At 42.7% G+C, this 72089-nt stretch overlaps 2 protein-coding genes across 2 annotated transcripts; both read left to right on the top strand.

Annotated features, from left to right (window-relative positions):
* The first annotated feature begins 17844 nt into the window (after nt 1–17844).
* LOC137428092 (uncharacterized) lies at nt 17845–19804 on the top strand. Its single transcript, XM_078777085.1, has 5 exons — nt 17845–17878; nt 17963–17978; nt 18172–18248; nt 18363–18652; nt 18989–19804. Exons 1-5 carry the CDS (start codon nt 17845–17847, stop codon nt 19802–19804), a joined length of 1233 nt encoding a protein of 410 aa, XP_078633211.1.
* An 18262-nt stretch (nt 19805–38066) lies between these two features.
* Nucleotides 38067–58816, top strand: LOC137428500 (uncharacterized). The gene is made up of 6 exons (XM_078777084.1): nt 38067–38463; nt 42812–42874; nt 43250–43312; nt 44104–44247; nt 58575–58718; nt 58809–58816. Exons 1-6 carry the CDS (start codon nt 38067–38069, stop codon nt 58814–58816), a joined length of 819 nt encoding a protein of 272 aa, XP_078633210.1.
* The last annotated feature ends 13273 nt before the right edge of the window (nt 58817–72089 follow it).

The following is a 72089-nucleotide window of genomic DNA, read 5'->3' as shown; positions in this document are numbered from 1 at the left end:
CTCTTCTTGTGGTGCACTTGGTGTTAACTAAAAGTGGTTCACCTGTATGGCATAGGTGCCACGTTGACCCATAGGTCCATCCCCGGGTGGTGCTTGGCCGCAAACGAACTGCGGTCCATTGTGGGTGGCCACAAACATTGCGGTCCATATGGTGTATCGATCCCGGCAGCAAACAGCGAAAGTGCAGGCCCACAACTGCGCAGCCAGCACCTCTCTCTCCTCTCTCTCTACCCCAAAGCCAGATCCTCGGAGGTGGGAGACAAAAGAAGCAGACAAGTGAGTAAGGTGGTAAGGGCGCAAAAGTGCACGCAATGTAAGGTGATGCACACTGGGGGCGCATGGGAACCAGGTGAGACAGGTACGTTCCTATCGTACGCCCCCCCCCCCCACCAGGTAACCTACATGGCCCCTCCCTTACCCCTTACTGTATCCACAAAACACAACACTACCCATAAACATCTACTTTACAAATCAACAAACATCCCTACTGTCTTCCCCGTTCCTCCCATAAACCAAATTCGTCTTCTCTCCCTCCTAACCAATCAAATTTGCCATTTTCAACTCTCATCAAAATTTGCCATCTCCAACTGCACATCATAATTTGCCATCTCCAACTCATCATCAGTCCCTCCTAAGGAGGGAGAGATGGAATCACCCCAATGTCTCATCCACGTCGTGATGCGTCTCACCAACCCACACAGCAATTCATCTCCTGCAACAAACAAAGAAAACACAGGTGTGGAGTCATCATCATCACCACAGGTAAGTGGCTGCGTATGGTGCGACAGGTTCATCAATCCTAACTATCCATAAATGACTTTAACAACTTTACACTACCCGGGGTCTTTCTCCGGCCAAACCATTGGCCCTCTTACTCTATGGGTTCTAAAAACCAATTCCCATTGGCCAACCTGTGGTGCTTTTCAATTTGGGGTCTCACTCCCCCGATTCATCTCCCGGTGCCCTCGCACAATTTCTGGGCTGCGGCGTGTACCTCTCCCAGTGGGTCTACCCACCTGCACACCTCCACCACTGCAGTTGCCTCCGAGCTTACCTGCTCCTTACCCTAACCTAACTACCTGGGGAAGGCCCTCTGGCTCTCTCCCCACTCCGTGCCCTCTCTGGCACTGGGCTGCCCGATCCACACCCGGGATCCTCAGGCACCCACTCACAACTACCGGCTCCCAGAGCCCACCTGCGGCCTCACCTGGCCGACATCCTCACAGTGGTGGAGTGCCCAACCAACTACACACACTAACAGGCTACACGCCCAGCCATTTCCACAACACTAATGCACCCATTCACAACACCATTCTGCAACCGCACCACAAATGCCAATATCCAACCACAATTTACCTGCACCCTCTACCTAACACTTACACTACCCGCCCCGGGTACTCGTGAAAGGGGTCCACTCTTCCCCATCCACACCTTCGCACCATGCACACCACTCCGTACCACTTACTCCAACTCTCTCCACACACCTGTACTTGCACACCTGTGCTCTCACACCTGGGGCCACCTGCACCCTTCTCTCCCCAAGCGCATTCGCGCTGATCCACAACACTCACTACTCATACACTGCCCCACACACCTGTCCAGTTCTCACACAGCATCATCTCATCTAACTACTCCCCTCTGAAACTTGCGCTTCCCAGTCGTCCCTTTAAACTATTGCGCTCCCTCATCATTATAATCCACACTAATCTACCTGCGTCCCCCACTACAGGTATCAGTCACTAAATAACCTTAACGTTACCTAATGTCAGCTTCGCTAGATCCCTACCGTTATATCCTAACCCACCCGGGCTAGTTTTCACTGCCATACACCCCATAATCTATTGCTCCTTTGCCCCCATGGGAAAGGATGGTGGATTTGCCATCCCACCACATCGGGGGTCTCTCACTACCAATTTTGCACATCAAATTTCAACAAATTAAAAATTTGCCAATCACTACCCATCATCTGCCAATCACTACTGCCAATCCCTTGCCAATCATCAAATTTTGTTTTTCTCTAATTTTGGGTCCAATACACTAACCTCATCACCCAGTCTACTCACTACTGCCTCTCGGTGCGCCAATTCCTGTCCAAAGCCCGGCTTCGTAAAGCCAAGCAATGGATGCTGGTTGTTCTGTGCCAGTGGCTGGCTGCATCCTGCCTTCGGTGCAGGGAAGGAGGTTTACCCGGCCCGAGATCCCACGCACCTTCTCGGCACGGAGCCATCCAATGCCCCGATCTCGACCTGCCGGCACGTCTCACCAAAAAGTGGTCGCCATGACGACCCTTTCTATCGGGCTGCCAGCTCCGCCTAGTGGAGCCTGGACGCGGCCGTTCAAAGCGAGGCCCGGCACGCACCGAGGGCCTGCTTCGGCTAAAAGTCGCTCTAACCTCTAACCCGTGTAACGTCGATGCTTCACCTGGACGCTTACACCCCGCAGCCCGTTCCTTGCTCACACATCCAGCCGTGCCCATGCTCCTCGTACCTTTCCTTACACACCCAGGTACACTCATTCCACTCACAGCCTTGGTCACACACCTGACCACCGAACACTTTGGCACACATTCGTCGCTCGCACACCTCACCAATACACCTCTTCGCGCCCCCTCCTCGGTCACCTCCTCTGTGACAATCACAGGTGTGCTCTCATTCGCACACCCAACCACGTGCCTCACCACCAACTCCAGCGTGCATTCCCACTCACGCTCTACCATTCCAGGTGTGCATCCTTCCATCCCAGGTGTACATCCTCGCTCACCTGTCACAACTAACTCACGCTCCATGTCACTCTCACTACTTTCACCTCCACTCGTGACAACGCACTCACCCTTACTCTTGACAGCACACTCTTTCCCCATGCACCTGTCCGTCACACACCTTTCTCGCGCACACTCTCCCGTTACACCCTCTGTAACACTCACCACAGGTGGACACTCTTCCTTACTTCTGACAGCGCACTCTTTCCTCATGCACCTGTCCGTCACACACCTTTCTCGCGCACACTCTCCCGTTACACCCTCTGTAACACTCACCACAGGTGGACACTCTTCCTTACTTCTGACAGCGCACTCTTTCCTCATGCACCTGTCCGTCACACACCTTTCTCGCGCACACTCTTGCGCACACTCTCCCGTCACACCCTCTGTAACACTCACCACCCCGCGCTTCCACGTGCTCCCTCGCACACGCGCTACGACCGACTCACTCTCGCCAGCACACTCACTCCTTGGCACGCACTTTTTCCTCACACACCCCAGAGTCGGACTTTCTCGCTCACCTCCTTTTTCGCACACCAGACCTGTCGCACACTTCACCAACGGCCTCTCACGAACACCCGGGTCCATCTCGACCCCCAAGCTCCTTAAATCCCCTGGCGCATCATACGCACGACCATATTGGTCACCACTTACACCGGGTCCTCTTCCTCTTCGCTTCTCCTCCATCACCTGCGAATCCCTCATCCGGTTAATGAGCACATCATCACGATCCAAACACAGACTTTGGACCAATTCTTTTACCTCCTCTTTTATCTCTTTCTTATCCTCTCTCCGTCGCTTTTTAATTTCGCTCACCCCTTCTTCCACTTCTTCTAATTTTTGCTTCATCTCCTTCATCTCTTCGTGCGCCCCTTTAAGTTCTTCCTCTAACTCCACTTTATTTTTTTCTATGTGCTCCCGCACCTCCCGCTCTTTAACCTCCATTACCTCTACCACCTTGTCCATTTTCCTCGTCAGGTCCTCATGTACCGTCTGACACTCTTTTTTAATTACCCCTACGTCCTTTTTCATCTCCTTCTGTGTCGATTTTAAACCCTCTATTACCGCTGTGTTCTTCTTTACCTGGTCCCCCAACTCCTTTTGTCCCACTGTCAGTTGTTCTACTCCCAGCGTCAACTCCTCTATACCACCTTGCAATTTTACAGTCCCCTTTCTCACCTCTTTCTCCATGCGCTCCTTACAGTGCCTCACCTCCTCGCGCACTCCTCCGACCTCCTCACTCACTCCTCTTCTGATCTCCTCTCCCATCACTTGCATCTCCTGCCCAGATGCCACCCTCATCTGCTGCATTTCCTCCCTGTGAGCATCCAGTTTGGTTTCTACCCCCATTCTGACCCCCTCTATCTGCTGCTCCATTTGTTTAACTTCCCTTTCCGCTTGGTCCCTCATGTCCCTCAATTTGCCTTCCATACTGTTTTCTAACCCCTCTAACCCATTTTTCACTCCCTCTATCTGATTCTCCTGGGCAGCCATTCTATTTTCTACCCCCTCTAACCCATGTTTCACCTCTTTTATCCCGTTGTCTAACCCCTCAAATTTCTTTTCTAATCCCTCACCGGTACCCCTCATTTGGCCCTCTAATCGCCCACTATCAACCCTCATTTGGCCCTCCAATCGCTCACTATCAACCCTCATTTGGCCCTCCAATCGCTCACCCTGAGCATCCATCCGGTTCCCCAATTGGTTACTCTGCAGTTTGAGGGACGCCTGCATTTGCGCCATAAATTGCTCCATGAGGACCTGCATCTGGGCCATCCCTCCCACTTGTGCAGCGGGTGCGGCCGCCGTAGCTATGTGCGAGGCGCCATTTCGCGCGTCTGCTACCCCCGCTGTTTCGCTCTCCTCATGTCCCTCATGTCCCTCAATTTGGTCCTGGACCGACCCTGCTTCACTCTCCCTAACCGGACCCCAGCCGTCTTGATCCGCCATAGCGCGACTTTCAAAATTCGGGTTTTGTAAAACAAAACGAATTTCGGCCGCTCCAAATTTTGACCAAATTTTTTTTTTTCCTCTATTCGTTTTTTTTTTCAAAATTTGGTCGGGCCTCGAATCCCACTCCTGACACCAATTGTTACAGACACGACTTTGATGTTAAAGTGGGCCGAGCGGAATGGCCGTCGTGTCCGCACAAATTACCCGACTATACTCGACGTTGACGAAGTCGCGCGATGCTGGCTCAATAAGAAAAAGAAGACACCCGGCTGGATTACAATAACACAATACGACACCAGGGGTTCAGTTCTCAAGACCTCCGGAGGAGGTTATATTAAGGCGGAAGGTTAGATTACAACTACAAGAGGGACAGCATAGAAAGACAAGCACTTAGACACAATCTTATATTATTCCCAACAGACGACAGATAAACGGGACAAAGCTGACTCACACGGGGATTGATGGAAAGGACAGGCGGGTAGCGATGGCTCCAGGTGCACCTGGGCTCAAAGGTCAGAATCGACTCGGTCCGGTCCAGAGATGCGGGGAGGTCGCAGCGCTCGGATGGCGTCTTGTCTGCTCAAGCTGGGGGCGCATCTGACTCAGCGCTCGCAGGTGGCTTTCCTTCTCCAAGCTGGGTGCGCATCTCTCGTCACATCCGGCGCGGGGCCGCGTATATCCGGCGGGGAGTGGCACGCCCTCGGCTCGTTAGCTCCGCCTCGTGGAATCGGCACGTTGCTTCTCATTGGGTGCGTGCGGGGGGTTTACCAGGCTCCGCCCTTGACGAGGAGCTGACAAGGAGCCCCTTCGTGGTAACCCCGTGGAGCGCATGGTCTATGGCGCTAATCGAGCCGGTGTGAGGACGCATCCTCCCCCGCTCCGCCGCCATCTCCTCTGTTGTTGTTGTAATTGTTGGGGAAGAAGATGGAAGGAGGTATGGGAAAGGTCCTAAACTCACTACTGATGCCATATAATCACATTCTGGTGCAACGAAGAGTCATAATTAATGGAGACGAGGCCTTAACTGACATAGAATAAGAATAACTAGGAAGATGTCCGAAAGTTGTCTACGTGTGGTGCGGTGGACCTGGGCACGACATTTAATGGGGGAATAAGGGGAAGGTCGGCTCTACTGATTGTTATTTACATGCAATGGGACTAGGGAATGGGGGATCGGGGAAAGTTGGGGAGTATTGGAGAAAATAGGGGAATATTTACAAGCGGATATGGAGGCCAAATTCCATATTCGCAACAGTATGTTTGTATGTTTGTATGTATGTTTGTCTGTGACCGCTGTTTCTCGACAACTACCGGTCCGATATACTTGAAACTTGCCAGGTATATTGCTGGGGACCCGAGGATGTGCCTTTTCAAGGTTTTAAATTAATCGCAGAAGTAGTTACCGAGCTATGTCCAAAAAACGATTCAACCAATCAGAGAGCAGCGAGCTATCACGTGTGCCGAACGTGGCGAACAGACTCTGCCTCGGATGGCACATTTGAGAGCGTATTCATTTATTTCCCGTCGGCAAACTATGTTGCCGTTAAACTATGTTTTAAAACTAATTAAAACTAATTTGCGATTCATCGTAACTGCGATTTGCGACCTTCCGGACAGTGAGGACTGCACTTCCGGCAGCCAATCACAGAACGCGTTATTGCGTAGGCGTGGCCGATGTGAGAGCGAGCTGAGCCCAGCGCGTGCGCCATTACGGTACGTAATTCGATTTCTTCCGGAGAAAATAATAATTTCTCGATTTCTTATGCGCATTATTTCTCCCAATTCAGTCAGAGCGAAGGGCGGAAGCGAAGAGCGTTGTTTTTTTTGTTTACGGGCGTACGGGCGGGGTAGAGCGTACGGGTAGCGTTTTTTTTTTTTTTTGGCAAGGAACGGGCACCCACGTACGGGCATGCCCTAGTAAAAAGAAATGAGGGAGTACAAAATTATCCAAATTTGGGAGAGGTCTTACACTGACTTCCCAGAATACTCTGCTCATGGATTTATATATATATATATAAACTTGAATTTTATCAGCATATAAATTGTGCTGCATGTATGGATGTGTATTAGGCATAGATGATATGGGAAAATAGTAAAGAAAATCTTGCTGATTTGAACAATTGTGAGTTTTAAAACGGAATGCATTGTGCATCTTAAACCAAGGGGCAGACATGAACGCGCTGTTACGTTATTTATACTCAGAACGCGCTGTTACGTGTACCTGCAACATATTTGTTAATCTCGCACACCTATATTGGCATACTGGTGTCAGTAGTACTCACTGGGTGCATAGAAATGGATGAGCAACAGTTAAGGGGGTGTAAAAAAAACACTAACTTGGATATTCTACAAAAGTAGGGGTTTCAATAAGTGGTACCATACACATGGGATTCATCAAATTAAGTTTTGGAGTTCAAACAAAGTCACTGGTTAACAGATGGGAATGGATAGTAAATAAATTCTTCGATGCTGGGTAAATGAAGTGAGATATTACAAAGACTTATTAGAGCTATTGTTCTTCCTTGCAGCAGTGGGAGAAAATTTAGATCCAACATAATGAATCTATAAATGAATGTGATAGGGATAATATCCTCAATTTGTACTAATTATTTGATTGTGGGTAAAGGAATTAATTAATCGTAGTGGATTGTTAACAAGCAGCCTGAAATGTCCTGAGAGTGTGCATCCATGTAATCAGAAATCCCAGATTTGTTTTTTACAAACAACATTTTGGTAGAGATCTTATGTGGACAAATACTTGCTTGGTAGATAAAAACGGTACTGCATGTTGGCAGCCACTTCAGTGGCCATTTAGGCCGAACAAATAGGAAAAAACTGTAATTGAATATGTAATTTACAGATGAGTATTTGGGAAGTAAAAAGGGAATTTATTGATTTGGGAGACATTTTTCGAAGGTTTATTAAAGTGTTGCAATATGACATTTGGCAAGGAAAATTATTGGATGGGAAAATTAGATCTGTTTATAAAATGAGTTTTGTGGACCCATTGAAGTTAATTCTTTGAATTGTTGTTTAATTAGCATGTTGAGTTCAAATTGGAAATAGTTTGGTAGAGCTTTGGTTAAAACCTTTGGTTGCAGTGTTTTGGAACAAATTGATAAACCGTAGGAGGTTGATAAGAATAGAAACAAATATGGACCTAAAATAGAAAGATTGTTATGATGATATGAATAAATACTGAGATTAAAAGATTAAATCAAGTGATGTTGCAAATGAAACAGTAGAATTAAGATAATGGCATAACGACAATGTTATGAGTTGTGTCAATTACAATATCAGTGAACTCATATCACCACGAGTGACACACTGTTAGGAAAAAGAGGGAAAAGAAAAAGTGGAGAGGAATTATGGTAATAATACATTATGTTTAATTTGTTGGTTTGAAAAAATTGTTGTTGGGAATTAGGTATTCCCGTTTGTGATTGTAATCATATACAATGCTATTCTTAGTTTAGTAATAAAATACATACCTGATTGAATATTATTTGTGTGACGCATATAAATGAATATAACTTTTTGTGTTAAGGAAAAACAACAAATTGTTGAATGTGAAACTGTCGGAAGATATACATGATTATGCTGATTTCATGGTAAGATGCACCCTATCTGATTCAGTGTGTGCGGAAAGCAGATTCAGATGTGACTGAGCATAAGGATAAGACGAGATCACATTTTGGAGGGATTGCTAACGGAATTGGGAAGAAGTTCGAGAAAGAAAATTTGTGGCTAAAAAATGAAGTTAATCGTGGCATACACCCTCTTTCTCAAAGAATGATGAAGACATTCTCCCGTGTAACTTGGAGATGAATGCTTACCTTCACCAAGGAAATTTATGTGACCATTTGCCTGGATCACACTGCAACATGTGAAAGAAAGGCGATCACTTACTCTTGTTCGAAGGCTTCGAACATTCACCACATCAGAAGTTGCAGGACAACGACATTTTACCGGCAACCTCTGTGAAATGCGGGGACATATGTTATTACTTCACCAACGTCCGGGGAACCAGCATGGAGCTGCAAAAAACGGCTGTGCCCTTGTCACAACAGCTGTGCACGATTCTGCTGGTTGCTCCTGGTAAGGACCATGAATGACCTGAACACCATGGTCCCAACATCATTGTGGATGCATCCGGCATCCCTGTTCCACATCTTGCTGGCCAATCAACGTCACACCAATACTTGCTGCCCACTCACAATGAGGGTGGAGGCAAGTCGACTACAACTGGGTGAAGGCCGTGTTCAGGAATTACTATGGTTTACAGCAAAAAAGTGGCAAGAATGCTACAAGGAGAGCAGGGTCAGTCTATGACTCCGCAATGTTACCACAACAGCGAAATCCTACACGAAGTAGTGCAGGAGCTATGAAGACATTAGGAGAAAATGTTTCATACCAGGATTCAAACACAAGTGATCAGCCCTTCCTTTCAAACAAAGTCAACATTTGTGTGGAGGCAAACGTTTTTTTACCAGATGGTGCAGATGCTTTACAAAACTTGAAAATGAAGTGAAATTGTTGTATCTTGGTGATGGTGAAGTGTTGTTTTGAAAATATATTTGTGATGCAAATGCAATAGATTGAACGATATGGAAGGAGTCAATGACCAACGAAATGTTTTGTGATTCTTGCAGGATGACGGTGTATGCCCAAGGGAATTTGATTACCAAAGTGATTGATTATTTACTTATACTTGTAATGATGTTTACTTGTAGTGATTGATTATTTACTTATACTTGTAATGATGTTTACTTGTAGTGATTGATTATTTACTTATACTTGTAATGATGTTTACTTGTAGTGATTGATTGTTTACTTATATTGATGTTTAGATTAATGGTTAATATAAACAAAAAACAAAAAGATGAGGGAATTGTGGAAGTGTAACTCAGTGTAACTTATTAATTGGCACTGGTAACTTATTAATTAACCTGGTAACAAAGCAGATATATTTTACATGCAAACTCTGTGAAAGACGAGTTTGTAAATGAGTCAGGAATGCGCCCGAACATGATAATCTTTTGTCCACCTGGTCACAGCCCCTGGCTGAAGCACCCCCCTATCGTTTGGTAAACGGAACTCACAACAGGAGGGGAGCGAGCTGATACCAGGACTTGGTACATGCATGACCTCGGGGCATTAGCGGAGAGGGGATTAAAATCCAGTTTGTCCATATAAACGGGAGCAAACGTGGAGTCGGGAGAAGCTGCTGCGAGGAGCTCTGACCAACGGGAGTGTCGGAGGAACATCAGCCGAACGAGAAGGACCATGCGAAAAGAGTTAACCTGATCCATTATATTATGCGGTATTATTTGGTAAATGGAATGAAGTGAATAACCAGTTAATAAACCAGACCTTTTGTAAACCTGTGTCCGGTCATTGGAGTCCTGTGAGTCTCGCAGCTACAAATTCTCCAACAGTCGCCATAGTCATGAGTTGAAACTTTTTTTTAACACGGAGGAGGGATTTGGCTGCAGATCTCAAGGTGCATGCTGGTACACTTATCCAACCAAAATATTCAAATTTTGTATTTTTGATTAATTTTCTGAAATTTGTTGAATTTGCTTTTCACATTGAAGTTGATGGTAACGATGTGTAAATAAAGGTGGGAAAAGTCTGATTTAATGCATTTTAACTCGAGGTTATAAGGCAACAAAAGGTGAAAAATTTGAAAGGGGGTGTATGAGACTTTCTATCGGCACTATACATAATAGGTGATCATGTCTATTATGTCGGCCGCTTTCATGTTGTTTCATCCTTTATAGGCGAGAAGAAGGATGTTCAAAACGATTGTATTTTCAGTGGAAAGTTAATGAGGATTTTGTGTTTGTGAGATATGTTGCCATCTTGGAACTTTCTCAGTAATTCTCGCAGTAGTGTTTTATACACATTGTTGCTAATGAACATCAAAATGTGGCAGACCACTGGCTGTTGACGGTATCTAATCAGCTGGAAACAAACGAGTGTACCAAAATAAGTGCAGCTTGCTTCATAATCAAATGGAAGACCAAATACTGCATTGGAGTCGTCAGATTTTTTTAGCGTTTGGTCGCAAGATAGTTCCAAATCTTCCCAGTTCATCTAATTGCTGTAGTGGCAGAGCAGCAAATATTCTTATTTTGAAGTCAAAAGAAGATCCCTGCAGAAAGTTGAGGGGTGTGGGGGTGGGGAGGGGAGGACAAGACAGAGCAGAGGGTGCGAGACAAGAAATGAGACGGTGGAAGACAGAGAGACTACCGACCTGTCTGTGATGGATAAGGCACATGCCCATAGCTTCAGCTTCATCACGGGCCATTCCAATAATCTTGGAGGTCTTGGTTTCCACGGCGTCAAACTGAGAAATGTGCAATGCAGGGGTGCCAGTTCAGAGGGGATAGTAGTACTCTATGAACCTGCGGATGAAGGCCTTGTAGGTGGATAGAAGATCATGCCATGTCCAAGAAATATCATGGCTTTTAGTGAGGCCCAAGCATTCGAGTGACTGAACTTCTTCAAGAGGATTGTTAAGAAAGTAGATGGGAGTGTTTTCCAGATGCTCCTTTCAGAGAGAGACTTGAGTGTGTGGGATTTCTCAGGAATGAAAGACATACTCGAAGTATTTGAACAGCTTTTGATTTTATCAATGTCTGCAGAGACGGAAGAGTGTCGAAGCAATTCAATCGTTTCACTGAACTCAAAATGCTAAACTCAAATAATAAGATCGTTTATTACATCACACGTGCAGAAAGAATGGCTGGTAGAAGCACCACAGCAATCTCTGAATATTGTAGAAACCCTCCACCACCTGTATACAGAACTCAAGTTGGGTGTTACATAGCCCAGTGTGTCCTCGCAGGACAGCTTAGATTTTATCATTACTACTCCCTGTGTGGGTCACATGTCAAGCCTCAGTTCATCTGATTCATGCTGGTTTTGTGCAAGCGTGGGAACAACATCTCCTTGTAAGGTTTGGCTACCTTTCTTACACCCCAATAACATTCCAGGCTAGGCCACTCAGCCAAGTGAACTTACAGCTTTCATTGCCTCAGGCATAAACATGTCTGCTCGGCTGGCCACTATGAGTGGTCTGGCAACATTCCTCAGCCTCGGGCATAAACATCATCCCAGCATTGCCACTCGAGTGGATTTACAACTGATGATTGTGATGGATAAGTCAGTGGGGAGGGGAGGACATGTCAGACACTCAGTCAAAGAGCGTTATCCATTCAATATATATACACATACAACAATATTTCATCATGATATTGACGAAGTCCCGGGTTCCGAAGCTCCCATAATATGAACTAGCAACGGCACCCGCCTTATGGGCGGGGCTTCAATTGGGAGGCCCAAATGAAAAGGCAAAATATCAGAAATTGAAGGCTTTTTTTTTTTAAACAATTTATATAAACATCCGTTAAATCATATTACACGCAAATCATCAAAATCTAAACGGTATTTGTAGAATTTCAATAAAAGCCACATCACTGTTCATATCGGTAAATATTATTCCATCGTGTTTGGAAAAACTGGGAAATTGGAAAAATTGGAAAATTGGGGGAAAAAATTGGGAAAACAATATAGCCTACTAGCAGAAGTACCCGGCATTGCCGGGAGGGGGAAGGGGAGGGGAGGGGAACGGGGGGAGAGCGAGCCCCTTGGTAAAGCGAGCGATTTTTTTTTTTCATAGCATCATAGCGTTCATAGCGTCATAGCGTTTCATAGCGTCATAGCGATTTTTTTTTTTCATAGCGTCATAGCGTCATAGTGTTCATAGTGTCATAGCGTTCATATCGTTCATAGCGTCATAGCGTTCATAGCGTTTCATAGAGGGGTTTTTTTTTTCATAGCGTCATATCGTTCATAGCGGTCATAGCGTCATAGCGTTCATAGCGTTCATAGCGTCATCGCGTTCATAGCGTTTCATAGCGTCATAGCGATTTTTTTTTTCATATCGTTCATAGCGGTCATAGCTTTATCGCGTCATAGCGTCATATCGTTCATAGCGTTCATAGCGTCATCGCGTTCATAGCGTCATAGCGATTTTTTTTTTCATAGCGTCATATCGTTCATACCGTTCATAGCTTCATAGCGTTTCATAGCGTCATAGCGTTCATAGCGTCATCGCGTTCATAGCGTTTCATAGCGTCATAGCGATTTTTTTTTTCATAGCGTCATAGCGTTCATAGCGTCATAGCGTCATCACGTGATCGCTCTGAGCGAATCAGCGCCCACCTGCTCTGATTCCGTTGATTCCGTGCGCTGAAATAAATATGAATAAAAAATATGGATCGTCAAATATTTTGAGTTCGGCCATGTTCGTCCCAGGCTCAATGGCCATGTCTATGCCAAATATCAAGCACGTAAGCCTCTCCGTTTAGGAGTCTATCGGTAACATTACACACACACACACACACACACACACACACACACACACACACAAACTGTGTTTTATCTATCTATAATTCCAGTAATCTCTGTGTGTATGTATGTATGTATGTATGTATGTATGTATGTCTGTATGTCTGTGACCGCTGTTTCTCGACAACCACGGGTCCGATATACTTTAAACTTGCCAGGTATATTGCTGGGGACCCGAGGATGTGCCTTTTCAAGGTTTCATATTCATCGGAGAAGTAGTTACCGAGCTATGTCCAAAAAACGATTCAACCAATCAGAGAGCAGCGAGCTATCACGTGTGCCGAACGTGGCGAACAGACTCTGCCTCGGACGGCACATTTGAGAGCGTATTCATTTATTTCACGTTGGCAAACTATGTTGGCGTTAAACTATGTTTTAAAACTAATTAAAACTAATTTGCGATTCATCGTAACTGCGATTTGCGACCTTCCGGACAGTGAAGACTTCACTTCCGGCAGCCAATCACAGAACGCGTTGTTGCGTAGGCGTGGCCGATGTGAGAGCGAGCCGAGCCGAGCGCGTGCGCCATTACGGTTCGTAATTCGATTTCTTCCGGAGAAAATAATAATTTCTCGATTTCTTATGCGCATTATTTCTCCCAATTCAGTCAGAGCGAAGGGCGGAAGCGAAGAGCGTTGTTTTTTTTGTTTACGGGCGTACGGGCGGGGTAGAGCGTACGGGTAGCGTTTTTGTTTTTTTTTGGCAAGGAATGGGCACCCACGTACGGGCATGCCCTAGTATATATAGATTGCAGGAGGAGGTGGTGGTCGACTCCAAGGGATCTGGGTGATATTTAGTATTGTAGGAGGAGGTGGTGGTCGATTCCAAGGGATCTGAGTGATATATAGTATTGTATGAGGGGGTGGTGGTCGATTCCAAGGGATCTGAGTGATATATAGTATTGTAGGAGGGGGTGGTGGTCGATTCCAAGGGATCTGGGTGATATTTAGTATTGCAGGAGGAGGTGGTGGTCGATTCCAAGGGATCTGAGTGATATATAGTATTGTATGAGGGGGTGGTGGTCGATTCCAAGGGATCTGAGTGATATATAGTATTGTAGGAGGGGGTGGTGGTCGATTCCAAGGGATCTGGGTGATATTTAGTATTGCAGGAGGAGGTGGTGGTCGATTCCAAGGGATCTGAGTGATATATAGTATTGTAGGAGGAGGTGGTGGTCGATTCCAAGGGATCTGGGTGATATTTAGTATTGTAGGAGGGGGTGGTGGTCGATTCCAAGGGATCTGGGTGATATTTAGTATTGCAGGAGGAGGTGGTGGTCGATTCCAAGGGATCTGAGTGATATATAGTATTGTAGCAGGAGGTGGTGGTCGATTCCAAGGGATCTGAGTGATATATAGTATTGTAGGAGGGGGTGGTGGTCGATTCCAAGGGATCTGGGTGATATTTAGTATTGCAGGAGGAGGTGGTGGTCGATTCCAAGGGATCTGAGTGATATATAGTATTGTAGGAGGAGGTGGTGGTCGATTCCAAGGGATCTGGGTGATATTTAGTATTGTAGGCGGGGGTGGTGGTCGATTCCAAGGGATCTGGGTGATATTTAGTATTGTAGGAGGAGGTGGTGGTCGATTCCAAGGGATCTGAGTGATATATAGTATTGTAGGAGGAGGTGGTGGTCGATTCCAAGGGATCTGAGTGATATATAGTATTGTAGGAGGAGGTGGTGGTCGATTCCAAGGGATCTGGGTGATATTTAGTATTGCAGGAGGAGGTGGTGGTCGATTCCAAGGGATCTGGGTGATATTTAGTATTGTAGGAGGGGGTGGTGGTCGATTCCAAGGGATCTGGGTGATATTTAGTATTGTAGGAGGGGGTGGTGGTCGATTCCAAGGGATCTGGGTGATATTTAGTATTGTAGGAGGGGGTGGTGGTCGATTGTGAGGGATCTGAGTGATATTTGGTATTGTAGGAGGGAGTGGTGGTCGATTGTGAGGGATCCTACAGGTCGCCCCCAAATATTCCTACAGGTCGCACAAGATCTGCCAGCAACCCTCTGATGGTTAAACTGCCGAAATCTCGGCTCTCTGCTCACCTTCACTCTTTCATTCCTCTTTTCTCCCGCCTCTGGAACAAACTCCCTCACTCCCTTCAATCCCACTCCTCCCTCCAGGTCTTTAAAACAGCTGTTCACCACCATCTCTTATCTTCCCCCATCCAAAACCTTGATCTTTTCTACCCCCGCTAATTCACCCCAGATCCACCTTGTTTGAAATTCCAACTTCTTTCCTGGAAGTCCTGGCAGTGTCCATATGTTTTATACCTCTCCCACCGCCCCCTTCACACGCCCCCCCCCCCCCCAAAGCCCTCGCCCTCTCTCAGATCTCTCGATGTCTCCATGTCTCTCGGTCCCTGCTCTCAAATGTTGTGTTTGTGTCCTTCCCCCTCTCTCCCCATCTTGTCTACCGCTCCCTATGTTATATGTTTTATGTGTCGGTTTGTCTTTCTGTGTGATTAATGTTCGCTCTTTCACGAGCCTCGATCTTGTATACAAAAAAAAAAAAAAAAAAAAAATCTGAGTGATATTTAGTATTGTAGGAGGTGGTGGTGGTCGATTGTGAGGGATCTGAGTGATATTTAGTATTGCAGGATGAGGTGGTGGTGGTCGATTGTGAGAGATCTGAGTGATATTTAGTATTGCAGGAGGAGGAGGTGGTGGTCGATTCCAAGGGATCTGGGTGATATTTAATATTGTAGGAGGAGGTGGTGGTCGATTCCAAGGGATCTGGGTGATATTTAGTATTGTAGGAGGGGGTGGTGGTCGATTGTGAGGGATCTGAGTGATATTTAGTATTGCAGGAGGAGGTGGTGGTGGTCGATTGTGAGGGATCTGAGTGATATCTATAGATAGTCGCGCGGCAAGGAACATCACGTGATCGCTCTGAGCGATCGATTGCAACTCTGCGTCCTGTCGTGGGCGTGGCCAACGTGGCCTCATGCTCCCAGGTGATTGGCTAACTCGAGCTCGAGAGAGCCATAATGCGCTACGTTATGGCAAAAAATATGAATCTAAAGATGAAAGGGGAAAAAACCTATGTGGTGTGAATGGCAATGTTCGTCGCTTAAATGTGAAAAAAGGCAATTGCTTTTCGCTCTGAAATATGTGCGAACACGTAACTGAGTTAATGGCGGCAGGGAACATCACGTGATCGCTCTGAGCGAATCAGCGCGCTGCTCTGCGACCGGTCAGATTCCAGTCATAATATTTCGCGCTGAGGTAAAAATATGGTAAAAGCATATTATGAAATACATTTTTAGGTCAGCCATGTTCGTCCCAGGCTCAATGGCCATGTCTGTGCCAAATATCAAGTACGTGAGCCTCTCCGTTTAGGAGTCTATCGGTAACATTACATACACACACACACACGCACGCACACACACACACACACACACACACACACACACACACACACACACATACACACACACATACACACACACGCACACACAAACTGTGTTTTATATATATAGATTTTACTCCCGGGGGTCCCAGGATTACCCACCCAAAATTTCGTTGCGATCGGTTCAGCCGTTTTTGCGGTACCTGGGAACAGACAGACAGACAGACATTTGGTGAATTATCGTAAGACGAACAACGGTCGGCGGGGCTTCATTTGGGAGGCCCAAATGAAAAGGCAAAATATCAGAAATTGAAGGCTTTTTTTATTTTAAACGATTTATATAAACATCCGTTTAATCATATCACACGCAAATCATCAAAATCTAAACAGTATTTGTAGATTTTCAATAAAAACCACATCACTGTTCATATCGGTAAATATTATTCCATCGTGTTTGGAAAAATTGGAAATTGGAAAAACTGGGAAAAAATTGGAAAAACAATACAGCTTATTTTACTCCAGGCGGTCCCAGGATTACCCACCCAAAATTTTGTTGCGATCGGTTCAGCCGTTTTTGCGGTACCTGGGAACAGACGGACAGACATTTGGTGAATTATAGTAAGATGAACCATAGTATGTAACACAGTACAGATGAATTAAAGCACATGATGTATCTACAAGATCACTCTTATTCAAACAGAAATATAATTACAGTACATACTAATTACACCAAATTGATATACCATTGCTTGGTTTGTAAAGAACCAAGACGAGAGTTGGTCTTGCACTCCCTCTGTAGGAGTCCAACAGTGCACGATTTTCTATCCTGATAAAATAATTTCGGTCATAATGCAGGTGATAAATCACCTACTTTATTATGCTTAGAATTCCTCCCACAAGAGGCTGCAGCCTGCCTTTGTCAAGGATGGGAGACTTCATGGTAAATGATAAAGGGGGTCTTCCAAATAGTCAGAGAGATCGTTTATGAAGATTAGGAATAGAATGGGGCCCATAACACTGCCTTTTGGTACTCAAGCCTTGACAGGGACAGGAGATGAAGGGATCCCACTGAGAGCCACACGGCTTCGAGAATGGAGTCCAAGTCAAAAATCCAAGTGTGGGATTCAGCTTGTGTGCCAGAGGCAGAGAGTTTGGACAGCAAGACGGGGGTTCGGACTGTATCGAATGCTCCAAATATTTCCAGAAACAGACCTGATCTCATGCTTGACATTGAGGGCCTTCATCCATTGATGGGAGAGTCAAAGCAGAAAGTCCAATGTAGCATGACCTGGTCTGAATCAAGACTGATGGTCAGATGTCAGGCCATTGGAGAAGAGTAAGGATTTGATGTCTGCTACGATGATGGAATCCATGACCTTGCTGATGATTGCAAGTAAGCTGATGGGTTTTCCAGATGGGTTGCACAGACCAAGGTTTAAAAATCATTGGTTGAGGCACAAATTTTGCTCTTGTTGAGGCTTGGTTCGTGGAAGGTTGATCTTATACCTTCTCTCATCTTGGCCTGCATATTCTTCCCTTTCAACCGACTACCCATCCTTCATCCATCCCTTTGAGGGGATAAAGGGAGACCTTAGAAAATATAAATAAGGACCGCACATCACACATTACTATCCACTGCCCAGTATAATTGAATAACCTCGGGTTAGTTCGTTTGTGTTTACGCAGTCACTGTCCGACACATTTGAGAATAACGAAAATTCCACCATTTTTTGAAGCGTTGATGTGGAGCTTCACCATGGAGTGCAGGGCCGAAATATGGCAAATGTTTAATCTAATCTGAGTGACATACATGTCAATTCTGCAACATTTTAACGTTTTGGTGAATTTTGAATACTTTTTGTGATTTGTCTTTCCAGTGAAACAAATGGAACTGGTTTCTTGTTACAACTGTTCCCAGTTGTTCTGCTCAGAAGTTTTAAATCTTCACATGACACACACTGTTTGTCAAGAAAATGACACGTTTAGCAGCATGTTTTCCAACCGCAGTTGTAAAAGCTGTTCAGCAACCCTCAATAATATTCATGGCAGTAAAGGACCATACAAATGTTCTGTTTGCAGCAATGGTTTTGCTTCTTCATCAAATTTGTCTCGACATCAACGAATACACACAGGAGAGAAGCCACACAAGTGTCCTGTGTGTCTTAAGGCATTTGGTCATAAAGCAACATTAATAGATCATCTGAGACTACACACAGGAGAGAAGCCTTACAAGTGTTCTGTTTGCAACAAGGATTTTGCTTTTTCATCATATTTGTATCAACATCAAAGAATACACACAGGAGAGAAGCCACACAAGTGTTCTGTGTGTCTTAAGGCATTTGGTCATAAAGCAACATTAATAGATCATCTGAGACTACACACGGGAGAGAAGCCTTACAAGTGTTCTGTTTGCAACAAGGATTTTGCTTCTTCAAAACATTTGCATCAACATCAAAACATACATATGGGAGAGAAACCCCATACGTGTTCTGTTTGCAACAAGGATTTTACTTGTTCATCATATTTGCGTCAACATGAAAAAATACACACTGGAGAGAAGCCACACAAGTGTTCTGTGTGTCTTAGGGCATTTTGTCACAAAGCAACATTAATAAATCATCTGAGACTACACACGGGAGTGAAGCCATACAAGTGTACTGTTTGCAACAAGGATTTTGCTCATTCATCGTATTTGCATCAACATAAAAAAATACACACGGGAGAGAAACCTTACAAGTGTTCTGTTTGCAACAAGGATTTTGCTCATTCATCACATTTTCGTCCACATCAAAAAATGCACACAGGAGAGAAGCCACACAAGTGTCCTGTGTGTCTTAAAGCATTTGTTGAAAGAGGAACATTAATAAAGCATCAAAAACTACACACAGGAGAAAAGCCTTACAAGTGTTCTGTTTGCAACAAGAATTTTGCTCTTTCATCATATTTGCATCTACATGAAAAAATACACATGGGAGAGAAGCCTTACAAGTGTTCTGTTTGTCTTAAAGCATTTGTTGAAAGAGCAGCATTAATAAAGCACCAAAGGACACACACGGAAGAGAAACCATACAAGTGTTCTGTTTGCAACAAGGATTTTGCTTTTTCATCATATTTGCAACAACATGAAAAAATACACACAGGAGAGAAGCCATACAAGTGTTCTGTTTGCAACAAGGATTTTGCACGCTCATCATATTTGCACCAACATCAAAAAACGCACACTGGAGAGAAGCCGCACAAGTGTTCTGTGTGTCTTCAGGCTTTTGTTCAAAGATCAACATTAATAAGACATCAAAAAATACACACAGATGAGATGTGAGTTTTGCAGAAGCACTGCATGTCCAAGAGAAATAACAGGCAAACAATGCAAAAAAGATAGATCTGATAATCTGACTGGAAAGAAAACACAACCATGGGAGCAGAGACCGAAGAAGCAGAGAGTCCAACTAAGGAAGGAAACGGGACAAGTAGAATAATTCATGAAGGGAAACAGAAGTCCGAAGCTCAAGAAAATCAAGCAAATAAAACAGAACTACAACATTGAAAACAATGGGCTAGAACCATCAGCTGGCAATAATAAGCTCCAGCAGATAGCAGGGAGAATTAAAAAAAACTATGATGAGGCCAAAAACAGAAGAAAGCAAAATCAACAGTTTGAAAACAACCCAAAAAAGTTTTAGAGACAAACTACGGAAGTAGAAACAAAATGTCGCAGGGGTGAATCTACATCGTGGTATCTTACAAAGGTGACAGCCCTTCCCCCCTCCTGTTTTGTCTGGCTCTGGACCCATGAGTAACCTCATCAATGAACAAGGACACTGATACAATCTAACATGCAACAGAAAAATGACTGAAGAACCTAGAAAGATGACACACTACTGTACATGGTTGCTCTAAAATTATTCGCACCACATGATAACAAATTGGCTGATCAACTTAAATGAGTAATGCGCTATATGGAGGACATTTGAATGGAATTTGATCTTGGAAAAATGTGCCAAATCTACATTTCTATCTGGTAAAACAAAAAGAACACACAATATCTCAATCGATATAGCCTATTTACCGGAACTAGAAAGTACAACTTTGGTGGCGACATATATATGGTGGCGAAAGTACAACAATACCGGAACTAGAAAAAGAAGTATCCTACAAAAACCTTGGAATAGAAGAAGGTCCCCATGTACAACATAAAAACAAATGCGTAAAATAATCAGCAAAGAGTATCGATATAGAATAAGACTAATTCTGAAGTCATTACTCTATCCAATGAACAAAATCAAAACGATCAACAAACTCACAGTACCGGTATTCCAGTATAGGTGTGCAATTATAAACTGGCCACAATTGGAGATCAACAACTTTGACACCAAAACAAGGGAACTTCTAACTAATCATAAGCTATTTAACAAAAACCAATGATTCCTAGGTTTTACCTGCCGAGACAAGAAGGAGGAGGCGGTCGGATGGTGCATGAGCACAAACACAAAAAATCAGAAAAGGCATCCTTAATCCATTTAGGAACAAACTTTCAAAAGCATGTGCAAGTGCAGGATACTTCACAGGAAAAAGAAACAGAAACAAATACATCCCCAATGATCGCAAAGAAGACAAGTCAGGAGACGACGATGGTTCACGAGCGAGCGGTATTCAATGACAAAGGACGGACTATAACCGAAACAGGCCCGGACAGGCCAGCCTCGGAAATGTCAAAACGGAGGTTACTGACCTTGAAATGACAGAAAATAATGTTTAATCAGTTATGAGGTTAGTTAACTACACAATACCAAAAATTTGGTGAAAAATGAAATGAAATGAAAAAAGAAAAACATGAAAAATTAAAAATCGAGCTCTGTGGAGCTGGACACATGACATTGGCCGAACCAAATATCGAAACCCCTCTCAGATTCCACCAAAGCCCTCGGAGAAGATGTAGCTTGAAATCGATTACCCCCTAAAAAGACATCCTTTTCGGGCGTGACTCCACCCACAATGGGCGCAATACGCCCACTCTTGGCAGGACACAACTAGATCATGATATCAACCTCCCACCCAAGTTTCATCAAGATCGGATGATATCATCGGGTAGTAATGCTGCGGACAGACAGACAGACACACACACAGACACAGACAGACACACACACACACATGACGAATATAGTGGTCACTTGATAACTCGTGAACCAAAAAAGGAAGACTACAAACAGAAATACAGCATATATATGATGACAAATGAGAGAATGACAAAAAAGCAGGAAGATTCATTTCAAAAAAGAGCTTGCAGAACAGGGGTTGATAAGGAAGGCTTATTGGAATGGCTAAGGAGACGTCAAATTATTGGGATGGTGAACGAGTCATCATAAATGCCCAAGTCTGGGGTTACTACAGTACTGGCTTCAAGAAAATGGTGGAATTGAGCCAATCAGACAAATACATATTTTGTGGAATAGAAACAGAAAGTATCAGTCACCTTCTTTTGGGATGTAAAAAAATCATGTCGGAACAGTTGTACACAGAAAGATATGACGACGTCTGCGGAGTAATCCACTGGTGCATCTGCAAACATTTCAACATTCCGGTCTCAGATCAATCATGGAAACAAACCAAACTCGATCCTTGAAAATGAACACATACATGCATACATTTTTCATGCATGACAAAATTATCCTATCAAGTGTAGGCATTGCAGGCGGAGCATTGTGTCCGGTCATAATGCTCAAACACAAAAAGGAAAAGACGCCACTGTTGATTGAGGTTTTGGTTCCCAATGACTTTGGACTAAATGTTTCAGAAACCAAGAAAATGCTCAAATGCCAGGATCTGAAAAATGAGGTGAAGAGGTCTTGGAATTTGAAGAAAGCTGAAATTGTACCAGTCATAGTCAAGAGCAACAGGGATGATCAAGAAAAGCCTTATTGAGCACTTAAAAAGCATTCCGGGGAATATCACGACAAATGAGCGAGAAGTGGAGGCTGTCAGAGGTTCATTGAGGATTCTAAAAAGAGCCCTTGGAACAAAGTTATGAGAATGAAGTTTCACAATCTGGTTCATGAATTATGATCCTTTACCAAAAAAGGATGTGGAAATTTTGAGTTCTTGAAGAACTTCCCTCTTCCCCAAAAATGGGTATTGCTGTAAGTTGGAGACATAACTGCTGAACATGAGAAACTGCAACACATGTGGGTATAACTATTTTGAAAACACTGCGAGTATAAAAACAACAGCGAGGGATGTACAATTTATTGTTTGACTTTCACATGGTCTGAGTTTTCAAAGAAAAGATGTCGTCAACAGACGATGATGAATGTGCATAACTGGCAGCCAAAAGATGCCTAGCCCCTCAAAAGGAGCTGGAGCCACACTTTTCAAGGAGCCGAAGGCCATGATGTCCTCATCTGCTGTACTGCTGATACTGCTGCTGTGATGGTACTGTTGTGAAGAGTGACACCGTGCATCAAGGTTTAATTCAGACTATGGCTCAACACGGAAATTCCAATGGCAGTTATGGATGACAACTAAGTAAAAGTTTGCCAACCCATCCCCAGAGGAAGAATATATTTCGCCACTTCACCCCCATCGGGAAACAAATTCCCAGATCGAGAGGATGTAAGCAAGTGCGGTGGATGCCAGTGTCAAATGAGAAAAGGATGGGCCTATGAGTGGAGACAAGGAGAAAAAGTGGCTGGTCGTGAGCAGGAGTATTTTGTTGAGCAGGTCATGATCAGGAGTATTTTCTATGGGAATTCTTTTCTGGCCAACAAGTTTGTAAATGCTTTGCCAAATGAGTTTCTTTTTCTCCACAACTTAATTATTTTTCGTCAAGGTTGGAAATATTCTTTCACTTGAACTATCAATTCATACATTAACAATGATTTTATTTCACAAGAAACCTGGCACAAACAAGGTAATTTTACCTTCCATTTAATCAATGCAAATTGGCAAAATCATCATAAAGGCACCAAAGTTATTTCAACAATTTTCAAAGTTGTTTTGTATCCTCTCTTTTTCACATCCCCTCATTTTACAACGACAGTGAAGTCCATGTTTTTCTATCTGGGATCCTTTAATTCTAATCTTTGTTGACATGTTAAAAATTTATGCCAGAGGTTCAGTCCTTGTTCGAGTCTTTATCAAGTTCAGCTTGTGAAAACCTCACACAGCATCTAGCGTGGACAAACGGTGAGATATTACAATTTCATTCAGTGTCACCAACTGTGGAAAGTGTTATTTATGGTCAAGCAGAGGTCGTGTGCACAACTTTCACATGGACGGTGCAGATGTGCTTTGACACTTTCAACTGTAATCGGTTTGAACTGTGAAAATTCCAGGATCGACATTTTAAAGTGATAACAACTGGGTGGAAGATGGCTGAAAATGCTTTGAACATTTCTTGATTGTTGTTTTTGCAAAAACTTGTTTTTCTTCATGGTGTCCATAAATGTCTTACAACCGTTTTCTGCCTAATTTCCCTTTTTCTATGACTGTGATAATGTGCCCATCCATCCTCGCTATTGGAAGCTCCACATTTCTTGGTAACATTTGCTCCAACTCACGATTTTTGTAATCAATCATGCTCTCTTAATGTCACCATGTTTTTCAAATATGAATAAAACCACACTTCATTCGCAAGAATTTATTTTGGCCAATAAACATCGACCTTACAAACAAGCGAGGAAGTAATACATTCAAAACCAATCATTGAAGGCCATGTTGAACACACCCATAAGTACCTTTTAAATCTCGAAATCCTTTAAACTGCTTCGACAGCTTTCGACCCGAACGACTTTAGACCTGTATATATGATGAGTGTACATTACAGGAATTCATTGGTTGTGGTATCGTTCTGAATCCGACTATGGCAGCCATTTTTGTCAACATAACCAAGTAGTTCTCTTTTTCTTTTTCTTTTCTTTTTTGTATACAAGATCGAGGCTCGTGAAAGAGCTAACATTAATCACACAAAAAGTCAATCCGACACATAAAACACAAAAAACAAGGGGAGCGGTAGACAAGATGGGGGGAGAGGGGGAAGGACACAAACACAACATTTGAGAACAGGTACATCGAGAGAGATGTGTGAGGGGGAGGGCTTGGGGGGAGGTGGGACAGGTATAAAACATATGAACACTGCAAGGACTTCCAGGAAAGAAGTTGGAATTTCAAAAAAAAAAAAGTGTATCTGGGGTGTATTAGCGGGGGTAGAAAAGATCAAGGTTTTGGATGGGGTAAGATAAGAGATCGTGGTGAACAGCTGTTTTAAAGACCTGGAGGGAGGAGTGCGATTGAAGGGAGTGGGGGAGTTTGTTCCAGAGGCGGGAGAAAAGGGGAATGAAAGAGTGAAGGTGAGCAGAGAGCCTAGATTTTGGCAGTTTAACCATAAGAGGGTTGCAGGCAGATCTTGTGCGACCTGAAGGAATATTGGGGGGACAGAGAGCACAGAGAGAGCTGGGGGTGCAAGGCCGGAGTAGAGTCGGTAGAAGACAGAAAGACCACCAACCTGCCTGCGGTGACTGAGTGAAAGGCCCTCGGAGTTAACTTCATCGCAGGAGATTCCAATGATTCTGAAAGCTTTGGTTTCAACAGCGTGAAGCCGAGCTAGGTGTGAGGCAGGTCCAGAGGGGGGAACAGTATTCCATTGAGCTGCGGATGAAAGCCTTGTATGTGGTGAGGAGCTCAGGTGTGCCAAGGAAGGACTTCGCACGACGGAGGATGCCCAGTCGGCGACTGGCTTTGGAGGCCAGCTTGGAAATGTGGTTTTCCCAAGAAAGATCATAGCAGATAGTGAGACCCAAATGCTTGAACGACAGAACTTCTTGGAGAGGATTGTTGAGAAAGTAGATGGGAGGGTTTTCCAGTCGGTCCTTTCGGAGAGACATTGTAAGAGTGTGAGATTTGTCAGGATTGAAAGACATGTTCCACTTGTTTGACCAGTCTGTGATTTTGTCCAGGTCTGCAGAGAGTGAGGAGGCTGCAGACTGCCGATCTGAGGGATGAGGGATGGAGCGGCAGATAGTGGAGTCATCAGCAAAGAGATAGAGAGGATTTTCCAGAGAGTCTGAGAGATCATTGATGAAGATCAGAAATAGCATAGGGCCCAGAACACTACCTTGGGGAACTCCAGCCTGAACATGAAGGGGAGATGAGAGAAATCCATTCAGGGCCACACGTTGCCCACAACCAGAGAGGAAGTCCACAAGCCATGAGTGGAGATTTCCATGGATACCATAGGAGGAGAGTTTGTTGAGCATAGCTGGGTGCCAGACCGTATCGAAGGCACGTGATATGTCAAGTGAGACAGCTCTGATTTCCTGTTTGGCATTGAGGACCTCCATCCATTGTTGAGACAGCAGAAGCAACATGTCCAGAGTAGAATGACGTGGTCTGAATCCAAATTGATGATCAGAGATCAAGCCATTGGAGAAGAGGAAGGATTTGATACCCGAAGCAATGATGCCCCCGACTTTGCTGATAATTGGAAGCAGGCTGATTGGTCTGTAGTTGCAAGGATCTGTTTTTGCACCTTTTGGTGTGAAGCGGTAATGTTTGCTGATTTCCAAGATGCAGGCAGATGACCTTGAGCAAAAGAGAGGGTGAAAAGAACAGAGAGAGGGTGAGATTGAGCGGCAGAGCAGGATTTTAGGACCCGTGGGCTGATGCCGTCTGGTCCATTTGCAGAATCAGAGTCGAGGTTTGACAAAAACTTCTCCACCTTGTCAGGAGAGAAGGACACGGAGTCCAGGAGCAGTTGGGTTCGACTGGGAAAGGTGGGAACAGAGAGAGATGGGTTTGGGACACAATATTTTGAGGCAAACACAGAGTTGAGGCATTCGGCTTTGTCATGTGCGGTGTCAACTGTGTAGCCATTTGAGGTAAGGGAGGGGATGGAGGGGGAACAAACACCAGAAACGGATTTGACCAGACGCCACCAGGATTTGGAGGAAGGAGACAGGTTTGAGAGTTCAATCTTGAGTGTGGATAGATAGTGCTTCCTGGCACTCCTTAGTGTAGACACACACTTGTTCCGAGCTTGGTGGAAGGAACTGAGATTGCCTTCAGTTGGATTAGCGTTCCAAGAGGCAAAGGCAAGTTGTTTCAGGGCAACTGCCTCACCACAAGATTCAGTGTACCATGGACGGGAGGAAGGGTAAGACAACTGAAGATGAGATGGGATAAATCTGTGCATGAGAGAGAGCAGTTTGCTTTGGAAGAATTCCCAGGAAGTATTGATGTCAGAGGCAGTAGAGATGGGAGACCAGTCCAGGTGATTGATGGCTGCTTGCAGCCCGTGCCAGTCGACCTGAGTGAAATTCCAGACTCGTCGGCGATGAGGAGGCTCTCTGAGAATGGCCAGAGAGATGGCCACTTTAACAAGCACATGATCAGAAGAACCGATTGGAGCAGAAGAAGAGCAGCAGACATTTGCAGGGAAGTTAGTCATAACCAAGGCCAGAAGAGAAGATACTCCATTGACTGAGATCCGGGTCAGGAAATTGACAGATTGTGTCAGTCCCAATGAGTCGCAGAAGTCCTTTGCTGAGATGCCATGGCTGGGGAGAGAGGAACCCACACCCAGCCAGCTGGCATGATGACAGTTGAAGTCGCCACATATGAGGAAGAGAGAGTTTGGATGAGTTGATAGAAGTTGGTCCATGTTGTCCGACAGCGAAATGTAAATGGAGTCATCACTGTTTGGAGGATGGTACAGAACACATAAAAACAAAAGGTGGGAGCGGAGAGGAAGCCGTAGCCAGAGGTACTCGTGGGGGTGGGGTGGAGAGAGGGCAGTGCAAGCAGAGTGAGGAAGAGAGTTTTTGATAAAGATAGTCACCCCACCACCAGGACGAGGCTCAGGTCTATCATACCGGAGGAGGGAGTAACCAGGAAGAGATATTGAGGAATCAGAGACATCTTGAAGGAGGAAAGTTTCTGTTAAGCAGATCAAGTCTGGATTGTCAGAAGCAACCTGAATGGAGAGATCAATCAGGTTTGAGTGAAGGCCCCGGATGTTTGAGGTCCATACCGTTAATGAGGAGAGAGGGGGAGCATCAGGTGCAGGACAGGGGAGGGGTAGGATCAGATGAAGGATAAGAGGGGGAGGTAGGAAGAGCAGTTGATAGTGTGTCAGAGATTACAGAAGAGTTCCAAGAAAGGGAAGGATGAGGAGGACGAAAGGTTTAATGGTGATGGGATGAGGCACAGTGAGGGGTTGTTTGAGGGGGGGCAGAGGAAGGTCGAAGGTTGGGGGGAGGTGGAGGTATGAGATAGAAGGGAGACGAAGTGGGGAGGAGGCAACTTTGAGAATGAGGTGGGAGGGGGGAGAATTTGGGAGGGATGTTTGGGGGGGAGATTTGAAGGGGAGGGGTTGGGGGGGAGTTTTGAATGGGAGGGGCAAGGGGAGAGTTTAGGAGGGCAAGGGCAAGGGGGGAGTTTAGGAGGGGAGGGGCAAGGGGGGAGTTTGGCAGGGGAGGGGCAAGGGGGGAGATTTGGAGGGGAGGGGCAAGGGGGGAGATTTGGAGGGGAGGGGCAAGGGGGGAGTTTAGGAGGGGAGGGGCAACGGGGGAGATTTGGAGGGGAGGGGCAAGGGGGAGATTTGGAGGGGAGGGGCAAGGGGGGAGATTTGTAGGGGAGGGGCAAGGGGGGAGATTTGGAGGGGAGGTGCAAGGGGGGAATTTGGAAAGTGGATGATTAATGAAAGATGAACATTTTTAACAAATTGGGTTTGTTGTGATTTTCAAGTTAGCAATCCGTTTCAGAACGATGGAGGAGGGGTGGAATGAATGAGAATTTAGAGCATGTAGTGAGAAAGAATTATAAGAGATTGAATATTTTTTTGAAATGGAATGAGTTGAAGAGGAAATTGAAAGGAGCCTTTTAAATAGGAAGAAAAACAGCGTGTTGTAATATACGACTGAATAAAACACTCCAGGGGAAAGTTTAAACATATTTAAACAGAACCGTGAAGAACAATCTTATATTCACAAAAATACCAATGGGGAGAGGGAGCCTAGAGGGACAACCACGAGTCACTTGAACAGGGCAAAAGGTGGATGGTAAGGCGATAATGGGGGCGGGGCGGGACAGCGCACGTGGACAGAGGCAAAAACACACGATGGGACAAAATCACACAAGGAGAAAGGGAAATAAAAGTTTTTTGTTTTTTTTTGGGGGGGGGGGTAGGGGGGGGTTACAACGTCAGACAAAGAGTAGATGTTCGGTGAAGTTTGGGGGAGAAGGGAAAATCAAAAAACCTAGCAAAAACAGCGAAGGAAGGAACAAACTTCGACGGGGGAAGCTTGAGGCTGCTAGGCCTCACACGTGGCGCGGCAAACAGAAACGATTAATTTATGAAAGATAAACACCGAGAAACTCCCAAGGGACACACTCTAGGTTCACACATCGAAAGATGAATACAGTTTCGACAAAATACAATTGTGAACAGACTTAACTTTGAAAACGTGGAGACCGTGTGGAGCTTCGAAAATCCGTGACGTCGTCTCCAAGATCTCGCGAGATCACCCAAAATCTTGCGATCACTCTTAATCGCTTGCTCCGTTTTCAAAGTGGCTGATACAGAACGACTGGCTTGGTAAGCGATCGCAAGCAACTTGATAACGGAACACACCCAGGTCGCAATACTTTGTTTTCTCTGTTCACGCTCGATGGGATTATTAGGTTGTCCCTCGTACATGAGCGTTACTGCCTTGTTTTGAAGTATTGTTTTAGGTTCATGTTTCCATGAGTTTTCTGGAACTGGATATTGAGGTTTTTGTCGTTGTTGTGCCAGTGGATTACTTGACATACTTTGTTGTGCTTTTGTGTGTGCAGCTGATCTGACATGAGTTTTCACACCCTGAGAGGAGGTGATGTGTGTCTTGTGTTTCCACCTTATACTATAACCTTAAAATAGGGGCAATACTCACTTCCGGTTCCTCTGGAGAAGAAGCATCCTTCGATCTCTCCACGTCATCAAAGTTCAGTATTGTTACGTTTGTTGGGGGTAGACAATGATTACCTTCGAGCCAGGTTGAGTGTATTGAATGGTGTGCTCTGACTGCCATGAAGAAGAAGAAATCTTGATGGATCATAAGTAGGAAATTCGTTCAGACCGGATGTCATGACAGTGTATCTTCGTCCCCATGAGAGGGGTGGGGTTTGTTAATTATCTAGGGATTATGGGAAAATTAATCCCCTGTATGTAATTGCCCCTCAAAACTTTTCCTGTGTTCCCTATGACACCACACGACACCCACCTAATAAGAAATCGGCCATTAACCACACTAATTAAAAACCAACCGGAAACCAGGCATCAAACACTATCGCTGATAACACCGACTTGGTGAGCACACAGGACAGGCAGCTTCGTGAAGCCATGCCTTGAAGACCAGTGATTGGTCCAGGATTTGATTGGCGAAAAGACTGCTAAGATGAGACTCGCTGATAGGAGACGGAGACGTTGTGGGATGATATCGGAGCCTCAAGGACAAAACAATTGGAGCGGCGGACATTTTGTCTCTCTCGGGTTCTGGTTCTGGTGATGAACGGTCGTGTGCTGAAATTTTCTGCTTCTTGTTCTGGATTCCATAGCGAACGGTCGATATTGCTCTTGCGCAAGGAAGGTTCATCGCACGAACGATCGTGTTCCGACATCTTGATCGTGATTGTGAGGAGGAAAAGCTGCAGACCGAGAACTGTGGTTTCCCACACAAGGACAATGAAGATGAGCGTGGCTGGGCGAACGCGGGTATGCGAGGCCTAGTTCGCGCCCACGGCAGTGCAGTGCGTGCATTTTCCCGCCAAGGCCTCAGACGATACCTGACGAGATACACCAGCCGATTTGAGCTAAGTGCCACAAATTACACGGATTTATTTTCCAGTTCTTTTATCCCTTGTGTTGCAATCGAGTCTGTGTGGGGGTGCTCCAATTAGGAATTTAGTTTTGCCGTGTTTTATTCTGCAACCGACATTTCGTGTTTTAAAGCCGGCATTTACTTGTACATTTTAATTCCGTGTCGGTTTGAGTTGATTTATTGCAGGGTCGAGGACGTCGGGTGGAACCTTCCAGGTAAGTTCGTCATCCCCCTTTCCCTCACGTGTAAAGAATACCGTCATTTTGGATTGAATGCCTGGGAGTAAAGCTCGTTTGGTGATCTATGTCACCCTGCGGTGTGAACCACACAGGGTAGTCACATGACAGTATTTTCCCATTCGTGTCTTTGTCAAATTTCCACTCGTTATTTTATTGCTTATGTGTTACTGTGTGTTTCTTGTTAGTCTTGGTTTGTTGTTCATGCAAACTTGTGTGTAATTAATCGTTTTCTGTTCGCACCGCGTGCGCAGCCTGGAACCTTGAGGCTTCCCTCCCCCCATCGGTGTTTTGTGAATTTAAGTTCTTTCCTTCGCTGTATTGCTTTTTCTTTGATTTTATTTTTTCCCCCTAACTCTCCCAAACATCTTATCCTTTGTCTAACGTTTTAAATACAATTTTTTTCCCTTCTCTCCTCGCGGGCCCCGCCCACGTGTGCTGTTGTCTCGCCCCGCCCCCTTTATCTCCTTTTCTTCCACTTCTTTCTTCCATCTCCAGCCAATACTCACCTTTCCAATTCTAGTTTCCACCCGACTCCTTCAACCCTTTCTCCTTCTTTCTCAGATCCACGCCCTCACTTCAGGGATTTTTCCCAGAGTGTATTTTCACGGTTTTGTTTAAATATTGTTACGTTTGTGGGGGGTACCAATACTATACCTTCAGGCCAGATAGGATTGTTTAGGGTAGTGTGCCCCGACTGTCGTGAAGAAGAAGAAACCTGTAACTTAAGTCAGCTCCGTGTGACCGGAAAGGTTGTATAATTGTCTTCATTGATAGGGGTGGGGCTATGCTAATTATTTAGGGTATAAGAATATTCCCTGTATGTAAATCGTGGTTTTTCCTTTGTTCCTTATTACACACACCACACCAGCCTTGCACCGAAATTAATAACACTAAATAAAAGCCACCAGGATTCAGACATTGAACACTACCACTGATGCGACCAGCCGAGTCATCGCAGCACCAAGCAGGCAGGGCTGTGGGGGCCCCGCCACGAGAGGTGATGATTGGTCAGGGTGATGGACTGCTGCGATGGCACTCGCTGATTGGAGCGCACGGGTGACGTCAGATGGAAGGTTCCAGGACCAGGAACGAAAAGGCAGAGCATCGCGATTCTCTTGCTCTCTTTGTGTCCCGCGTTGATAGCGAGCGAGAAACTCCATGCTATGCTAAATAATAAAAGCCATTTTGAAGTGGAGTTCAGAGCAAGATGATTCGTTCAGGGCTTCCACACAACTGTTAAGTTTTTCCATGGTTCTCGTGCATTATGATGCCAAGAAAGACCGACTACTCGCATGTGATGCTTCACCATATGGGGTTGGGGCAGTGTTGTCTCATCGTATGCCAGATGGAACAGAGAACACCATCGCTTTTGCTTCACGCAACCTGGAAGCAGCTGAAAACAAATACTCTCAACTTGAGAAAGAGGGCCTGGCGGTGTTTTTTTTATTTAATTTTTTTTGTTTTTTTGTATACAAGATCGAGGCTCGTGAAAGAGTTAACATTAATCACACAAAAAGTCAAACCGACACATAAAACACAAACTAAGGGGAGCGGTCGACAAGATGGGGAGAGAGGGGGAAGGACACAAACACAACATTTTAGAGCAGGGACATCAAGAGAAATGTGGGAGGGGTAGGGCTTGAGGGGAGGTGGGAGAGGTATAAAACATGAATACTGCAAGGACTTCCAGGAAAGAAGTTGGAATTTCAAAATAAAGTGTATCTGGGGTGAATTAGCGGGGGTAGAAAAGATCAAGGTTTTGGATGGGGGAAGATAAGAGATGGTGGTGAACAGCTGTTTTAAAGACCTGGAGGGAGGAGTGGGATTGAAGGGAGTGGGGGAGTTTGTTCCAGAGGCAGGAGAAAAGGGGAATGAAAGAGTGAAGGTGAGCAGAGAGCCTAGATTTTGGCAGTTCAACCATAAGAGGGTTGCTGGCAGATCTTGTGCGACTTGTAGGAATATTAGGGGGACAAAGCACAGAGAGAGCTGGGGGAGCAATGCCGGAGAGGAGTCGGTAGAAGACAGAAAGACCCCCAACCTGCCTGCGGTCAGTGAAGGAAAGGTCCTCGGAGTTAGCTTCATCGCAGGAGATTCCAATGATTCTGAAAGCTTTGGTTTCAACAGCATGAAGCTGAGCTAGGTGAGAGGCAGGAGCACCGGTCCAGAGGGGGAACAGTATTCCATTGAGCTGTGGATGAAAGCCTTGTATGCGATGAGGAGCTCAGGTGTGCCCATAAAGGACTTCGCACGACGGAGGATGCCTGGTCGCACGACTTCGCACGACTGGCTTTGGAGGCCAGCTTGGAAATGTGGTTTTCCCAAGAAATATCATGGCAGATAGTGAGACCCAAAAGCTTGAGCGACAGAACTTCTCGGAGCGGAATGTTGAGAAAGTAGATGGGAGGGTTTTTCAGTCAGTCTTTTCGGAGAGACATAGTAAGAGTGTGAGATTTGTCAGGAATGAAAGACATGTTCCACTTGTTTGACCAGTCTGTGATTTTGTCCAGGTCTGCAGAGAGTGAGGAGGCTGCAGACTGCCGATCTGAGGGATGAGGGATGGAGCGGCAGATAGTGGAGTCTTCAGCAAAGAGATTGAAGAGGAGTTTGTTTCACCCGTCTTTTTTTGATTCACAATCTTATGATGAAAAGCCAGATTATACAGGATCCTTTGAGAATTTTAAAGCTTTGACGCGCCAAATCGCTCCATGGAGGCCGCCATCTTGCGGATGCGGAAGTATGCATAAAAAATTGCAAAAAAGTTCAATAGGAGTTTGTTTCACCCGTCTTTTTTTGATTCACAATCTCATGTTGAAAAGCCAGATTTTGCAGGATCCTTTGAGAATTTCGAAGCTTTGAAGCACCAAATCACTCCATGGAGGCCGCCATCTTGCGGATGTGGAAGTATGCCTAAAAAATTGCGAAAAAGTTCAAAAGGAGTTTGTTTCACCCGTCTTTTTTTGATTCACAATCTTACGTTGAAAATCCAGATTTTGCTGGATCCTTTGCGAATTTCGAAGCTTTGACACACCAAATCGCTCCATGGAGGCTGCCATCTGGCGGATGCGGAAGTATGCATAAAAAATTGCGAAAAAGTTCAAAAGGAGTTTGTTTCACCGGTCTTTTTTTGATTCACAATCTTATGTTGAAAATCCAGATTTTGCTGGGTCGTTTGAGAATTTTGAAGCTTTGACGCACCAAATCGCTCCATGGAGGCCGCCATCTTGCGGATACGGAAGTATGCATGAAAAATTGCGAAAACGTTCAATAGGAGTTTGTTTCACCCGTCTTTTTTTGACCCACAATCTTATGTTGAAAATCCAGATTTTGCAGGATCCTTCAAGAATTTCGAAGCTTTGATGAACCAAATCGCTCCATGGGGGCCGCCATGTTGCGTATGCGGAAGAATGCATCAAAAATTGCGAAAAAGTTCAATCGATATTTGTTTCACCCGTCTTTTTTTGATTCACAATCTTATGTTGAAAAGCCAGATTTTGCAGGATCCTTTGAGAATTTTGAAGCTTTGACGCACCAAATCGCTCCATGGAGGCTGCCATCTTGCGGATGTGGAAGTATGCATCAAAAATTGCGAAAAAGTTCAATCGGAGTTTGTCTCACCCGTCTTTTTTTGATTCACAATCTTATGTTGAAAAGCCAGGTTTTGGAGGATCCTTTGAGAATTTTGAAGCTTTAACGAACCAAATAGCTCCATGGAGGCTGCCATCTTGCGGATGTGGAAGTATGCATAAACAATTGTGAAAAAGTTCAAAAGGAGTTTGTTTCACCCGTCTGTTTTTTGATTCACCATCCTATGTTGAAAAGCCAGGTTTTGCAGGATCCTTTGCGAATTTCGAAGCTTTGACACACCAAATCGCTCCATGCAGGCCGCCATCTTGCGGATGCGGAAGTTTGCATAAAAAATTGCGAAAAAGTTCAAAAGGAGTTTGTTTCACCCGTCTTTTTTTGATTCACAATCTTATGTTGAAAAGCCAGGTTTTGCAGGATCCTTTGAGAATTTCGAAGCTTTGACGAACCAAATCGCTCCATGGAGGCCGCCATCTTGCGGATGCGGAAGTAGGCATAAAAAATTGCGAAAAAGTTCAAAAGGAGTTTGTTTCACCCCTCTTTTTTTGATTCACAATCTTATGTTGAAAATCCAGATTTTGCTGGATCCTTTGCGAATTTCGAAGCTTTGACACACCAAATCGCTCCATGGAGGCCGCCATCTTGCATATGCAGAAGTATGCATAAAAAATTGTGAAAAAGTTCAAAAGGAGTTTGTTTCACCGGTGTGTTTTTGATTCACAATCTTATGTTGAAAATCCAGATTTTGCTGGGTCGTTTGAGAATTTCGAAGCTTTGACGCACCAAATCGCTCCATGGAGGCCGCCATCTTGCGGATGCGGAAGTAGGCATAAACAATTACGAAAAAGTTCAACAGGAGTTTGTTTCACCTGTCTTTTTTTGATTTACAATTTATGTTGAAAAGCCAGATTTTGCAGGATCCTTTGAGAATTTGGAAGCTTTCACACACCAAATCGCTCCATGGAGGCCGCCATCTTGCGGATGCGGAAGTGTGCATAAAAAATTGTGAAAAAGTTCAAAAGGAGTTTGTTTCACCGGTCTTTTTTTGATTCACAATCTTATGTTGAAAATCCAGATTTTGCAGGATCCTTTAAGAATTTCGAAGCTTTGACGAACCAAATCGCTCCATGGAGGCCGCCATCTTGCGTATGCGGAAGAATGCATCAAAAATTGCGAATAAGTTCAATCGGAGTTTGTTTCACCCGTCTTTTTTTGATTCACAATCTTATGTTGAAAAGCCAGATTTTGCAGGATCCTTTGAGAATTTTGAAGCTTTGACGCATCAAATCGCTCCATGGAGGCTGCCATCTTGCGGATGTGGAAGTATGCATCAAAAATTGCGAAAAAGTTCAATAGGAGTTTGTCTCACCCGTCTTTTTTTGATTCACAATCTTATGTTGAAAAGTCAGGTTTTGCAGGATCCTTTGAGAATTTCGAAGCTTTGAGGAACCAAATAGCTCCATGGAGGCCGCCATCTTGTGGATGTGGAAGTTTGCATAAACAATTGTGAAAAAGTTCAATAGGAGTTTGTTTGTCCCGTCTTTTTTTGATTCACAATCCTATGTTGAAAAGCCAGGTTTTGCAGGATCCTTTGAGAATTTCGAAGCTTTGACGCACCAAATCGCTCCATGGAGGCCGCCATCTGGCGGATGCTGAAGTATGTATGAAAAAATTGCGGAAACGTTCAATAGGAGTTTGTTTCACCCGTCTATTTTTGATTCACAATCTTATGGTGAAAAGCCAGGTTTTGCAGGATCCTTTGAGAATTTCAAAGCTTTGACACACCAAATCGCTCCATGGAGGCCGCCATCTTGCGGATGTGGAAGTATGCATAAAAAATTGCGAAAAGGTTCAATAGGAGTTTGGTTCCCCCATCTTTTTTTGATTCACAATCTTATGTTGAAAAGCCATGTTTTTGCAGAATCCTTTGAGAATTTCGAAGCTTTGACGCACCAAATCGCTCCATGGAGGCCGCCATCTTGCGGATGCGGAAGTAGGCATAAACAATTGTGAAAAAGTTCAATAGGAGTTTGTTTCACCCGTCTTTCTTTGATTCACAATTTATGTTGAAAAGCTAGATTTTGCAGGATCCTTTGAGAATTTCGAAGCTTTGACGCACCAAATCGCTCCATGGAGGCTGTCATTTTGCGGATGTGGAAGTATGCATAAAAAATGCGAAAAAGTTAAATAGGAGTTTGTTTCAACCGTCTTTTTTTGATTCACAATCTTTTGTTGAAAAGCCAGATTGCTGGATCCAATGAGAATTTCGAAGCTTTGATGCACCAAATCGTTCCATGGAGGTCGCCATCTTGCAGATGCGGAAGTATGCATCAAAAATTGCGAAAAAGTTCAATAGGCGCCTGCGGAACTACGTAACCTCCGGTTAGTGCACCCTTTATGACAATAGTCGCGACTCGGGCATTTTCGAAATTTTTCTCTTCTTTATGCCTTAGTCACATATGATGCTGCCGCCGCACGGTTCTGCGGTCTGCTGTTTGTAGATGGGATTTTTACAAATCGTACGGCTTTGCGGGCTGCGGCAGCAGTGTTCACAAATGTTATGGGGTCCGCACGGCAATCGTGAAAGTCATGAAATCAAAATGCGTGAGGAGACCGCAAGGCGAACCGCGAGGCGCCCTCACGGCGACCACAAGGCAATCGCAAGGCGCCGCACATTTGTTGCGGTTGTCACGGTTGCCATTAGGCCATCGTACGGCAGCACTAAAGTCACTGCACAGCCGCCATACGATATTTAGAACATCGTACGGCCATCTCACGGAGGTCGCAAGACCTTGCGATACTACATGCGGTGGGGTTGCGGCCTACGGCCTAGCGATTTCTGAAAAAAAGTTTAATGTCAAATTTAAAAAATCGTAAGCCCCTGCAACGAGCAAAAAACCTTGAGATCGCCTCACGGCTACCTTATCTACCGTGCGGCCACCGCACGGTTGTGGCAATTTTGTGGACTTACGGCCGCCGCCAACACGACGCAGGCATTTGTGACCAAGGCATTAGTGGTAGACCTAAAAAGCCGAATTAGGCTTCAATCCCATGCTCCCATGCTCAGTAGGTTTGTCTGATTTATCATGTTGTCCTGCACCTACCGGTATTAGCGGTTTACATAAAGAAAGAAAGCTCAGTTTGATTAAGGACAGTCACATATTGCCGTTGAAACGGCGCTATCGTTTGATCTGTCGGCACTGATCTTTCTGCAAGCTCACTTCTTCTGGTGGAGGAAGCCGCAGTGGCTCATTGAGGCTTTGCAGTCGGGTACGAGTATGAAAGTGGACGAAATAGTCCGAATGGCCATCTTTTAAACTTGTACAACAGGACAGCAACCGGAAGGTCATTGTTGAACTTGTTTCAAGCTCTCGAGAGCGAAAATCCACCGGAAGTGCACCGGCGGCCATCATTTTCCTGGGCAGCTTCCGGTTGTTGTGGTTATTTTGTTATTGTTGATGTTTTTTTTCTTACTCTCGCGAGATTTAATAAAGCGTCAGTGAGACTTAGCACGGTGATTGCGTTGCATTTAGTAATTAGTTGCTGTATTTATGATCGCCACACCATGGAAGACCTACACGAAAGCCGTTTGTCCCGTTTGTATTTAGGTTTTGGTCAGAGATCCCCGTCTGTGTTTCCTTTTATTTTAGCAGCAGGAGCCTCTGGAATTCCACCATTAATACCACAGGAATTCCTTCTCCGACTTCGTATCGTCGACGTTGTAACGCAACAGCACACACTCCCTTTGGGTTTGGTAGTTTGTGAACCTGCTGCCTTTTGTCGACTATTTCTTCCATGAGCCTCGACACTTGTGTAAAAAATAAAATACGTATGTACAAGAGGGCGTACCTCGGATGTGGATTCGGACCGGAGCCAAAATCGAGGACAAAGACAATCTTTTGGTGGAAACAAAATGGCCGATGATACAATTAGGGTGGTTTCAGAACCGCCCGAGCAACATCCGATCCGGTTAGTACAGAGATTACTCAGATTAGTGCTCGGGACGCATCCAAGTTCGAGTTGGGGCGTGGTCTACGGAGATCCGAGAAGGGATGAAAACTCCATCAGATTGAATGAAGAAGAACATGCAGTGACGGAAGAAGAGCACGTGGTCCCCTGTTTCGCTGTCCCTCGGTTCTGTTGTACCAGAATGAATTGTCCCGAAGTTACAAACACCGAGCTGTGTCCGATGAACCGAGATCTCTCAGGTGAGAAACACAAGGTGAACCATCCGGGATCCACGAGAATCTCTGATGGGAGGAACCTGCTCGGTCCGGGAAAATCTCCCGGGGACAAGGAGTTCGGACCCGGTACGTGACGTTCTTGTTCCCGTGCGGGGTCCGTGCTGTGCGCTATGTACGTTAATAGTTTATGTGGGAATCACACCATGTACGGATCGGGTTCAGTCGTTCAATATCGTGTCGATGTCCTGATCGGGTCCCCTCGTACAATCTCGTGTCGATGTCCTGATCGGGTTCCTTCGTACAATATCGTGTCGATCTTCTGATCAGTTCCCTCGTACAAGATCGTGTCGATCTTCTGATCGGGTTCCCTCGTACATGATCGTGTCGATCTTCTGATCGGGTTCCCTCGTACAAGATCGTGTCGATCTTCTGATCGGGTTCCCTCGTACAAGATCGTGTCGATCTTCTGATCGGGTTCCCTCGTACAATATCGTGTCGATGTCCTGATCGGGTTCCCTCGTACAAGATCGTGTCGATGTGCTGATCGGGTTCACTCGTACAATATCGTGTCGATGTCCTGATCGTTTTCCCTCGTACAAGATCGTGTCGATCTTCTGATCGGGTTCCCTCGTACAAGATCGTGTCGATCTTCTGATCGGGTTCCCTCGTACAAGATCGTGTCGATCTTTTGATCGGGTTCCCTCGTACAAGATCGTGATTTTGAGGAGCAGTTCGATCGTTTCTCCCTGTTATAGACAAAATGAATGGAGGACTTGGGTTTATTTAGCAGAAAAGACCATGATGGGATCAGGCACATTAACCTGTAATTTATTAAGATGATAGTTCGGACGGTGTAAGATCGGAGTCCATCAGTCAAATTAACTAATGAGGAAATTAGAGGATATTCGGCCCTTCATGTCTGTGGCACACCAACACTAAATAAAATAAATCCGTCAAAAGGACTTAATTTCATGAGGATGAATGGGGGGGGGGGGGGGGGGAGGGGTAATGGATTGGAGATGGGGGGGAGGGGTAATGGATTGGAGATGGGGGTTAGAGGAGTTAGGATGGCGGGGAGGGGGAGGGGTAATGGATTGGAGATGGGGGTTGGAGGAGTTAGGATGGCGGGGAGGGGGAGGGGTAATGGATTGGAGATGGGGGGGAGGGGGAGGGGTAATGGATTGGAGATGGGGGTTAGAGGAGTTAGGATGGCGGGGAGGCGGAGGGGTAATGGATTGGAGATGGGGGTTGGAGGAGTTAGGATGGCGGGGAGGGGGAGGGTTTAATGGATTGGAGATGGGGGTTAGAGGAGTGAGGGTGGCAGGGAGGGGGAGGGGTAATGGTTTGCAGATGGGGGTTAGAAGAGTTAGGATGGGGGGGGAAGGGATAATGGATTGAAGATGGGGGTTAGAGGAGTTAGGATGGTGGGGAGGGGGAGGGGTAATGGATTGGAGATGGGGGTTAGAGGAGTTAGGATGGCGGGGACGGGGGGGGGGGTTGGGTGGGGTTACAGGAGTAAAGATTTGGTTGGGGGGGGGAGGGGTTAGAGGAATGAGGATTGGGAGTGAAGATGAGGACGTCATGACAGGAACAGAGATCTCACCCACATCCCCTTCTGTGTGACACATCCCAAGATTTCCCCTTCCATAATATAATCTCTGTATTTATTATTCTAACCCATCCTCAGCACTTTACAATTCTTCATGTTAAACTGAGTCTGCCAATCCTTTATTGATGTATTAAAGTATCGAGACTTTCCTGAATCTAATCTAATCGTGCGCTTTCTTTCCTTGCGATGGAGCATTCACTTTACGCTGTTTGTTTTGTTTTGCAGTAAATTACAAGAGGATTGTTGAGTAAGCGATGTCACTTTAAGTTGAGAATGCTCCAGGTTCCATGTCGATCACGTAAAAATTAATAATGAAAAGACAATTTATAAGATATATTTCACAATTGAAACAAAGGTTCCCGATGTGTTTTGTTTATTTGTTTTTGCTTTTTCATTATTATTATTTTTTCGAAAAAGGTTTTTTTCAACATGGAATTCTCATTTTTAATGACATCACGCTGTGCAGGGGATGTGTCTGAGAAGGAATGGTCGCATGAACTTGTGCGATGTAAAATAAATGAAATACAGTTGTTGGGACATTTGTTTCAACGAGTCCCCGCCATCATTAATTTTGCTAGCACGAGTATGCATGTTTGGGTTTGGAGGTTTAAAAAATTGTAAGAAATTAACAGATCGTTAATTAACTATTAAGAATACTTATAATTAATTAACAAATAAACGGATCTAGAAATTAAATCCGTGTCAACCAAATTTAGCGTACGGGTTGTTCGGAACCAGACGCAGATGCTGGACACACAAAAAAATAAAATCCAACGAACCATTAGCCTCATCTTCACCTAACTCTCTCACCCCGCCGTGTGGTTTTTCTTGTACACAACTTCAAGTGGACATGTAAATATGTTTGTTGGTTGAATTTCACATTGATAGACCTTTCAGAGTTCATGAAACACCTTGAAAAGTTGAAAAAAATTGCAAAACAATTACCAAAGCTGGATAGTATTCATAGCAAATTTACTCTGCGCAATCAACTTGGTGCAAGCCAACTCTTCTGTTTTTAAACGTTTTTTTCTTAATTTCATCCAATATGGCTGCCAGACCACATGAGCAATGACATCATAAATTAATATTCCCTCATATAATTGTTGCATAGATCACACTCAATAAATTTCAAACTGATCAGACTAAGTGTTGTCCCTGTCGAATTATGATGTCATAATTATGGCACCAATGACGTCATCGTTAACAACAGCTATTCCCCATATGGAGTTCTTTGCAATGAGCCACGTTTCAATTTTTTCCAAAGAGCAGTTTTGGAGATATGGAGGTGCAACGTTTTTCGGTTTTTCCAAGATGGCGCCCATACCACGTGACCTATGACATCATAATTATCATTTTTAAAAATTCTAGAGGAGAAGCCGTTCATATTCTGAAAATTTCGTGTCCATCAGACGAACAGTTGCAGATAAAGAAAAAAAATTCATACTCATCAGATCAAGCATTGTACTTGTCAAATTATGACATCATAATGAAGGCACCGATGACATCATCATTAACATATCTTATTCCCCATAGAGAGTCATTGACAATGAGCCATACTTCAATTTTTTCCTTTCAGCGGTTTGGGAGATATGGAGTTGTAACGTTTTTTCAAGATGGCGTCATCCATACCACGTGACCTATGACGTCATAATTATAAATAAAATAATTTGACAGGCCAAGGCACTCCCATGGTAAAAGTTCGTGTCAATTGGACCAACGTTTGCAGGGAAATTAATTTTAAAAATGCAGACACGTATGCACGGATGCCACACGTACGCAACCGAATGCCAAACCTTGCTTTTCGCTTCTCGAGCGCAAAGTAATTATGCTTGCTTTAAATGACAGCAGTTTAAACACAATTAAGAGGCCTTCCTTGCGATCCCATTAAAGCATTTATTGATTATATAATAAGGGGTAAAGGAAACATAGCAGCCCATATTAAGTCAGGGGAAAAGCAACCATATAATATGAGCTATGTTTGTTTGATGCTGTTTTGGACTTTCGTAACTTTGATCATTGACGTGTAAATGCCAATCTTTACTTTTATATTTTCTGGACAAGATTCGTATGCTATCATAAAATTTGTAGTCCAAAAAGAATGACCAAATTACAGCAAGAGGTCCATAATGTAGAATAAAATCTTGATGCAACTCACAAGCTACACTGTTCGTCGGTTTTGATATTTTCTTGTCTTCATTTACATAATATATAAGCACAAATAAGTTAGCTCTTTTTTGCCACGTTACAACACACTTTCAGCACAGGACTCGGACTCTGATAGCTTGAACTCGGACTCGGACCAGGTGGGCTCGACTACAACAATGCTTCCCAGCGCGTCTGCCTCCATTTGCATCTCAAGCACTCCGCAAGGAAATATCAGCTGCAAAGTCAAAATCTTCAAGGTTGTTCTTCGATCATTCAATCCCTTTTTTACATGCTCCCGTTTGTTTCAAAGAAAATCTATAACTACGGTATTCCAAATAGCAGGACAATATGCAACCTTGCTTCACCAGGGGAAACAGTGAAGAGGTCTGACAAAGCAAAAGAGAAGGTAAGATGAGCAGAAGGTAAGGTGGAGAGTAGAAAAGGTCTTCTTGCAGTATTTTATTGTTTGTCTTTGTTTGAACCGATCGGTGGGTTTTGTGTTACAAATGTACAAAGAGTAAATGGAGTTCAAAGATTATGTGAACTACTCGTTTTGGAAAGAATTGACCAATGGGGCAGATCATTGGGTTTACTTTTTAAACATGTTTCAAATAAGTATATATCGGAGATTGAAAAGCAAACACTTCTTAAACACGTATTGTGAGTTTTGTTTGAAATGTTCCTTTAAAATTGGGTTTGAGTGCGAGGTTTTATTTTCAGATTTTATTGTGGCTGTGAAGGTGGAATCCGAGTTTCCAGACGAGTACTCCTCACTCGGCAAAGGTTTGGATGACAACAATCTTCATGTTATAGCTCTATTTGATAATTCTCTACGATAAAATGTTTATTAGTCACCTGCCCAGAGGGGACTAAATGCTTCCAGTCTGTCTGTGTGTCAATCCGTCCATCACACATGTGTTTTTCTGGACTTTTTTATCCATACCTTTTAACATATCCAACTGAAACTTGGTACATGCCTTTATTATGATAAGGCACAGAACACGTTTGAGTTTCGGGTTTTTTTTGCCAACTTGTCACGGAGTTCTGCCTTTTTTGCTTGGAACAAGAACATTCATCAGGATTGGTCGGGGACATGTATTGCAAATCAATTCTCCCTCTTGTTTGTTTTAATTCATTTCAGGATGTTTTTTTTTTCAGACTTGATTGTGAAAGTGAAGGTGGAATCTGAGTTTGAAGATGATCCAATGTCTCAGGAGAAAGGTCTGAACCAAATGGACATTCTGCTTGTTCCTGTTGCAGACATTTATGTGTGCGTGTACATTGTACGCACTGCCCCGACAGCACACATATTACATACAGTGTAGCCCTGCCAGATCCCTCATACAAGAGTAATTATATCTAACTCAAACACACTGTCTATGCTATTCTTACCACATTCATGCTGTGGGATTTCCCCTCTCCCCCTCCCCTCCCTTCCACATCACAATATAATGATAAACGATGAGGTAAGCAGTATGAGAGGCATCAAAAAATGCTGGGTATCCTTGAACAAAGCAAAGATGTGTGAGAATTAGTCTGGTTGTAAGAGTGGGTATGAGGGGTGGTATCACCTGCAGAAGCAGGAGGAGTAAAAGGGTGATGGTGAAAAGTGACCCCGTGTTTAACCAGGCCGTGGCAAATGTTTGAGACTTTGATTTTTAGCAAAGGTGCATAGTGAGGCGGAGATAATAATCCCTGGGCATCAATTAAGAGTTCACAGAACAATTATTACAAAACGATGGAATGCACCCAGCTGTTACGCTGCGAGACCACCAAATTGTCATTTCATCATGCACTTTCTCTATTTTCTGACCATCCTGCCCTTTCATATTAATGAGGTTTTTTTCCATTAACCCCCTCCTTTGTTGACCTCTTTGGTTAAGTGGGAAAATTAGTTTGTCTGTTGTCGACCCCGTGCGTTTCTCTCCACTACTTATAATGATTGTTTTGGTTTAGATTTGCTTGTTTATCCCTTCTTTTATTGAAATGAACTGTTGTCACATGTTTTGCAGGTGAAGCTGAAATGGTGAAATCAGAAACTTTCCAAAACAACCTTCTTCAGACTTCCCAAGATGCTTTGAGCTATAATCATGTAAAGCAGGAACTGTGTGATTCTCCACCCACAGAGCCGAGCAAAGCTGTTCAGCTGATTGAAGGTAAGACCAGGTCTCTATACATCACATCTCATTTTGTTTACTTGTTTTGTTTGTTCTTTCACACTTAAATAATTTTGATTCGAACTTTGCAGAATAAAAGGTCAATTTCAATTTCATTTAAAATACACGTTTCACATAAAATACATTCGCGGGGGATTTGTTCCTGGAAAAATGCCGCAAATGTAGGGGCATTGTTTCAATGGAAAAAGGGGGGTTAGGTTCCCGGCGGTTCTGGATTCACGCAAAATCCCACGAATGTTGAGGAAAATCTCCAAACGCCGAGGGAAATGGCCGCGAACGCCGAGGGAAATGGCCGCGAACGCCGAGGGAAATGGCCGCGAACGCCGAGGGAAATGGCCGCGAACGCCGAGGTAAATGGCCGCGAACGCCGAGGGAAATGGCCGCGAACGCCGAGGGAAATGGCCGCGAACGCCGAGGGAAATGGCCGCGAACGCCGAGGGAAATGGCCGCGAACGCCGAGGGAAATGGCCGCGAACGCCGAGGGAAATGGCCGTGAACGCCGAGGGAAATGGCCGTGAACGCCGAGGGAAATCCATGAATGTTGGGGCATTGTTTCAATGGGGAAAAGAGGGACAGCTGATAGATGCGGTGGAGTGTTTTCATTCTGCACAGTAACTCACGAGGAATGACATGTTAAGCAGCTGGTGCGATATCCCAAGACTCTATGTTCACAGTGTGAATTGTGGGATATCCCACGAAGCTATGTTCATAGTGTGAATGGTGGAATATCCCACGAAGCTATGTTTTCATTGTGAATGGTGGTATACCCTACAAAGCTATAGTCGCAGTGTGAATGGTGGGACATCCCACAAAGCAAGCTTGTAGCATGGCTGAAATATTGTTAATTGGCCGCGAAAAGCCATGAAAACACGAAGCACAGACCTGCGAATGTAGATTCAGGTCATGCTCACAGCTCGTGGAAGATATATTTTTTGCATGTCCAGTTGCTTTGTGCATGGCTGGTGGAGGATATGTTTGAGAACTGTTTCATGTTCGCGTCTCATGGGGAAAAAAAATTTTGTGCCCGCAAAAATACTGTTGCGTGATTCCTTTTGGTTAAGACTGGAAAATCACGGATAGCAATTCGATCGTTAATTTGAGGCGACGATCAATGGCAGATTTGACTACTGTCATGCATCGTTTTATGTCCGTCCGAACAACGTCCGATCGCATACACGTCCATGGCCCATAACTATACTGTATATCCATAACATGTTTTGATAGATATATGATATGCCTATGTTACTGGTTTATGTTTTTTGGTTATATGTTGTTGTTGTTGTACTTACGAAATAAAAAGTTTACAAACTGTATAACAGTGTATGCTTGGTTTTGCATCGTCGGCAGCGCCGCAGCATCATCAGCATCCAGTCTCGGTAATCCCCGCATATCATGAGTTAATCATGGGTCCCAAACGTTGCGCAACCAGCCCTAGTGGTAGCAGCAGTAAGAAACAATGCAAGAGCATTGATTTGGAGGAGAAGCAGAAAATAATAAGACAGCATGAGGGCGGCAAATCTGTGAATGATATCGCACGTGGTTTCGGCAGGTCCCACTCTACAATCACGACGATAATGAGAAACAAAGAGAAGATTCTTCAAGCGGTAAAAGGATCGGCTTCAATGAAGGCAACAAGATTGACCAAGTTTCGAGAGGGGCCGATATCGAATATGGAAAAGATGCTGATGACCTAGATTGAAGACCAGACTCAAAAGCGAGTCCCACTCAGCACGCTAACCATCACGGCCAAAGCAAAAAGTTTGTTCGAGATGTTGAAGCAACAAGCAGGAGCCGCCTACGACAGAGTTTTCCGCAAGCTCTGGCTGGTTCAAGTGCTTCAAACAATGCGATAGGCTTCATGACGTGAAAGTCAGCGGCGAGTCGGTGAATGCGGATTCTACAGCAGCAGCGGAATTCATCGATACCTTGGACAAGCTTGTCGGCGAGGGAGGATATTTGCCCCAGCAAATATTTAATATGGATGAAACCTCCTTGTATTAGAAGAGGATGCCCGAAAGGTCATTCATACACAAGGAGGCCAAGTCGATTCCAGGCTTTAAGGTATTCAAGGACCGCGTGACTGTGATGTTGGGGGGTGGGGGGGAGGAGTTTTGCCGGATTCAATTTGAAACCTTTTGTGGTGTGGCAGAGCGAGAACCCTAGGGCTTTTAAAAATATCAACAAACATATTGTTGCAGTTCTACGCCGCCCTTCTCCCCTTTATCAAGGGGGGATTATCCCCTTGTCTTTGCTGGGCTTGGCGGAACCGAGACTTGAAACACCCTTCCCCGGCGAGCGCGAAGTCGGGTTTCGGGACCAATTCTCGCTCGTACCTAAGTACCCGTGCCGCCACGGAAATGAGGTAGCAAGCCTCGCACGAACCACCTGTGGTTTGCGTATGCCGAGCGGATTGAGTACCACGTGGTCCGTGCAGTTTTAATTAGTGGAACCCGATTTGAGCGATCCTATTCGTGCCACGCTTAGCCAATCGAAGAAACCACAGAAACGGTTGAATGGAAGAAAGGAAGAACAAAGGTTTTAATTATTCCCACATGTATATACAATGTTCAGGGATGGAGAGACACAGAGTGGCCTTAGACAGTCTTAACCTATATCCAGACAACATGCCCGTCTCACGCTCACACAGGGAATTGCAGATGGGTAGATGTTCCCCAACGCGTCGACGTGGTCGTCCAGAGACGGTCCACGTCCGGCTCTCCACGGCCCCGTCACGTCCCGCAAAGATGGTGGCAGGCAATGGCAGGAACCCGTAGCGCGTCTCCCAAACAAGGCAGATGATGGGGTGGAACGGCAAAGGGCGGGACTTTTAGTGTGGCTGGCGATTACTCAGCCGTTCTCACTCGCGCGTCTCAAATGCACTGTATATCGGCTTATGCGCGTCTGGCTGCGCCCGCGTATCTGTACAGTTGTCACACGTTGCCAACTCCTCTTTCTCGATCCTCTGAGCTGGTTAGTGCGCGCGAGTTCTCGTGCAAGCCCTTCACCGCTGGTCCTTCTCTCTCACAGCAAGTCCTCATGCAAGTCCTCTGCTTCAAGTGCAGTCCTTACTGCTGCGTGCATGCGAGTCCTCTTGGGTTCTCCAGCGCTAGTCCTCTCTCTCGCAGCAAGTCCTTCCTTACTCTCGTGTGCGCGCCAGTCCTGCGAGTCCTTTTCCACGCGAGTCCTCATGCAAGTCCCCCCGTGCAAGTCCTCTGCTTCAAGTCCTTTACTGCTTCGTGCACGTGAGTCCTCTCGAGTTCTCCAGCGCTAGTCCTGCGAGTCCTTTCGTGCAACTCCTCTGCTTCAAGTCCTGTCGAGGGCTTTGCGCAGCGGGTCTTGTAGCTACGCCCCCGAACCTTCTGGAACACTCTCCACCCTTCTCACCACGCCCTGTGACGCAACGCCGCCGTCACTACCTCTGAGCCCTGATTGGCGGCTCGTGCTTACCGTCAGCGCTGCTGCCGCTTCGCCCTCGACTCCGCCCCGGTCCTCCTAGCCTGCCTTGTGTTAACTCGCCCAATAATGAACAAACGTTTAGTGCAAAAAGGATTGAGGCTACGGACGTTGGATGATCGGTGGCAGTAGGGCCTTTATTCTCCTGGCTCTTACTCAACGCAGAACTAACAATGGAAAGGAACGAAGCTCACAAATCCTAAGACATAACTATACTATCGCGAGGCTACATGTTGCTTGTGTGACTAACTATTTTGGGCAAATTTTAACCTTTATTAGATTCACTTTACAAACTCAAAACCGCAACAATGTGTTGCCAGTGTATTATAGAGCCAACCAAAAGTCATGGATGACGCAAGCATTGTTCCAGGATGCCCTTCTCAACTGCTATGCTGGTGACCTCAAAAGATACTGCATAGAAGAAGGGGTAGTGTTCAAAATTTTGTTGATTTTGGACAATGCTCCAAGTCATCCCAACTTCATTGGTGACCTCCACCCCAACATCAAAGTGGTTTTCCTGCCACCGAATACCACCTCTTTGATTCAGCCTATGGATCAAGGAGCTATTGCATCTTTCAAGTCCTACTATCTTAGGAGGACCTTTGCAATGGCTATTTCTGCAACGGAGGATGACGAGAAGACACTGAAGGAGTTTTGGAAAGAATATAACATGTACCACTGCATCAAGAACATTGCTTGGGCGTGCGATGATGTCACAAAGCAATGTATGAACGGAGTGTGGAAAAAAAAAAGTCGTGAAGAGATATGTGAACGATTTCAAGGGTTTTGAAACGGACACAGACTTTGAGAAAATTACGAGCAATCATTGTGCTATGTTGACTTCCGGGTGCAGTTGCGAGAGGACGCTGGCGCTGCATGTTCGCCGCTTCTCCGACTGGATGGATGGACAGGGTCTGCTTCTACTTTTCTGACCTGACATCTCACACCTGTCCTGCCTTTTGTTGATTGTGGATTGGATTGGATTTGTGGACTGTGGACTTTGTGGATTGTGGACTTTGATTTGTGGATTGTGGATGCCGCCATGGCGTCGCGTATGGGGACGCTGGTGCTGTTTGTTCTCCAACGGAAGGCGCACGTGCCGCGCGTTCTCTGGCTGGATAACGGAATCTGCTTTTGATGGTACGGAATACGGAATCGAAAGGTACGGAATCTGCTTTTCTAGTACTCTTGGCGGCTTTTTGGCCGATGGGTCTGCTCTCTGCTTGATCCTCCCGGCTTCACCTGTCCGGCTCTTCCGCCGTTGCCTCCTGCCCGCTCCCGGGCATCTCGCACCCGTCCTGCCTTTTGTTTCTTGGGTTGCTCTCCTGTGGGTTGCCTGGACGGCAGGCTGGCTCCCTGTTGGCCACTGCTGCGGTCGTCGAGCTGCAGGACACTCGCTGGCTGTTGCCCGGCTGCCTCCTCGGCTCCTCGGCTTGCTTGTCCTCGGCTCTCTATTGGTCCTCGGGCTGCTCATCTTCATTCCTCGACCCTCCTCACGTGTCGTGCTCTGGACCAGCCTGTTGTGCCTGGCGCTTTGGTCAGCCAGCCTGCGGCTGCCGGCTGACCTCTCCGGGCTCTGTGCCCCTTCGCTCCTGCATGGCATGGCACTGAGGTACTCTGCCGCTAGGCTTCTTCAACTCAACAACCACTCCACTCCGCCATGCATCTCTGTCATCAAAAACCACGGACTCCTACGACGACCCAGATACATCCATAGAGGCTCCGGTCGCAAGTTTGTTTACTCCCAGACAGGTCACTCCATCCCCTCACTCTGGTCAGCTGAGCGCACTATCACCCGTCTTACGTCATCACAGCAATATACACGAACGCGCCCCCTGTCTGCAAGCCCTGGCAAAATCACCTGAGTCCATCCGCACCATACAAAGCAATATGAAGCTTACTCTGCTCAATACCCGGTCCCTCAACAATAAAAGCCACATCTTGAACGACTTAATTCTGGACAATAAACTGGACTTTCTCTGTCTGAATGAAACCTGGCAACAACCTCTGGACGACCTCTCACTCAACCTCACTACACCCAATGGTTACTCATACATCAATAAACCACGCTCGGAGGGCCGAGGTGGTGGAATTGCTGTAATACACCGACAGGACATCAAGACCAGCCTCATCTCCATCTCATCTGCTCCATCATTTGAACACCTGGCTTTTAAACTTTCTGGTTACACACAGTCAGTCATGGCAGTTGTCTACCGCCCTCCCAAACCACACCCATCATTCCTGTCTGACTTCTCTTACTTTCTGACCCAGCTCTGTTCCTTCTCCCCCTCAACCCTCCTCCTCGGTGATTCCAATATCCACATGGACTCCACTGATTCCACAATAACCGCTGACTTCATTGATATTGTACACCGCTCCTTTCCTATGCCATCTCCAGGCATTGCAAATCGTCATTGCTGGGCACCGAAGGGGGCTCGGCAGTGACGCACGCTGAAAGAGAGTACTCAGTTTTCACTCTGGTTGTTTGTTTTCTTGCTTTCTTGTTTGTTTGTTTGTTTGTTTGTTTGTTTGTTTGTTTGTCCGGGCGATATCTCAGCCATCCTTTGAGATAGGAACCTGAAATTTCGGGACAACAGTGAGCAAGTCCTTTGTCAAAAACTGAATTTTTTGTTTTTTGATTAATCAATAAATTGAGGAGTTATTTAATTATTATCGATTAATTAAGTACTTATTTAATTAATCAAATTTCCTTTCTCTTCTGACCATTAACTCAGGCACCTTTTGAGTTAAGAAGCTGATATTTGGACATGCCAATGACAAGGTGATTTGGCTGCAAAGGATATTTTTGATTTATTAATTAATCAATTAATCGATTAATTATTTAATTATTCGATTAATGACAAAAACGTTTTTTTTTTTTAAGTTACACATTCTGATGAAATAGTGGTAGTTTATGTGTTCTCTGACCAAATTGATTAATAATTTAATTTTTTATGATTATTATTTATTTATTTTCATTATTAATCATTTATTTATTTTCTTTCTCATTTGGCCAATATCTCAGCCACCTTTTGAGCTGGGAAGCTAATATTTGGACATGACAGTGACCAAGTGATTTGGCTATCAAGGATATTTTTGATTTATTGATTAATCATTTAATCGATTAATTATTTATTGATTAATCGATGAATTATTTATTGATTAATCAATTAGTTATTAAATTTTTTATTAATGAGTTATTTAATTAAATTTATAAAAGATACATCTTCGGATGAAGCACTCGTGGTTTAGTTATGCGATTAGCCATTTAATTAAGAAAATATTTTGTGATAATCTTTTATTGATTTTAATTATACAATTAATCAATCAATTAGTGTACACCTCTCCCTACCAATGCAGCCTTTATGAGCTGCACTGTGGTATTGCCGGGCGCCAGAGGCGCCCCGGCAATGCCGCGCTGTAGGATATTGTACACCGCACCTTTCCTATGCCATCTCCAGGCATTGCAAATCGTCATTGCTGGGCACCGTAGGGGGCTCAGCAGTGACGCACGCTGAAAGGGAGTACTCAGTTTTCACTCTGGTTGTTTGTTGTACACCGCACCTTTCCTATGCCATCTCCAGGCATTGCAAATCGTCATTGCCGGGCACCGAAGGGGGCTCGGCAGTGACGCACGCTGAAAGGGAGTACTCAGTTTTCACTCTGGTTGTTGTACACCGCACCTTTCCTATGCCATCTCCAGGCATTGCAAATCGTCATTGCTGGGCACCGAAGGGGGCTCGGCAGTGACGCACGCTGAAAGGGAGTACTCAGTTTTCACTCTGGTTGGTTGTTTGTTTGTTTTCTTTCTTTCTTTCTTGTTTGTTTGTTTGTTTGTTTGTTTGTCCGGGCGATATCTCAGCCATCCTTTGAGCTAGGAAGCTGAAATTTTGGCACAATAGTGAGCAAGTCCTTTGTCAAAAATGGTATTTTTTGTTTTTTGATTAATCAATTAATTGAGGAGTTATTTAATTATTAGCGATTAATTAAGTACTTATTTATTTAATCAAATTTCCTTTCTCTTCTGACCATTAACTCAGGCACCTTTTGAGTTAGGAAGCTGATATTTGGACATGCCAATGACCAGGTGATTTGGCTGCAAAGTCTATTTTTGAGTTATTAATTAATCAATTAATCAATTAATCGATTAATTATTTAATTATTCGATTAATGACTAAAAAAATGTTTTTTTTTAAGTTACAGATTCTGATGAAATGATGGTGGTTTATGTGTTCTATGACCGAATTGATTAATAATTTAATTTTTTAATGATTATTATTTATTTATTTTCATTATTAATCATTTATTTATTTTCTTTCTCATTTGGCCAATATCTCGGGCACCTTTTGAGCTCAGAAGCTAATATTTGGACATGAGTGACCAAGTGATGCAGCTATTGTACACCGCTCCTTTCCTATGCCATCTCCAGGCATTGCAAATCGTCATTGCCGGGCACCGAAGGGGGCTCGGCAGTGACGCGCGCTGAAAGAGAGTACTCAGTTTTCACTCTGGTTGTTTGTTTTCTTGCTTTCTTGTTTTCTTGCTTTCTTGTTTGTTTGTCCGGACGATATCTCAGCCATCCTTTGAGCTAGGAAGCTGAAATTTCGGCACAATAGTGAGCAAGTCCTTTGTCAAAAACGTTTTTTTTTTTTTTGATCAATCAATAAATTGAGGAGTTATTTAATTATTAGCGATTAATTAAGTACTTATTTAATTAATCAAATTTCCTTTCTCTTCTGACCATTAACTCAGGCACCTTTAGAGTTAGGAAGCTGATATTTGGACATGCCAATGAATAGGTGATTTGGCTGCAAAGGATATTTTTGATTTATTAATTAATCAATTAATCGATTAATTATTTAATTATTCGATTAATGATAAAAAAAAATTTTTTTTTTAAGTTACAGATTCTTATGAAATAGTAGTAGTTTATGTGTTCTCTGACCAAATTGATTAATAATTTAATTTTTTTATGATTATTATTTATTTATTTTCATTATTAATCATTTATTTATTTTCTTTCTCATTTGGCCAATATCTCAGGCACCTTTTGAGCTGGGAAGCTAGTATTTGGACATGAGTGACCAAGTGATGTGGCTATCAAGGATATTTTTGATTTATTGATTAATCATTTCATCTATTAATTATTTATTGATTAATCGATTAATTATTTATTGAGTAATCAATTAATTATTAATTTTTTTATAAATGACTTATTTAATTAAATTTCTAAAAGATACATCTTCGGATGAAGCACTAGTGGTTTAGTTATGCGATTAGCCAATTGATTATGAAAATATTTTGTGATAATCTTTTATTGATTTTAATTATACAATTAATCAATCAATTAGTGTACACCTCTCCCTCCCAATGCAGCCTCAATGAGCTGCACTGCGGTATTGCCGGGTGCCAGAGGCGCCCCGGCAATGCTGCGCTGCAGCATATTTAATTATTTGGCATGGGGCGGTGTACTTTGAATGTGTGTGTACTTGTTGTACACCGCTCCTTTCCTATGCCATCTCCAGGCATTGCAAATCGTCATTGCCGGGCACCAAAGGGGGCTCGGCAGTGACGCACGCTGAAAGAGAGGACTCAGTTTTCACTCTGGTTTCTTGTTTTCTTTCTTGTTTTCTTTCTTGTTTGTTTGTCCGGGCGATATCTCAGCCATCCTTTGAGCTAGGAAGCTGAAATTTCGGCACAATAGTGAGCAAGTCCTTTGTCAAAAACGGTATTTTTTTTTTTTGATGAATCAATAAATTGAGGAGTTATTTAATTATTAGCGATTAATTAAGTACTTATTTAATTAATTAAATTTCCTTTCTCTTCGTACCATTAACTCAGGCACCTTTTGAGTTAGGAAGCTGATATTTGGACACGCCAATGACCAGGTGATTGTGCTGCAAAGGATATTTTTGATTTATTAATTAATCAATTAATCGATTAACTATTTAATTATTCGACTAATGACAAAAAAATTTTTTTTTTTAAAGTTACAGATTCTGATGAAATAGTGGTAGTCTATTTGTTCTCTGACCAAATTGATTAATAATTTAATTTTTTTATGATTTTTTTTTTTTCATTATTAATCATTTATTTATTTTCTTTCTCATTTGGCCAATATCTCAGGCACCTTTTGAGCTGGGAAGCTAATATTTGGACATGAGTGACCAAGTGATGTGGCTATCAAGGATATTTTTGATTTATTGATTAATCATTTCATCTATTAATTATTTATTGATTAATCGATTAATTATTTATTGAGTAATCAATTAATTATTTAATTTTTTATAAATGACTTATTTAATTAAATTTCTAAAAGATACATCTTCGGATGAAGCACTAGTGGTTTAGGTATGCTATTAGCCAATTGATTATGAAAATATTTTGTGATAATCTTTTATTGATTTTAATTATACAATGAATCAATCAATTAGTGTACACCTCTCCCTCCCAATGCAGCCTCAATGAGCTGCACTGCGGTATTGCCGGGCGCCTGAGGCACCCCGGCAATGCCGCTCTGTAGGATATTTAATTATTTGGCATGGGGGCGGTGTACTTTGAATGTATCTGTACTTGTCAAGGATATTTTTGATTTATTGATTGAGCAATTAATCAATTAATCGATTAATTATTTAATTATTCGATTAATTACTAAAAAAAATAAAATTAAGTTACAGATTCTGATGAAATGATGGTGGTTTATGTGTTCTGTGACCGAATTGATTAATAATTTAATTTTTGAATGATTACTATTTTTTTTTTTCATTATTAATCACTTATTTATTTTCTTTCTCATTTGGCCAATATCTCAGGCACCTTTTGAGCTTGGAAGCTATTATTTGGACATGACAGTGACCAAGTGATATGGCTATCAATGATATTTTTGATTTATTGATTAATCTGCAAGATGGATAACCTGCAAGATGGACAACCTGCAACATTGCGAGCCTCGGCCTGGTGGTGGGGTGGCTATCTTTATCAAAAACTCTCTTCCTCACTCTCCTTGCACTGCCCTCTCTCCTCCTCACCCCCAGGAGTACCTCTGTCTACGGCTTCCTCTCCGCTCCCACCTTTTGTTCATATGTGTTCTGTACCATCCCCCAAACAGTGATGACTCCATCTACATTTCACTGTCTGACAACATGGACCAACTTCTATCCACTCATCCCAACTCTCTCTTCCTCATATGTGGTGACTTCAACTGTCATCATGCCACCTGGTTGGGTGTGGGTTCCTCTCTCACCAGTCATGGCACCTCAGCAAAGGACTTCTGTGACTCACTGGGATTGACACAATCTGTCAATTTCCCGACCCGGATCTCAGCCAATGGAGTATCTTCTCTTCTAGACTTGATTATGACAAACTTCCCTGGTTCACCCGCTATCTTGGAAAAACCGAAAAACTTAGCACCTCTGTATCTCCGAAAGTGCTGAATAGAAAAAATTGAGACGTGGCTCATTGTAAAGAACTCTCCATGGGGAATAAAATATGTTCATGATGACGTTATCGGTCACGTGGTTCAGCCGTCATATTTGTCCTAAATGGCCGATAAAAAAGTACATTCCGGCAAGTCCTTTGTCTCTGACCGATTTTTCATCTGTTTGTCTGTGTCTGTCTGTCTCTGTTTGCAGCACTTCGTCTACACCGTTGCACGTAGAATCGCCAAACTTTGCACACGTATTTGTCTTGCCCTGGAATAGACTGTGCCCAATTGATGATGTCATCAGTCACATGGTTCGGCCGCCATCTTGGAAAAACGGAAACACTTTGCACCTCTATATCTCCGAAAGTGCTGAATAGAAAAAATTGAGACATGGCTCATTGTAAAGAACTTTCCATGGGGAATAAAGTATGTTAATGATGATGTCATAGGTGCCTCCATTTTGACGTCATAATTCGACAAGTGCAAAACTTCATCCGATCATGATTAAATTTCTTGAGCATCATCGAAGGAATAAATTAGTATAGAAAACAAATAATGATGACATCATCGGTCACGTGGTTCTGCCACCATATTTGTCCAAAATGGCCGATAAAAAAGTACAATCCGGCAAGTCCTCGGTCTCTGACCGATTTTTCATGTTTGTCTGTACGCTCACTTATACTTGCCTACAGGTCACAATTTTAAACCGATCTTCACGAAACTTCACCAAATGGTAGAGTTCGTGGTCCGACAAAATCCTATATATTTTTGAGGTCAAATGGTCAAAAGGTCAACATCTGCCAAAGGTCAACCACTTTTTTCAAATTTCTAAAATGCTCAATTTTCATCCAATTGACTTGAGATTTGAATAGGATTTACATATCGGCCAACAGAATTCAACCACCAACTATCTTTGAGATCAGCACAGGCCAAAAGCTCAACATAGGCCAAAGGTGAACCACTTTTTTTTGAATTCCTAAAATCCTCAATTTTCACCCAATTCACTTGGAATTTGAATGGGATTTACATATCAGCAAACTGAATTCAACTACCAACTATTTTTAAGATCACCATCGGTCAAAGGTCAACAACAATTTCAAATTTCTAAAACCTAAATTTTCATCCGATTGACTTGAAATTTGAATAGGATTTTCATGTCATCTAACTGAATTCAACCACCAATTATATGAGGTCAAAAGGATGCTCCACTGAGTGCCATTCTGCTTTGTTCTCTTTTGCCAAGTGTCGCTCTACGAGCGATTTTTCATGACTTGGCAAAAAAAAATTTTTTTTTTGCAAGTATGTTGATCACTCCGGTTTGTTTGTGTGTTTGTTTGTCTATCCGCTCACTTTTCTTGCCTACAGGTCACAATTTTAAACCGATCTTCATGAAACTTTACCAAATGGTAGAGTTCGTGGTCCAACAAAATCCTGTATATGTTTGGGGTCAAAAAGTAAAAAGGTCAACATAGGCCAAAGGTCAACCACTTTTTTCAAATTTCTAAAATCTTCAATTTTCATCCGATTGACTTGAAATTTGAATAGGATTTACATATCGGCTTACTGAATTCAACCACCAACTATTTTTGAGATCAGTGTTGGCAAAAAGGTCAACGTAGGCCAAAGGTCAACCTCCTTTTTCTAATTTCTAAAATCCTCAATTTTCATCCGATTGACTTGAAATTTGAAAAGGATTTACATATCGGCGAACTCAATTCAACCACCAACTATTTTTGAGTTCAACATCGGCCAAAGGTCAACCACGTTTTTTTCAAGTTTCTAAAATCCTTAATTTTCATCCGATTGACTTGAAATTTAAATAGGATTTTCATATCAGCTAACTAAACTCAAACACCAACTATTTTTGAGATCAGCATAGGCCAAAACGTCAACCTAGGTCAAAGGTCAACAACAATTTCAAATTTCTAAAATCCTCAATTTTCATTCGATTGACTTGAAATTTGAATAGGATTTTCATATCAGCTCACTGAATTCAACCACCAACTATTTTTGAGATCAGCGTAGGTCAAAAGGTAAATGTAGGCCAAAGGTCAACCACCTTTTTCAAATTTCTAAAATCCTCAATTTTCATCCGATTGACTTGAAATTTGAAAAGGTTTTACATATCAGCGAACTGAATTCAACCACGAACTATTTTTGAGATCAGCATAGGCCAAAAGATCAACATCGGCCAAAGGGCAACAACAATTTCGAATTTCTAAAATCCTCAATTTTCATCCGATTCACTTGAAATTTGAATGGGATTTACATATCCGCAAACTAAATTCAACCACCAACTATTTTTGGGATCACAATTGGTCAAAGGTCAACAACAATTTCAAATTTTTAAAATCCTCAATTTTCATTCGATTGACTTGAAATTAGAATAGGATTTACATATCAGTGAACTGAATTCAACCAACAACTATTTTTTAGATCAGCATAGGCCAAAAGGTCATAATAGGCAAAAGGTCAACCACTTTTTTCAAATTTTTAAATGCCTCAATTTTCTTCCGATTGACTTGAAATTTAAATTGGATTTTCATGTCAGCTAACTGAATTCAACCACCAATTATATAAGAGGTCAAAAGGATGCTCTACTGAGTGCCATTCTGCTTTGTTCTCTTTTGCCAAGTGTCGCCCTATGAGTGATTTTTCATATTGTATGTTTGTTTGTTTGTCTGTCCGCTCACTTATACTTGCTTACAGGTCACAATTTTAAACCGATCTTCACGAAACATTACCAAATTATAGAGTTTGTGGTCCGACAAAATACTATATATTTTTGAGGTCAAAAGGTCAAAAGGTCAACAAAGGCCAAAGGTCAACCACATTTTACAAATCTCTAAAATCCTCAATTTTCATCCGATTGACTTGAAATTTCAAGAGGATTTGCATTTCTGATCAATGAATTCAACCAACTATTTTTGAGGTCAACATAGGCCAAAAGTTCAACATAGGCCAAATTTCTAAAATTGTCAATTTTCTCAGATTAACCTAAACCTTGAAGACGATTTGCATATCAGGTCACTGAATTCAGCCACAAATTATTTTTGAGGTCAAAAGTATTCCCTACTGAGTGGCATTCTACTTTGTACTGTTTTGCCAAGTGTCACTCTATGAGTGATTTTTCATTTATTTATTTGGCATGGGGCAGTGTGCTTTGTAGCTCGACTTGTTTATGAGATTTTTTCCCTCCTTTTTCATTTGTCAATGTTAAATTGAGATAACAAAGTCGTGAGTTAAATGAGAATTCTATTTTGAACTTGTCAGATGATAAATGGATTGAGGATGAGACATTTATTTTTGTGACAATGCTCGCTTGGGTTTTGACCAAATTAACTTGCAAAACTCTTCTCTTTTTTTTTTTTCATTGGATTCACTCGTTTATCCCTTTTGTTCATGCAACACAATGTCACGTGGTTTCCAGATGAAGCTCCTCCGGTGAAGATGGAACCCTTCCAGAGTAACTCTCTTCAAACCTCTCAGGATGCTTTGTGCTCTGAGCATATAAAGCAGGAACCATGTGATTCTCCTCCGGCAGACACGAGCAAAGCTGATCAGCTGCTCGAAGGTAAGCCGAGTTGCACAGAGAAGATATCACATTATGTTTACCTGTTTGGTTTATTTTCCCGAATAAATTATTTATTTCCAATCCTTGTAGAATTGTAGATTCAAAGCGTTTCCATACGTGGGCTGTTTTTATGTCAACGAGACAGTGAACTTTTTTGAGTCACATGTCCAACTCAAATCCCATGAGATCTGCGGAAATAATTTGTAACAATGAATGACGCAAACCAATTATCCTCTTCCTGATGCACATTAACACAATACACATTGTTGAAAAAGAAACTTTTGTGATGACATGGGTTTAAGCCCTGCTCGAGAGAATGCCAATCCCCTCTCCACTTCAAGCCTTCCCCAGCTTCATGGAAAATGACACCGAGAAGAACTATCTCACCAACAAAGCTTTGCTCCTTGGAGACAATGTCCTTGTCCATCCTACGCAGATGCAAGACTGGTTCGATAATCCAATATGTTTTGAAGCCCTTTAGTCCAGTGATCTGCAACCTTTTTCTCGTGGTGGGCCAGATCAACATCGGGTTGTCTGGGCGTGTGACGGAACGATAACTGAGTAGTCGTTAGAGGTGAGAAGAGTTTTTTTTTTTGTTTTTTTTTGTATACAAGATCGAGGCTCGTGAAAGAGCGAACATTCATCACACAGAAAGACAAACCGACACATAAAACATATAACATTGGGAGCGGTAGACAAGATGGGGAGATCCAGTGAATTCCATTTCCAGTTAATTCAATAATTCCAGTTAATTTCCAAAGTGAGGTCTGTGTGCAGTTTGAACAGGGAATGCCATGGTTTTCGTGTTGGTCTGTCAGTGCGAGCTCTGTGCCTGCATTTTTGTGTGTGGCGTGGCGAGGGTGTTACTGTCCTGGAAAGCACAGAGGATGGAAGGCCAGAAATGAGATGGTAGAAGAAAAGAGACCAAAGACCTGTCTGTGATGGGTAAGTGATAGGCCCATAACCTCTGCTTCATTGGGTGTCATTCCAATAATCTTAGACGTCATGGTTTCCACGGCCTCAAGCTGAGCAAGGTGTAATGCAGGTGTGCCAGCCCAGATAGGAGAGCAGTACTCCAGCAAGCTGCAGATGCATGATGGATGCCATGACCTTACTGATGACTGAAAGTAAGTGGATGCATTTTCCACATGAGTTGTCGAGGCCAAAGTTTGGAAAATCATTAGTTGAGGCACAAAATCTACCCTTGCTGAGGATAGGTTGGTGAAAGTTTGGTCTTGTACCTTCTCTTTCTTTCAATTTATTGTCCCTCCTTCATCGTATTCGACTGAAAAATGATGCATCTGGAATCACTTTCTGAGGAAGATAACAGGAGACCTTGGAAAATATTGTCGTGTCCGTGCCGATAAAGACCGATCTCGGACGGATTGCCAATCGAGCTTAACACTCCGAGGTGTTCAGTCAACAATGGCGGAGTTAATACGCGCGGGGGGGGGGGGGGGGGCCGGGGGGGGAGCAGCGAAGCTCTTACCTTCACGGGACGTCTTCGGACCTGCGACAATTAACTCAAACCGACGCTGTTTCAAATGTACAAAAATACCGGTTTTATTGAATAAATGCCAGGAACAAAATCATGCACGACAAAACTAAGAATCTAAAATGGAGTGCCCCCAATGGACTCAAATACAAAGAAAGGGGAAAATAAAGGTGAACGAAAGTAAAAATGTGTAGTTGTGACTTATCTCTGGTCCCCTTGATCATCCCAGGCCCCGCATCCTTGGTGGGAAAATACACCTTGGTGCCGTTTGGGCACAGCAACCAGGCCTCAGCATGCCCTTGTTCACTCAGCCGTGCTTGTCTTCATCGTTTGCTTCACCAGCACCGCCGTCTCTCAGCGCACCGAGACGATGCACAGCCAGCACTCACGAGCCAGTGAAAGGACAATGCGGCCGTGCAGCCGATCGCCCGGACCAAAGAGAAAGAATGCACGATCCGCGACCATCTGCAGGAACTCGGCACACCACTGGCGAAAACCGTGACTGTTCGCTATCAAAGTCCCAACTCAAGACCATTCGTATCGACAATCCAGCGCAAGAGATATCCGCCTTCCACAAACACCAGGACCCGAGAGAGCATGCGACCGTTCGCTATCAATGTCCCCACACAAGAAGGGCAGAAATATGACTGTTCGTGAAGACTGTCCCACCACAAGAGCTTGTCACACCGCAAGAGCTTGTCCCACCGCAAGAGCTTGTCCCACCGCAAGAGCTTGTCCCACCGCAAGAGCTTGTCCCAACGCAAGAGTGTGTCCCACTGCAAGAGAGAAAATGTTGGGAACCCTGGTCTTTTGTACTTAGGGCTTTGATGTCATCCAACGCCGACCGTGCCTGCTCCAACCACCGAGTTCCTCTCATCGCTCGATGACCGTCCTAACCAATCACTGCTCTTCGGGGCATGGCCTCACGGACCTGCCTGCTTTTGTGATCACCCATCGGTGGTATCACCGACAGTTCTCAATGTCCTGTTTCCGGTTAGTTTTTATTTCGTGTTATTAATGCGCTATTGCCTGGTTTTGTGTGTGTGCTGCATTGTCACAAGGAACAGAGGGGAAATAACAGAGGCAGTTACATACAGCGGATTAGCCATTAATCCCTAACTAATTAACATAACCCCACCCCTCGTCATGGGAACAATTATACACTTGCACGACATCCGGCCTGACTGACAGTGCATTCAGAAAGTATTCAGACCCCTTCAATTTTTTCACATTTTGTTATGTTGCAGCTTTTTGCTGAAATCGTTTAAATTCATTTTTTCCCTCATCAATCTACACTCACTACTCCATAATGACAAAGGGAAAACAGGATTTTAGAAAGTTTTGCAAATTTATTAAAAAGAAAAAACTGAAATATCACATTGACATAAGTATTCATACCCTTTGCTATGACACTTGAAATTTAGCTCAGGTGCCTCCCATTTCTCTTGATCATCTTTGAGATGTTTCCACACCTTGATTGGAGTCCACCTGTGGTAAATTCAATTGATTGGACATGATTTGGAAAGGTACACACCTGTCTATATAAGGTCTCACAGCTGACAATGCGTATCAGAGCAAAACAAAAACCACATCTACTTAAAACCACATCTCGAGATCTGCTTAACAGAAACTTTCCTCCTTCAAGATGTCTCTGATTCCTTAATATCTCTAACTGGTTACTCCCTCCTCCGGTATGAAAGACCTGAGCCTCGTCCTGGTGGTGGGGTGGCTATCTTTATCAAAAACTCTCTTCCTCACTCTCCTTGCACTGGCCTCTCTCCACCCCACCCCCAGGAGTACCCCTGGCTACGGCTTCCTCTCCGCTCCCACCTTTTGTTCATATGTGTTCTGTACCGTCCTCCAAACAGTGATGACTCCATTTACATTTCGCTGTCGGACAACATGGACCAACTTCTATCAACTCATCCAAACTCTCTCTTACTCATATGTGGTGACTTCAACTGTCATCATGCCAGCTGGCTGGGTGTGGGTTCATCTCTCACCAGCCATGGCACCTCAGCAAAGGACTTTTGCGACTCATTGGGACTGACACAATCTGTCAATTTCCCGACCCGGATCTCAGTCAATGGAGTATCATCTCTTTTGGACTTGGTTATGACTAACTTCCCTGCAAATGTCTGCTGCTCTTCTTCTGCTCCAATCAGTTCTTCTGATCATGTGCTTGTTAAAGTGGACATCTCTCTGGCCATTCTCAGAGAGCCTCCTCAGCGCCGAAGAGTCTGGCATTTCACTCGAGCTGACTGGCACGGTCTGCAAGCAGCCATCAATCATCTGGACTGGTTTCCCACCTCTACTGCCTCTGACATCAATTCTTCCTGGGAATTCTTCCAAAGCAAACTGCTCTCTCTCCTGCACAGAATTATCCCATCTCGTCTTCAGTTGTCATACCCTTCCTCCCGTCCATGGTACACTGAATATTGTGGTGAGGCAGTTGCTCGGAAACAACTTGCCTTTGCCTCTTGGAAGGCTAATCCAACTGAAGACAATCTCAGTTCCTTCCACCAAGCTCGGAAAATGTGTGTGTCTTCCCTCAGGAGTGCCAGGAAGCACTCTCTCTCCACACTCAAGATTGAACTCAAACCTGTCTCCTTCCTCCAAATCCTGGTGGCATTTGGTCAAATCTGATTCTGGTGTTTGTTCCCCCTCCATCCCCTCCCTTACCTCAAATGGCTACTCAGTTGACACCGCACGTGACAAAGCCGAATGCCTCAACTCTGTGTTTGCCTCAAAATCTTTTGTCCTAAACCCATCTCTCTCTGTCCCCACCTTTCCCAGTCGAACCCAACTGCTCCTGGACTCTGTGTCCTTCTCTCCTGACAAGGTGGAGAAGTTTTTGTCAAACCTCGACTCTGATTCTGCAACTGGACCAGATGGCATCAGCCCACGGGTCCTAAAATCCTGCTCTGCTGCTCTATCTCACCCTCTCTCTGTTCTTTTCACCCTCTCTTTTGCTCAAGGTCATCTGCCAGCATCTTGGAAATCAGCAAACATTACCGCTTTACACAAAAAAGGTGCAAAAACAGATCCTTGCAACTACAGACCAATCAGCCAGCTTCCAATTAATCAGCAAAGTCATGGAATCCATCATTGCTTCGGATATCAAATCCTTCCTCTTCTCCAATGGCTTGATCTCTGATTATCAATTTGGATTCAGACCAGGACATTCTACTCTGGACATGTTGCTTCTGCTGTCTCAACAATGGATGGAGGTCAGTAGGGAGATAATGGGGCTTCCAGGACACCCATGTATTTAGATGAGACTTTTCCCCAAACTGCCCATTTTTCTCCTGATTACCTACCGTGACACCCCTTTCTCCTTTTACATGTAAGTGAATGGGGGAGTCCTTACTTAACCTACAAGGACCACGCGACATTCAAAATCCCTCATTGATCCTATTAATATTTGCTCATTTTCTAATTTTTTAACAACTCCATTCTCTTATGGAACTCATTCCCATCTCGGATATTGATAAACTTTACATTAAGTACCTTTCTTTGTGTGTTTATAAAATGATATGTTTCACGGAGGGACCTGGTCTGTCCTCCTCCCGATCCACATACCATTTTAAAATTATAATATTTATTATCCGGTTGATAACCATCAAAGTTCTCACTCCACTCTAATATATTTTTCTTCCCGCCCTCCATTACCCCACTTAACAAATGAATACGTTTATCCGTCTTGAGGACCTTCTGACCAGTGATCCTCTCAACCTCTCGGATCTGATATTTCTCACACTCATTATGTTTTCCATTTATATACCAATCTTGAGATTTTCTCCATCCTTTATTCATTTATATATAACCAAAAGGTACACACATGACACCACCATCTAAAATATATAGTTTATCATCATATGCTCCTAGTGCTAGTTTATTTATCTCTTCTGAATATAATTCATGCTTATAACTCCTAATCCCTTTTACCTTTCTATACTGTTCCTCCCCACTCATCAAACATTGATAATAATGACCAAAATTTATACTTTCTTTAATTACATTTTTCTTAATCCCCTTGAGCTTCTGATCACACTTCTCCACATTCCCAACTCTATATTTATACGCATAAGCCTTTGCTCTCAATGCTATGAACTCACTCAGAATATTTCCACCAAGCTCATCCTTGAACTTTCCAATCACCTTTTTATTTTGATTTGAGAACAATTCACTCTTTTGATCATAGTTGCTTGTATCATAAATTACAGAATCAGCTTTGTTTTTTGTAATTCCTGTGAGTAAAATGAACCCAAGATTTCTTCTCCATTTAAATCATATAATTTGTAGGTCCAAGGGACTGTATCCATTACATCAATGATTTTAAATAATTCATTAGTCCATTTTTTTGTATAACCTTTCTCAAAATGGCTTTTCCATCTGTATATTCTTACAATATCACCAACTTTGAACTTGGGTTTTCTCAAATTAATCTCCTTTTCATATTCTAATTTTGAAAATGATTCTGATGGTTTTGATTTTGTTGATGAATGAACGGTATTATTGTAATTATCTACAATACCCTGAATTAAATACACCCATTTTTGAGAACCGAGTTGTGTGAATTTTTTATATAGCCTCTCTTTCAAAGTACGATTAAAACGCTCAATAACAACTGCTTTTCCTTCATTAAAGGTGCTGTATAATTTAATACCCTCCCCCTTAAGAAATTTCATAAATATTTTGTTATAGAACTCTGTTCCCTCATCGGTCCACAGTTTCTTTGGTTTTCTTTTATCCCTATCAAATATTAGCTTAAAGGATAACATTAAAGTATCACCCTTTTTATTTTTTAAAGGAACAACCCAGGCAAATCTACTCCTCAAATCAATAACGGTTAAAGTATACCTGTACCCCCTGTCATTATTCAATTCAATTAAATCAGCGGACCATATGTAGTCAGTGTCTTTGCAATAAACCTTCCTTCTTTTAAACTTGGTGATTATAGGTTTGTGTAATTCTTCAGCCAAAAGCTCCTCAGTCTTGATGACATCATTAGAGCCTAATAGTTTTTTGAGGAATAACCAAGACCAAGTTTCAATGTAGCATTTATCAAATTTCTCACAATAAACCTATCAACTTTCTCTCTCAACGTTGGATTTTGTATCAAAGACAAATTATACAACATTTCTCTGTCGGCTTTATGTTTTTCAGTCAACGTAGTGGTTTTTCCATAAGCAATATCATGCTCCATACACACTTCGTCAACCCTATTTGTAGGTTTAGACCAAGGTTTAGGATTGTCAGCCTCATCTAATCTTTTATCCAAGTTTGTTCCTGGGCCACAGAAAGAATACCCTGGAAGGTGTAATTCCCATGGAATTCCAGTTGTTGTAAATTTGCTACCTGACAAAGATTTTTGTATGTCTCCTCCACTTTTCGGAGAGATGAATTGACACTTTTTAGAGCCACACACTTGACATATTCCTTTTTGATAAACTCTATTATTTTTAGCTTTAACATAAGAGATATTTTTAGATTTAGTTTTCTTTTCACATTTGAGACAATAACTCATATTTATTTATGAGAAAAAGTCCTACATAGTGCCAAAACCTTTTTGGTTTTCAACATATACATTTCTATCTTGATTTTTAAAACATAAAGAATCCTTAGAAATGGCTTTACTCTCTCCTCCATTTATTTACAAATAAAACTAACTAAAGTCAATAACACCAACATCATCAACTATATGTTGTATATCTGCTCTCTGAATTCATTATAGCAAATTTAAAAACCAATATCCTCGTAAGAGTCATTAATTCTTTATTTTCCTCTTCGGTGCGTTGAGATTGATTTATTTGCCATAATAACTTCAATCTTTCATTAATCTCACTGATTTCCATCTTTTTATATTTTTCCTCCCTCTCTCTTTCCTCCCTCTCCTCCTCCTTTTTCTCCCTTTCCTCCGTCTCCTCTTTCTCCCTTTCCTCCCTCTCCTTTTTCTCCCTTTCCTCCCTCTCGTTTTTCTCTCTTTCTTCCCTCTCTTCCTTCTCTCTTTTCTCCCTTTCCTCCCTCTCATCCTTCTCCTTTTTCTCCCTCTCCTCCGTCTCCTCTTTCTCCCTTTCCTCCCTCTCCTTTTTCTCCCTTTCCTCCCTCTCGTTTTTCTCTCTTTCTTCCCTCTCTTCCTTCTCTCTTTTCTCCCTTTCCTCCCTCTCCTCATTCTCCTTTTTCTCCCTCTCCTCCTTCTCCTTTTTCTCCCTGTCCTCCTCCTTTTTCTCCCTTTCCTCCCTCTCCTTTTTCTCTCTTTCCTCCCTCTCTTCCTTCTCTCTTTCCTCCCTTTTCTCCCTTTCCTCCCTCTCCTCATTCTCCTTTTTCTCCCTCTCCTCCTCCTTTTTCTCCCTGTCCTCCTCCTTTTTCTCCCTGTCCTCCTCCTTTTTCTCTCTTTCCTCCTTCTCTTCTTCAACTCCTTCCTCCTTCTCCTCAACTCCTTCCTCATCCCTTGCTACCCTTGAGTTTGAACCCCATAGAATATTATACATATATTCATCTGGATTTTGAGATATTCTTGTATCTATAATTATTTTTCTCATAATAGGATACCAATAAGATTTGTTGATGATTTCTAAAAGAGTTTTATATTTCATAACTTTGAGAAGTTCATTTTTATTTAATATTTTAAACAAGTCTCTATTTGTGGGTTTAGCAATATCAGTATAAGGCCAGTTTTTAATGACAAAATTTCCATGTATATGCTCCAAATCATAAGGTATGTAATACCAAGTGCCCTTTTCTTGTAGGTATCCCTGAATACAAAAATTATAATTTTCTTGTAGTCTTCTTCCTGCCATTTATGTATCAGAAATATATGTGAGATTAATATTATGACAGGTAATACCACCCCATCTTCCCACTACCAAATCGGTTTGTATTCCTCGGCTTTCTATCCTTATCTCATTACCTTCCTTCTTTGTCATGCTAACCATCGCTATACTATCATATATTTTTCTTTTCTTAAAACCGTGTATTTGTTGTTTATTAATTGTACTTCCACATAAATCCTTATCCTCACCAAGCGGATAATATTCTTCTTTACGAGACTGATTAAAATCATGTAGGTCTTCTATGTTTATTGAAAAAGACCAATTATACCTTAAATCAGGCATATCATACCCCCATTTATTAATTCACATATTAACTATATGTCCTTCTTTATAAAATTCAATTGTAAGCAGATAGTTAAATTGAATGAGGAAAGGTGTATGGTCAGTATAACCAGGTGTTGTGGTTGTAAATTTTACTTGTTTAACAAAACGTGCTGTTTTATTTAAAGATATATATTGTGATAAATCACTGAATCTAATTAAGTCATTCGCATCTGTAGGGTTTGGATAATTGATTAATTTATAAGTATTTTTCATATTAATATTTTTACTTATACTATATTTTTGTCGTTCAGCCTGTGCCTTTGTATAATAATTTGATAAATCAATATCCTGAGAGGATTCTCCAAAGATAGAACCATCTTTTCCGGCATAAGTCATTTATATTAGATTTAAAATGACATCATAAAAATTTTCATTATTGTTGAGTTGAAATAATACATATAAACATAATTGGCCACAACATTTAGAATTAATTTCTTGAACTTGAAATGTTTGATAAACACCATTCTGTAAGAATTGTATTACTTCATCAGGTGGTGGCATACCATAACTATCAAAATAATATTTATCCTGACTATTATGAATACAAACCCAATGAGAACCATTCTGTGTGTCTAAATTCATAATAATATTCTTTGTATTATTGGACAACTTTGTTAATTCATCTCTCATACAAATAACCACATAATCAATTTTTAGTTTTTTACAATATTTAGTAAGTTCTATATTTGACGTTGTATTCTTTCCAAATTGTTTAAACCATTTATCCATTTATTTATGAGAAAGATATAACCCATTACCCCTTTTAGTTAGTTTAACACCCGCTTGAGCGATAGAGGAAAGCATATCTCCAACTAACAATCTAGCTTTATCAGGTAGACTTTCAAGTTTTTGAGCAAAATCTACAATTACACCACTTCCACTAATTTGTTTCTCCAACTCCTTGTTATGTCTTTCCAATTCTTTTTGAGCTTTTAGTTGTGCCTTCCTTTCGTTAGCAGTTTTTACCGCTGCTGAAATACCACCAGTCAATGCTCCCGCCGCACTTAAACCAGCAAATAAAGGAATTAGAAACGGGAGAAATCCTCCCTCTTGTATTGAATATTTCTTTAACATAGGTTTTGTCATTTTAATTTTAAGTGATCCAGCATCATTTAGTGTTTTTACCTGCTCTCTTGTGAGTAAAACATCAATTCTTACTGCTCCTTTTCTTTGAATTGTATTAACATTAATAATACAAGGCTTTTGATGTTGAATACAAGATGTTAATTTATTAAGATTGATTTGATTAACATATACCCCTACCATTTATTTATGAGAAAAAATATATGTGATATTAATCATAACACCATTATCTGTATTAATCTGTAATTCTGTTTCTTCCAAAAGCAAACAATATGCATTAACCTCTTCACTCTCCCCTCTTTCAATGTATAGAGAAGTATCCACTCTATTAGACTTTATAGTTTCTTTTTGAGAACTCAGGTCAATTGCATAGATCGTATAAAGTTTTTGAAACGCAACCATATCCAAAATAGGGTCATTATTACCGTTGCTTTCACACACCTTTTGGTAAGACTTGTAGGCTTCCGCATAATCATTTTTTTCCCAATCAATTTCCAATCTATCTCGCGGATAAAATGTGCCATCAAGAGAAACCCGAAGTTGTTTCACCTTAGCATTATCACTCAGTGAATTATTCTTATCAGTACCCTCCTCTCCATCTGGTTTTTTAAAAATGAGCCATAGGTATCGTGGCTTTCCTTCAAGAACACCCAAATGCCAAGTGTAGGTAGTGTGTTCCAGTTTAACGTGTTGACATCTTCTTTTAAGGTATGATACATTTAGCGGTTTCTTTGAGTTAAGTCTTCTATTTAACATCTCTTCCGTTTTAAGATTAGGAGTATATTCACTGATATACCAACACAAATCATTAACAACAAATTTATTATTGTCGCCAAAAGCATTTTCAGCCCCAAAAAGCAACCTATTTACATTATCATTCCTTTGTAGTTGAAATCTAATTTTAAGACCATACAAAACTTTATCATAATCACAAAATCCAAATATACCTTTCAGAGGTACTGCTACGGTAAAACTATTCTCTGCTTTTGTATCATCATTATACATTGACTTCCTTTGACTATAACCAGGGTCAGCATTTGTTCCCGTTGACATATCAGGAATAAAACCTTCAACAGCTCCCTTACCCATTCTATCACTAAACGAATATAGTGTAAATTTCATCATTTCAGATGTAGCAGAGACATAATCAACCGCTTCAACCTCTTGTGTTCCAATATACAGGCGGACACTATCAAACATTTTCCAGAAGAAATCATTTACGAGTGTAGCATTAGTGTTATTCGCAGCCTTAGTGAATTTAAATTTACACAGCAAGAAGCTATCAGCTAGATTCAAGTAAGTTTGTTGATTATTTATTACAAAACTTTTTGTTCCGTTTGAATTCCAGTCTGTTCCTGTTATAGCATTTACCTTAAAATAGTCTTCCTTTTTCGTGGAGTTTGAAATGATAATCGTATCATCCAAATCATAGATACTATCAATCGCTTCCATACTTGTATTTATATAGCATTAAAATCGTTGAAACACTGACCCAAGTATTTTAATGATTTTTTTGTCGTTCTTGTGAAGATAGTTGAGTTTTACCTTTTTTTATTTCTTTGATTGCTTGTAATTTATGAGACTCATTTTGAGCATCTTTTATACTCTTTATAGCACCCGCAACTGAACCCACGGCAGAAGCAGTTGAACCAATTAGGTCTTTATGTTTAAGAATGGTTGAACCAATACCCATTAGAGTATCAATTATCCCATCTTTATTTCTAAATTGATGCCCCACACCCCGTTGTCTCTTTGGTTTATAGTATCCTCTACCAAGAAACATACCTTCACCCTTATAGTATGGTGAAAGGAACATCCCATCCCCTGTAATTATTTTATATTTTCCCAACTCGTGTTTTCTCACAATAACCATTATTTATTTATTGAAAAACTTCACGTAGGTGAATTCTGATGGATATAATTTCTTCATTAAAGGGAATCATACGATTATCTTGATCGGTTATCCTAAAATTTACTCTGTATATGGTTTTTCCTGACAGGTAAATAAACAAGATTTTTTGGTTCCATATTGAATTTATAACCAATCGGGGTTGAGTATGCGCTGAATGAAAATATTGTATTTGTTCTTATTCCTTCGTTATAAGCACCATCAATCAAATCACAATGAATTAATACCGAATTTATACCGGAGGATATTTGAATGACATTCTCACTGTAAACCGTCCCGTTAGTTTCAATCTTTTTGAAGAGAAACCCAATAGCTCTCTGAACGAATTTTCAATCGTGAAATCAACTTTATAATTATTTTTAAGTTTAATAGTTGATTTTGAAGTGTGTTTTTGAATATCTATTACAATATTTTTTGGTTCATCACCTTCTACTTTCATAAGACGAGAGACTTCTGAAGATATTTGAGAAATCTCGTAAGCTCTGGGTGAAACGGTTATAGTTTTATATCCACTTCCTGGATTATAACTAAACTTGTTGTTTTTCTCTGTGATATTAAAATGGGTATTGTAAGTCTCCATTGACAACAAAGAAGCCTCATATTCTTTTGTGGGGTCAAGTTGTAGTGGGTAAGGGAATGAAGCTGTGTAATCACTCGTTGTGAAATTAAAACGAAGAATTGTGCTTCTCATTTATTTAATATCTAATAAAATATCTTTGTATTGACATTTATTAATTATTTTCATATTCATCAACTGATCTAAAATGGCTGAGGTTTCATTAAAACAATTGTTGTTTCCAGCCTTCTTACTACCTAACAGCAATAATAGCCTATTAACTAATTGTGATGGGTCATTTGGAAGAAAACTAACACCTGAACCAAGCTTACCTAAAGCACCAAACATATATTTCTCCTTCTCATTCTTCTTCCTTTTACCAGCAACAGAAACTCCATAATCAAGTGCGTTTAGCAACTCAATATACTCTCTATCTTCCTCTCTTTCCATATCAAGTGGTTCCTCAAAATATTTTGAACCGCTAAATCCAGAGTTTGTTAGAAGAAACATTAATCTTGAGGTTAATTCAACATTTCGTCGAGCAGAACTTAAGAACACCAATTTATCATTAAATATCAATACCTTTTCTTTCACAAGATAGAACTGTGCTGGTTCTTCTGTTGGAATGAGAGCTGCTCTGGTTTTTGAATCCGCCGAATTTTCATTGTTTTGAAGAGCTTCCACAACATAATTAGGGGATTGATTTACCTCCTCAAGTTTCCGAAATAATCCTTCATCATCATATTCTAATTCTCCAAGTTCTAGCTCTGTCATTTGACTAAAATCTTTGAGCATTTGAAGTTTTTTTGGAGTAAATTCTAATGTGGGAACTGTAGGTGAAATCGTTTGTTGAGTTTTTTTAAGTGGTTTAAAAAATTTCTCTTGTTTTCTTTCAAAGGCTTCTTCACCAGTTAGTTTCTGTCTCCGTTTCTTCTTTATCTCTTCCTGTTGCTTTACAACTTTTGAAACCAACTCTTGATGTTCTTTAAACTTTCTTGCTCTTTCTTCGGTATTCATTTTCTGTATTTATTTATTGAAAAATATCATTTAGTATCTCATCTTGTTTCACAACAATATACTTATATTTTCCAATCGTGTGTTTCATGTGAGCCTCAAATTCTTTTTTACTACATAACGTAGAGCAATTATCTCTCCAAAAATTATTTAC

Source organism: Myxine glutinosa, chromosome 5, assembly GCF_964187855.1.
Source record: "Myxine glutinosa chromosome 5, kmMyxGlut1.1, whole genome shotgun sequence".
NCBI lineage: Eukaryota > Metazoa > Chordata > Myxini > Myxiniformes > Myxinidae > Myxine > Myxine glutinosa.
This window is presented reverse-complemented; position numbering and strand designations above follow the sequence as displayed.

What these genes read in the sequence shown, in the direction of transcription:
- LOC137428092 (XM_078777085.1), top strand. Translation starts at nt 17,845, where the DNA reads ATGATGGAATCCATGACCTTGCTGATGATTGCAA. An exon ending in GTGGAGCTTCACCATGGAGT is followed by an intron (nt 18,249 to 18,362) that starts GCAGGGCCGAAA and finishes TTGTCTTTCCAG; the next exon opens with TGAAACAAATGGAACTGGTT. An exon ending in AGTGTCCTGTGTGTCTTAAG is followed by an intron (nt 18,653 to 18,988) that starts GCATTTGGTCAT and finishes GTTTGCAACAAG; the next exon opens with GATTTTACTTGTTCATCATA.
- LOC137428500 (XM_078777084.1), top strand. Translation starts at nt 38,067, where the DNA reads ATGGCCGATGATACAATTAGGGTGGTTTCAGAACCGCCCGAGCAACAT. An exon ending in GGACAAGGAGTTCGGACCCG is followed by an intron (nt 38,464 to 42,811) that starts GTACGTGACGTT and finishes TTTTATTTTCAG; the next exon opens with ATTTTATTGTGGCTGTGAAG. An exon ending in AGCTGTTCAGCTGATTGAAG is followed by an intron (nt 44,248 to 58,574) that starts GTAAGACCAGGT and finishes CGTGGTTTCCAG; the next exon opens with ATGAAGCTCCTCCGGTGAAG.